We start from the raw sequence: 69,974 nt of genomic DNA, 5'->3' as shown, positions 1-69,974 counted from the left end.
GGGTGCAGGGGAACTCACGTCTGGCGCAGGGGGTTCAGGGCTGGGACAGGTTCAGGATGCAGGATCTGGCTGGGCACCATTTAACTGGGACAGTTTCCAGGTGGTGGAGCAGTGGGCTTTACTCCTGCCCTGGCCCTGCACCACTCCTGAAAGCAGCTGGCATGTGCAGCAATGGTGCCATGTGCTGCCCCTCGTCTACGGGCACTGAGCCCACAGATGCTCCTGGCCTCAGTTCCCCGTCATTGAGCACTGGGAGCTGCAGGAGCGGTGTCCACAGGCAAGGACGGCATGTGGAGCCCCCCTGCCCTGCCTTTCTCAGGGGCTGCCAGCCACGTCCAGGAGCAGCGATTCCCACGGGGATGACGACTCCGGCCACTGCGGCGTTTTAGAACTCACTGCTCAGAGAATGAAACGTAAGCGTAAGAGAGAAATGAAAACGATGAAATGCCCAGACCAGCCACACGCCAAAACGAACCCACTTTACAAGCAGTAACAGAAGTAACAACAGCCCCCTGGGGGGCCTGCCCGTGTCACCACATGTGTGTGTGCAGGAGGGGGGGGGCAATGTCCGACTTTAATTAGCTTTTCATTTCCCAGAACCAACCTCAACGCGGTGACCCCATTTTGCCCTGGAACAGTCGCCAGGGGCACGGCTCCGAGATAGCCTTCAACCAAAGAGGCTGTTTCCTTCACACCCATGATTTCTTCTGCTCTCCCCCCAGCCCCACCCCGGGAAGAGTCCTGTGTGCAGACCTCCAACACCGAGGGCATCTCTTGCCGCACACAAGCAGGAACTCTGTACCTCCATCCCCTCTCTGCCCCACACCGGCAGGGCTGTGTCTGTCCCTATCGCCCCCACCCCTCTGCCCCACACTGTCAGGACTGTGTCTGTCCCTGTCATCCCCGCCCCTCTCTGTCCCACACCAGCAGGGCTGTGTCTGTCCCTGTCACTCCCATCTCCTCTCTGCCCCACACTGGCAGGGCTGTGTCTGTCCCTGTCACCCCCACCCCTCTCTGCCCCACACCTGCAGGGGCTGTGTCTGTCCCTGTCACCCCCATTCCCTCTCTGCCCCATACAGCATGCTTGGCAGATAGATCAGCAGCATGGGCATACCCCTGGCTGTGCTCTTCTGACACACACATTCTTCAGATGCTCTTTGCTAGCCAGCAAACAGTTTGTTTTGTCTTTGTTAAAGGGGAGAGGAATGAGCTCCCCCCCCTCCGTCCTGCCCCAGTTTTCATTCATAAACAGAGAGGGTGAGTCTGTGTTCCTGGCAGGAGAGCTAACTCTAATCCTCCCTAATGGGCTTGGTGCCTTGCCAGACACGTGCATCTCCAATTGTGTGGCCCAGCTGGTACCACTCGCTGGAAATTCTCCCGACGGCCACGACAGCAGTTTGTGCAACAGATGGGAAGGGCCGGCGAGTTCTCGGTGTCCCGTGCGCAGCCGGAAGAGCTGCCAGCGTCGGTTAATGCAAGAACAAGGGGGCATTCAACGCGCATTCCCAAGGCAGCGGAGTGGAAAGCCATCGGAGGAAAAGCTTTGTGACCCAGCGTGCCGCTAACCAGCGAGACTCTGCAGCTTCGATGCCACCCAGGACAAGAACCTAGCGGGATCGTTTTGTTTAAAAGGCATGGAGATTTGCATGGATAATGAGATCATTCCAAAGTACAATAGGAAGGATTAACACACACACACACACACACACACACACACACACACACACACACCCCTTCTCCAAAGGAGTAGGAACAGTCGAGGAAGCCTCCTGCTTGAAACCACACACACACACACACACACACACACACACCCCTTCTCCAAAGGAGTAGGAACAGTCGAGGAAGCCTTCTGCTTGAAACCAGACCCGTGGGTAGGGGGCTGAGACCCAGCCAGCTCGTTTCAGGCAGGCTAAGGAGTGGCTGCTGGATGTGATAGAGATTCCCACTGAACAAGCTCCGTCTCCCAAAGCCTGGGGCACAGACTCTAAGTATGCTCAGACACAGCCCAGAAAAATCTCCTGCCGGGGACGGGGGGTTTGCCATCCACAGATTCCAGAGTGAAAAGGAGCCACTGTGATCCCCTGCAGGCTGTTGACCTTCCCCGGAATAATTCCTAGAGTCGATTGCTCAGCAAAACATCCTGCCTTGGTTTTAAAATGACCAGACGGGGATCCTCCAGGGCCCAGTGGGTTAATTTCTTTGGCTGTTAAACAACGCCACTTCAGTATTTAATAGGGGCTCACCCACCCCTTTCAAGCTGATCTCGTAGCCCAGCCTCCTCCTTTCCACAGGCCAGTGGTCCCCAGATAGCAAGGGGAGCCCTTATCAATGTCCCCTCTCCTCTTTGCTCTCCCTGTGCAGATTTTTTCCATTTGTGTGCGGAATAATTGTATGTGCACTGAGGCATGTGTGGATGTGCACCACTCATAGAAACAAAACAACTAGCTGTGGATATTTGGCTAATCAGCTGGGCGGCATTCGACTTCCACACACGCCCAACGTGCAGGGATCACTGGCCCTTGCAGATGGGGTAAGCTCCTGCAGTATCTACTCCGGGCACGCTACAGACACTCAACACAGCAGAGATGGTGCAGGCGTGGGCAGAGAGTGAGCTCAGGGGATCCTTTTGAGAGGTGTCACAAGCCAACTGATCCTGCACACACACACGCCCTCGCCACTTGGTGTTGGCTTCCTGTCCTTGCTGCTGCTGTTACCCTTTGCAATGGAAACATCGGAACAGTGTCTAGTTCTTCCAGCCGGAGCCTGGCCCTGATTTTGGTCTGAGGCTCTCTCCTCCGTCCTCCGGTCTAGTATTTTTCCTCTCTGGAGCCAGGCAGCTGTTTTCCTTGCGTGGCAACAGCTGCGTTTGGAATCCAGGAGCCCCTCCTTTCGCCCCGGGTGAGACGTCAACGTCCCATGTGGCCTCGCTGCCAAAGACAGAAGCTGACAGCACATGCGTTTGGCATGTCGCTCAGGTCTGCACCAGCGTCTTTTCCATGGCACTGAAAGAATGTTATGTACCAGGGAGAGTGGGCAGGCAAACAGGAGCTGGAAACTTTGGACTTGAGGTTACCAGTTCAAATCCAGCCTGGCTCAGTGAGGGCTAGAAGCTCCTAGCCTGAAGAAGGCTGTTTGGTGGCCTTTGAGAAATGCATTAGGATACTCATGGCAGGTATTACGAGGCCATGCCACAAAATGACCTTATTTCCTGGCTATCTCACCTGGCTTTGGTAGCTTAACTTAACTCCCTGGGGGAGGGCTAGCTCAGTGGTTTGAGCATTGGCCTATTAAACCCCAAGCTTGTGAGCTCAATCCTAGAGGGGGCCATTTAGAGATCTAGGGCAAATCTGTCAGGGATGGTAGTTGGTCCTGCTGTGAGGGCAGGGGATTGGACTCGATGACCTCTGAAGGTCCCTTCCAGTTCTAGGAGAGAGGCATATCTCCAGTTATAGAAAACTTCTCTTGTTGCTGTCCCCTGTGGCTATGTCTACGCAGCAGCATTATTTCACAGAACTGTTATTCCAAAATAACAAAGAGCGCGTCTACACTGCAAGCCACTATGTCGAAATAATGGCGAGCTGGAGGATTTCTTGTCCCGGCTCCTGTCACCCTCATTTCACAAGGAGCAAGGGAAGTCAGAGGAAGAGTGCTCTTCCTTCGACATCCTGCTGCACAGACAACGCCAAAAGCCGAATGATGCTATTTCAACTCCAGCAACGCAATTGACGTAGCTCCCGTTGAGTAGCTTCATTTGACTTTTGCCTGGCTGTGTAGACATGCCCTCTGAGTCCAGGAGGGAGGCAGCAGGGAGAAACCTGAATGATCAGATGGATAGGCAATAGGCTGAAGTGGTGTCTCACATGGTGATTCTCAAACTTTTTGACCCATGGCCCACCCCGCTCAACACAATCCCTTCTGCGAGCCACCAATCAACCGCCCATGATGACAAAATGGGTGCAGGAGGGTCTGGGGGTGAAGGTCCTTGGCAGGAGGGAGTCTATGAGGGGGATGGGAGCGCAGGATCTGGGCATGGGGGGGGCTTACCTAACTTTGCACACCCAGCTGCTCCCATTGGCCAAGATTTCAGTCAATGGGAGCAGCGGGGAAAGCCTCCAAATGAGTGGTTTCCAGTGCTGCCATTCTCTTGACCATGGAGAAGGGGGCACTCCAGGGAGTGGAGCCACAGGGCTGGAGCACCAGTGTGAGCCCCGAGCCCACGGCCCACCTACAAGATGCTTGCAAACCACTAGTGGTCCATGGACCATGCTTAGGAACCCCTGCTCTAGCATCAGTAAAGTTTCGTACCTTCACCAGCACTAAACCCACATGATAAAGTTCTTGTCTGTCCAGTTGTCCATTGAAAAGGATGAATGAGCCCAGATATGCCAGGCACTAGTCAAAAGCCTACAGCCGTCCCAGGGACTTGTGAGTTTGCAGACTGGCAGACCCTTGGCATGACTCACATCATGCAAATTTCTTACCTGGAAAATTGTGTTTGTTTCGTACTAGATATCTGGGGAGCACAAGTTTCCCTAGCAAAGCAAGGGCTGCTTATCAAGTGGCGTTTTCTCTTGGGCCTCTTATTCCATTTCCTTCCTTGGGAGGAGACAAGTGGACAGTCATTTCTGTGCAAATTTGAGGCGCTGGTATGCAAATCAACATGTGGGAGGAGAAAACCAAGGAGCAAATATATTGAAAGCAACTGCATCAGTTTGGACTTTGGAGTGTAATGGAGAATAACTCTGGCTGGTATGTAATTTTTTTACTGCACCCTTTTCTGGGGATGGCCTGTCGTGCTTGGCAAATGTTTTAGGAAGAACACGGGCCTGAGTCAAATCCCCAGAGAAATTTGGATTCAGCTCCAAACTTGACAGCGCTGGCCATTCTCTCAATCCAGCTTGTTTTTCTAACGGCTGCAACCTGGCACAGACTTTGACTTTGTTCATCTGTAACTATTCTTAATGTCAGCGCTTCTGCCCATGTTCTTTGGGCACCAACTTTTCTGCCACTGAGCCCTGCAGTGGACACACATTTAAAGAGCGGCCGCCTCTAGGTGTTCTGTGCCTCATGAGTAAAATAAATCACAGTCCTTCCTTCCAGGTCTTGGCGTCTCCATTTCCCTGCAAAACTCCACTCACGCCTCATTTTCCCTACCTGTGCAGCTACATTTGGGCTGTTCCTTGGGTGTGTTCTATCTGCCCATCGCTCCAGCTTCTCCAGGTCTGTTTCTCTCTCCCATTCTATTCTAGACCTTTCCCTGCAACTATCACTGTAGCATCTGCGCACTCTTTCCCAGTGGTGCACAGGAGGCCCATTGGGGTTCTATGTGCAACCCACGAGACATTTTGTCTATAGTAGCCCATCTGCAAGGTTGCTAGATTCTGCTGGTTTCCATGAATGGTTTTTTTTTTCCTATCAGTGACACGCCGTAAAGCTGGGGCACATGAAGTGAGGCGGGTGCTCATTGCACACCACAGTGGCTGTGAGAGCCAGGCGCTCCCTCTGCATCCGATCACAGCGCTGCTACGGTTCAATCGGCACTGGCACCCCACAAATTCTAGGTGCACAAACACATTTAGCAAAACAGCCCTGTCTCAGAAGGGCCACCCATACGGCCCCCTCGCTAACCTACATTGCCCATCACTGCTTTTTTGTCTGTTTGTGACGCCATTCCCATGGCAGCCAACCACTCCCGCTCCATTTTGTCCTTTTAAGCTTCTCCCTAGCGGGATCTTGCTTTGGAACAGCCGGCGGGGGGTTTACTAAGAAGTTGTTGGTTTTCACCATTCAATATCTCCTTTTCCAAGGAGTTGTTTATACTGTTTTGTTTGTTGGCATGAATATGCTGCTCCCCAGGAGTTCCACAAGCTCTTCAAAGACCCTTGGTGTGCACTGGTGGAAATCCAGTCCAATCAAACAACCAACCCATTGTCCTGCAGCAGGGATCCCTGGGCCCTGGCAGGAAAGGGTTAACTTTTCTCTTCCTCCTTACAGCTGTTCCCTGGCCAGCTGTGGAGGAGAGAATGTTGCAGGCAGCAGCATAAGATTTCTAAAACATTCCAGGATTATGTATCAGCCCTCTGAGGACTGTCTCTCCCCCCAGTACTTCTTAAAAATCTGGCCTTCCGTTCTCGCATAGGATCGCAATCGTAGCTCATGACAAACGAGGACCAACACATCACTGATTAACTAAGTAGGTATGTTGAGATTGGACTGGATCATATAACGCACGCTCTCCTTTGACTGACTCTTGCCCCGGCTCCAAGCTTTGCTGTGAATTTGAACAGAAACGTTCTGTGAGAGTTGCAAAAGTTTAATCCAGCGTTTCACTGTGTGACGCTGGCAGACCTGGAGGCCAGCTACGAGTGTTGCTGTTGGTGGGAGACGTACAGCACAATTGACCCGGGGTAGGTGACTGGCCCTCTGGGATTTGGCGTAGCCTGAATATTGCTTTGGTCCTTGGCTTAAGGGACCTTCTGTCACAGAGACATGCTCAGCCAGGTGACAAGGCAAACCAGAGTAACCCAAGGCAACTGTTTGCGAGTCCGTACTAAGATCAGCTTGTGCAGCTGCTCAGGAGAGATTCAGGCGTGGCCCAGCTGATTAGCAGAGGGCCCCCAGCTAGGTTTTTAGTTTCTACTGGTAGTGCACATTCACACATGTTATGGTGCCTCTGAATAAATTTATTCTGTGTCAGACTGGAACAATTAGACAGAACATTGCAAGGAGTTTGCACATGGTGCAGCTGGTTGGTAAAAACCTAACTTGGGGCATGTGCCCTGTTTTCTTACAGTCTTCCTTGAGGTTGTTACTCACGCCTTTCAGTCACTGGAAGGCATGGGTTCCCAAGCTGGGGGGCGTGAAGAAATTCCAGGCGGAGCGCGAGGCAGCCCAGTCACACCCCCCCCATCAATCCCACCCCAATTTTTGCTGCTATTTTTATGGGGGGGGACGTGAGGGTTTCTCAAAAATCAAAACGGGGGCGTGATGCTGAAAAGTTTGGGAACCACTGCTGTAAGGAGAAACACACCGGGTTGTCTCTGTCTTACAGAATACCAGCAATAGCTGGAAGCGAAAGGGATAATGTACAAAGGGAAAGGCTAACCTGGTGGTACCTCTGCCTCTCCTGGTGTTTTCTGGGGAAAATCTCAGCAGCCTAACAAACTCCAGAGGCTCTTCAAGTTCAGATCATAATCAGACCTTGGGGTGGGCTTGCCTCTCCAATCAGAACTTTCAGGTAGAGCTGGCCAAAATGTAGTGGATATTTCTCTGATTTTTTTTTTAATTTCAATGTAGTTTTCCACCAGCTAGAGGCTTGATCCAAATTTTTCAAATTTTGAAACTTCCATCCTATTAAAAATGCTCAGATAAAAGAAGAAGGGACAGTGGCTTTTTTCCTTCCCATTTCTTCCCCCCAACCAGCTTCACAACTGACCTTTTTAGCGCGTACAGCCAGCACTAATGCACATCACTGAGAGAACTCCCCGCTGCGTGTTGCTAGGACTTCTGGGGGCACTTCCCTGGCTCTTTGTGCTGCCAGGGACTGAGCTGCGCTGATGGGTTCCCAGTCAATCGTGGGAGAACCCGTCTCTCCTTCTGGACACGAGGGGGATTGAGGGAAGGCATTGAGGACTATCCGCATTCAAGTGGCTCGTGGCAGAGGGGACAGGTTGCCAGTCAATGAAAGTCACACTTGGATTTTAATTTACAGCCCAGCCCAAGCCAGCGAGCAGGCATTGAAAGCCTGACTTAACCCAGCTCAGAGGGTACCCAGCATGGAGGGTTAGGGGCAGCGCCAAGGTCAGCACTACAGGTTGCACCTCTATAAACCAGGACTCTCTGGTCTGGCAGAGAGTCCTGATGCGCTGCAAGGATTGGGGAGCCTGGCGTGCAATCCAGCTGGGTTGAGGGGTAGGGATCCGGGAAGGCCGACGCACAGCCCAGCTGAGCTGGAGAGTCCCAGGGAAAGCCGGAAGCCCAGCGCTCAACCCAAGTAGGCTGCTGGGGGAGCCAGGAAGCCTGACGGGGGGAGGCAGGGCCAGGGGGGAGGCTGGCAGAAGGGGGGGGGGCAGAAACAACCTCCCCTGGTCCAGCAAAATCCCCCATCTGTCAGGTCCTAAGGGTGCTGGACCAGGGAGGTTCACCCTGCAGTTAATTCTGCCTTGAAGACAGGCCCTACAGTTCTTCTCCTTCCTGAAGGACGACCTCATTGTAACACCTTCACAGCTAAATCCGTCCATCTCCTCGTGCTTCCTCTCCTCTCATCCCTTATCCCCTGTCCCTCCCCTGCTTGCTTCCAATCCAATTCATTTCCAGTCACTCTGCGGGCCCGCCAGGTTCATCCAAAAGCCGTTACACGTTCCCCTTCAGCGACTGTCTCTCTTCTCCCAGAGCTGCCATCTCTTCTCTTCCACCGCCTGGCTTCTGTCGGGTGACCTCGGCGATAACAATTAGCCGTGAAGCACTCCCTATGAGCTAGGATTTTCCCAAGCTACGGTTAACGACCGGGAAAGCAATTCAGCTCCGCTCCAGAGAACCAGGAAATCTCGCCGAGCTGCTTCTAATTATTCCCTGGTACAAGATGTAAAATAAAACAAAACAAGCACCAGCTCCTAAAGGCATTAACTCATTCGGAACCCCCCTGGGGAGATCAAAGGAGGAAAGGGCCAGGGATCAGTTTTCAAAGGGTGCCGCTAAGTTAGCGAGCGGCCGCCTGAAGCCACCATCTTTGCAGGCTGACTTTATTTCTCACCCCAGTGAGGAGGAAATGTCTCTGAAGGACCTTGGCTTTAGGATAGAGGGGAGACAGCTTGGTCAGCTCTGGAGTAATTGTAACACCCAAACCTCAGAGCTCTAGAGCTTAGTGCATGAGCAAAAAGCCGGCTGGCTCTCGGCTAAGGCTGTAGACACCAACCAGTAGATGGGGATCTACCGGTAGATCTTGGCACCTCTGACGGGTGATCCTGACTGGTCTGGCTGGGAAGCTATCCAGTGCTGGCACTTCACCCACTGCCCTGCTGCTCCTACCCTCTGCCTTGGAGCTACCCCCTGGGAGCCTCCTGCTTGCTGTGCAGGGTGTGGGAGGGAGAAAAGGGGGGTGCTGATATCAGGGTGTCCCTCCTGTATTCGCTCTCCACACAGAGAGAAGGGGATGGCGGGAGCGTGGCAATGCAAATCTCTGTCACTCTCACACACTGTGCGTGTCTCTGTCATTCTCTCTCACACACACTGTCCTTCCCTCTCCTCTCCCCCAATACATGCGTGTAGGGGGCAGCTGCCGGGGCCTGGTGGTTCAAAGAAGCCAGGGGTGGCAGCAGTATCAGCTGGAGCCCCGATCAGCGTGCTCCCGACCCCCCTGGGCTGCCTTCAGGCACAGGGGCACCAGTTTAATAGCCCTGTGTAGGGCCCCATAAAGACTAAGCATGGCTCTGAACCGAGGCCACTGGGCGAAAAGCGATAGAAACCAAAGTGAGCGGATCTGACTGGACCAGCCGTGCAGTGTGGGGAACCGTGCTCAGCTGAGCCCCGCGTACAGCACTCCATGGCAAGAGCGGATGCCCCCAAAACCTGGGAAGGAAGCTTGTCTGCAGCCTTGCTCAGAGAGGGCTGAGATGCCTAGGGTGGTTTCAGCAGACCTAGCAGGCTCAGCATTGCATGGGATGGAGGCCAGATGCCTCGTTTTTATTTTTTTCCTGTGTTTTGTTCCATGTTTACCCATCCCAGGGTGACCGCTCGCCCCAGGGACGTGAAACGGACGGTGTGTGCCGGACAGGGAGCGCGCCGGCCAAGCAGCAGTAATTGCGCTGGTGGAAAATATACCTCAGCATGAGAAAGCTTCTGTCCAGAGCAAAAACCCACGTACGTGCCCCTTGCAGGCTGGCTGTGCTCTTTGAATGCAGCAGCAGCTCCTGGATTGGGATGGGGGGGACAAAGTGCTGGCACTGGAACTATCTCCTAGAACTGGAAGGGACCTTGAGAGGTCATTGAGTCCAGTCCCCTGCCCTCACAGCAGGACCAAGTACCATCCCTGACAAATTTGCCCCAGATCCCTCAAGCATTGAGCTCACAACCCTGGATTTAGCAGGCCAATGGTCAAACCACTGAGCTCTCCCTCCCCCCCACAGATGGGTTGCCTCACCATCCTGTAAGCTCTTGCAGGCGGCAAAGCCCGTGTCCGTAAGATAGTGGAAGTGGACTCATGGACATGTATGTCTCAGAATGCCTCCAAGCTCATTTGCTTAGAAGGGGATGGCTCTGAGAGCCGGCTGCAGCGTGAGGAGTGCTTGGTACCGGCATGGTCGGAGAGCAACACATGGGACCTGTCTCTCTCCACGCTTCAAAAGGGATTCACCAGCACTTGCTGGTAGGTGCTGCTGTTCAGAGCCCATAGCTGCGGCCAAATGGCAGTATTTTAGGGTTGGTATAAGTATTGTAAGTCCCATGCAATGACTTGCTTATAAGTTCTGTATGATTCTCTGTTTCACCCTGCAAGTCCTTGCTTCTTGTTAGCATCACAAATTATGTGGCGCTTCCAATCAGGTGTGCAAACTAAGTTATGTCAAGATCTGTCAGTAACGACGTAATCCTTTGTCTGAAATGCTCTGTAAAATCATTTGGCGGAAGGCTATCTCTGCAGGTTTCTTTCGGAAGAAGTTTTATGGGAAGAGCTCTTCCAAAAAAACTTGTTCCGAAAGAGTGTCCACATAGCAAAAGTGCGTCGAAAAAGCAGATTGCTTTTTTGAAAGATAGCGTCCACACTGAATGGATGCTACCTCGCATTTAAGCTGTGATTACTATGGACTGAGTGGCCACCAGGGCACCTGTGCTTTTTCCTCTTTCCTCTTCTTGTGAAAGAACTCCCTCTTCCCCGTCCACACATGCCTTTTTCCGAAAGAAGAGCTCTTTCGGAAAAAAGGATTCTTCCTCGTAGAAAGAGGCAAAAAGGCGAATCCCCATACACTCAAATGGGAATGTACAAGTATAAAAATGGGATGCTCTTGCCATGGGACTCTGGTCCAGCTACTTTGGTGCTTTGGATCAGAACCCAACTCTTCACTTATGTTCAATCTAACTAGCCACCCAACTGACTTGAGCCATGACAGGCTGGTAACTATAAGCAGGGCTTGACAATTACTGTAACCTACTCGCCTGTGGTGAGTAGATTACAAGCCGGCACAGCCGTGCAGCGCGGTCTGCACATGCACAGCGTGCCGAACCGCATGGCTAGCGAGTGGGGCTCACCGCCGCTTGGCAAGCCCTGACTATAAGAACATCTGCAGGACCTGGGTGCGTGTGAGTGTATGAATGCATGTGCTGCCTTTCTTATTGTATTTTCAGCAAACGCCGTGTCTTGCCTTTCCCCCTGAAAAGGATCCTGGGTGCTTCTTGTAAACAAAATATAGCCATGGTTTTTTTTTTTTTTTGCTCAACAAAAAGTCCTAGCTGTGCCTCATAAAAAAATTATTCTTTGGTGTTCCTCCATCTTAAAAAGTTTAAGAAACACTGAGTTAGAGTGAGGAGATGGGAGGCAGAATTCTTGGTTCTTAGCCACGTTTTTTTTTGGTTCTGCCCACGTCACGCCTCTGTGCCACGCCAGGAAAGGGAGCAGGCTTTTAGTCGGAGTCGTGTGAAAGTTTCACGGGCAGAGAGAGGCCAAAGCTGGAACCATGTATCTCCACCATCCTCAACTATGGGACAGGGGGATAGAACGAAAGGGGACTTGTTTCCTGGCTTTGGCTTTTGCAGAAGGCAAGTGCGAGCAAAGTGGGTGGGGCTGCAGAGCCAAACCATCCTTGACTTTGTCCATGCCCCATCCATAAAGCGTGCTCCATGGGGAAGCTGGAGTCACTGGGGGTATGTCTACACTACCCTCCTAGTTCGAACTAGGAGGGTAATGTATGCATACCGCACTTGCTAATGAAGCCCGGGATTTGAATTTCCCGGGCTTCATTAGCATAAGCGGGGAGCCGCCATTTTTAAATCCCCGCTGCTTCGAACCCCGTGTAGCGCGGCTACACGGGGCTCGAACTAGGTAGTTCGGACTAGGGTGCCTATTCCGAACTACCGGTACACCTCGTTTCACGAGGAGTACCGGTAGTTCGGAATAGGACCCTAGTCCGAACTACCTAGTTCGAGCCCCGTGTAGCCGCGCTACACGGGGTTCGAAGCAGCGGGGATTTAAAAATGGCGGCTCCCCGCTTATGCTAATGAAGCCCGGGAAATTCAAATCCCGGGCTTCATTAGCAAGTGCGGTATGCATACATTACCCCGCTAGTTCGAACTAGCGGGGTAGTGTAGACATACCCTGGGTGACTCCTGAACCCTTCCCCGTTAGCAGGGGATGGGGCTGGCAACTGTCCAGAAGCATCATTGCTCCCATCTGTGCTTGAGAGAAGAAAACCTTTTGGCTTTTTTGTGGCCCAACTTAATTGATGGCAGGACATAAAAATTCCTCCCTTAACGACTTCCGATAAGCTCTACCCTCAGCTTGATGTGCTGCTTAACCCTGGGAAGATACCAACTGGTTCAGGGGGAGGTCAAACAACTAGAGTCCCGTGGAGTTGGGGAGAGAGGGCCTTGGCTTTTGGAAGTCTGGGGATGATGAGCAGAGCAAAGCGATCTGTCACTCGCCCAATACTGGGGCATAAGTATTTACTCTCTATAAAGTAATACCAAAATGCTCAACATGAGCCATGTGATAGTCCCCGTGGGAGCCAGAACCTGGGATCACTTTGCCGTTGATTGTTTAAACAGCTCGCCCCTAATATTGCACTAAGAAGACAGAGATTTTATTTCTGCATTGACGCTAACACGCTCCAGTGGAGCTGCCCAGAGCATGGAAGAATAGAGGGTTGTTTCGTGGGGTGGGTGGAAGCCACACGGCACTCCCCCGGGAGCGCTTGCAGTCGGGAGAGCCTGGGAAAAATCAAATGCTAGTGAGAGACATAAGGGCCTGGCAGCGTGTCAAATAAAGAAGCTTGTGTCATGCACATTTGTTCAGTCAGACTACCGCCAGCCCAGGCATATTAACCAGGCCGTTGTAGTATCCAGATCGATACAGAGCTCCTTGAGGTCGCCCTGCCAGGGACGGGAGGGGTGGGGATCTAGACACGGTGAGGAGCTGTTGTGGGCAGGCAGCTGCAGGAAGTGTCATTCTGAGAATATGGGGCTGGCAAGGAACTCAAGAAGTGATCGGGGTGAGGGTTAATCCATTAGGGTTTGCAAAGTCTCTAGAGAAGGGCCAACTACCTACTTTATCTATCTATCTATCTATCTATCTATCTATCTATCTATCTATCTATCTATCTATCTATCTATCTATCTATCCCCATATACCCTCCCCCTCTCTCTCACCCTCTCTCCCCATACAACCCCTGTATCTATCTACCTACCTACCTCTGATCACCATGGCATCTGTGCACCTTCTGTAGCATTCACTCCACTGCTCCCATGTCTTAGCTGCAAAGACAGAGCCCTGGCGTGGATGCGCTGAGGACAGGGGCTGGCTGGTGGAGGCAGCACCCTGGTACACCCACATGGGACGGGAAGCCAGGCAGGAAGGAAAGCAGAGGCTCTCCTCTGTAGGGGATGGTTCGGGGCAGGTTAGATGGAGAGGGATGAGTGGGAGGGAGGGGAGACAAGACCACGAGGGGTGGGAATGGACCAAAGGAAGCAAGAGGGAAGAGGGAGGAGCAGGAGTGGACGGAAAGGAGTGAGGATGTAGCACTCGCTCCTCCTTTGTCACAGGCACTGAAGGAGTTTCCCGCATCACCCAGCTGAAGCTGACATGCCTAAAATATCTGAGGGCACAGGCAAACTAAACACAGAGCCTGAACCCCCTCTTCCAGCCAGGGCTGAATGCAAGAGAGCCCCAGATTGCACCCTCGCTTGCTCTGGGGCAGGCCAGTGACTCAGAGCAGAGGGACACAGTAACGCTGAAGAAGATGGGGCTGGCACGGATCACATGAAGAGAGGGGTGGTCCTGGCAGGAGGCCTGTGTTGAATGAGTCCCTCTATGCCTGGGTAATCCCCTAAACATTAAGGCCACTGGCGTATTGCTAATGCTTGGTATTTCACTGGGCACCGGGATGTTACTCAGTGCCCCGAATCACTAACCGTGAGCTGATCTATTCAGCAGAGTCCTTGGCCCCGGGAGGGTGCCCAGCCTGCCAAGAGCGAACGCGCGGCCCCGCAGAAAAGGGCTTTGGACTTTTCTAAAGGTTTCTGCTCCAGAGAAACCATTTGGATGATTTAATCCCGGAGAAATGTGAAGGCTAATGAATTCTGGGTCCCCTCCCTGTACTTAAAACCATCACGAGAGGAGCCAGAAGAAAGGAGCAGGGCGAGGAAAGAGGAATAGGCAGACAAGAGGGGCTTGCAGAGAGAGGGAATGGAGAAGGAATGGCATTTGGGGCAGCAGCAGCCATAGCAGGGACCTAGGGGGGTTCTCCCTGCTCACTCAAACCTCCCAGAGTCTCTGCAGGGCCAGGAATCTCAGCCCATAAATAGCTCTTCTTCCTTCCTCCCTCCCTTCCGATAAAACGTGAAAGACAGAGTGGGGTGTTTGGTCATTGGGAATTCAGAGACCCTGGGCCTTGGGGGCAGTAAGGATGAGATTTTTAACCCCCGGTCACTGAGAGATTTTCAACCCCTGTATCAAGAGTTCCCATCCAGTTCCTTCTGGCAGGGAGCAAAGCTCCTTGTGGCCATTTTAGTCTGTCTATGAAATGAGTTTGATGGGCCTCGGACCGGTTTCTAGAGAGTAGTTTTCGTGTTTGGAAACTGCCTAATAATTGGTGCTGGTTTGGCCCCATTCCCAGGAGAGACTGGATAGGCTGCGGAGTCTGAACTATTCCCTCCCCCTGAGATGAGGTTGTGTGTGGGGAAGTGCTATTCTATTTTTCTATGGATACATGCAAGACTTCAGGGCTGGAGTCAGGGCCAGATTAAGACTTTTAGAGGCTCTAAGCACTGAAAAGATTATGGTGCCCCTCCATATGTAATTCAAAATAAAAACAATGCTATATTGTAAAATAAAATTGTATTTTTCAAAATGACACAAAACTGACATGTCTTCTGAAATTAAAACAGCTTCTTTCTAGATTTTCTGATTGCAAAATTCTGGATAAATTCATCGAAGCTGACTTGATGAAGCACGTCCGCTTCCATACACAATAGGGAAAGTGAATCAAGTCTGTCCTGACACATTGTTGTTCTCTGAGGGTTTTATATTCTTTTCAGCTGAGAAAAAGAGCGTTCTGTGGAGTTCTGATTTTTCCCATGATGACAACTTTGATGCTTTTTTTGAAATATCAATTTTTTTTTTTTTTTTAAAATCTCTTTTATTTTTTTGGTGCCCTTGCTTTGCTGGTGCCCTAAACACATGCTTAGTCTGCTTGTTGGATAATCCAGCCCTGGCTGGAGTCCCAAGCGCTGTCAGTCCAGCCTGCGGACTGATGCGTGTTAGTGAGTCTCCTCACACTGCAAGACTGTCAAGCCAGCACTGACAATTAACTCCAATGTTGTTGTTGTTGTTGTGTTGGTTTTTTTTTTTTTTTTGCCCCAGGGATGGACCAGGCTCCTCCATTAGGGAGGCAAGGATAAGGGATCCCCTGAAGGCAAGCGGGAGGTGGACCGGACCCTGGAGTGGCCCAGGACAATGCCCCTCAACCAGTGGTACGAATACCCCTAGGGGTACTCTGGAGAAGTTTGGCGGTACATTAACACAACTGAAATTTGGAGAAAACTGAATTTTTGTTTTAAGTTGAAAAAAAAAGCAGGATAGTGTTGAGATTAAGGCACTAGGCTGGGACTCGGGAAATCTCGATTCAAATCTTGTTTTTGTTACAGACTCAGGAGACGATAGACAACTCGAACCCCTTGTGCCTCAGTTGCCTATCTGTAAAATGGGATAACAACCTTCCCTGTGTCTGCATAGACTGAGCTCTTCTGGGCAGGGAGTTTCTCATACCGTGTGTATGGCAAACACTTAGCACAGCAATGTTAGGGTCTCAAGATGCTACTGCATCACCCATAACAAGGAGCATGTGTTTTCCCACGTGGATTTTTCTTGGCTCACCTCTCCTTACAAAGTGCTTGCAGCCTGTCGGCAGGGCCAGATCCCCCACTGGGGTGAACGAATGGAGCTTCACAATGACCTGTGGAGCCGCACTGATTTACACTGGCTATGGAGCTGAACTCCAGGCCCTGCTGGCTTTCTATTTTTTTGTTACATAGCCGGCAATCTCGGGGCCAGAGTGGAAGGCAAAGTACGGCTCCTCTGGGAAACTGGCAGTGTTATTGTTTGTTACATTCCTCTGCCCCAGCTGGTTTTCCTCTCCTGTTTTCGGCCTGCCAAATGCAGAGCAGGTACTAACCCAACAGGCAGAGGAGAGCTGTATACCGAGGGTGAACTTTATAAGCTTTGAGCGACATGCACAGCGTTTTCCATTGCCTCATTTCCCTGATGCTAGAGAAGGTGCATTGATTCCTCATAGCCTGTTTTGCCGGAGCTGTTTGTCCATGGAGTTAATGACCAAACCATCCAAGGAACGTTTCAAAACATTTTTTTTTTTTTTGCATTTATTATTTTAAGCACCTGGCTGGGGCATGATGGTTAAGTGGAATTGTCTGGTGCTGACTCACTCTTTCCAGTTCCCACCCATCCCTGTCCTGTTAAGCGCTGATGAAACGGAGCATCCTGGTCCACACATGCACACAAAGCTTCTCCCGCACGAGGTGCGAGATGATGGATGGATGGGGCTGGCCAAGTCTGGGAAGGAAGGTGGGCTGTGCGTTTTGGGATGGGAATAGCGATTGCAAACGGAGCTCTCTCTCCTCCTCTGTCATTCTCTCCCTTGGCTGGGCCTTTTAAGATGAGGGAGACCATTGCCAGTACAAACAGAGCAAAAGAAACACAAAAATGTCCCTTCTCCGGGCCAATGAACTAAGTGTACGAACCCTCATGTCTTCTTCCAGCCAAACTTTTTCTTGACATCATAAAAAATAGGGGTGCTTTGGAATGGATGCGCTTCATTTCTGGGCGGGGCTTGGAACAGGAATCATATGAAGAGAGATTACAAAGACTGGGATTTTTCAGTTTGGAAAAGAGGAGGCTGGGGGGGGTTATGATAGAGGTCTATAAAATCATGATGGGTGTGGGAGAAAAGGAATAAGGAATGTATTTACTTGTTCCCATCACACAAGAACCAGGAGTCACCTAATTCAATGAATAGGTAGCAGGTATAAACAAATGAAAGGAAGTACTTCTTGACACAGCACACAGCCAGCCTGTGGAACTCCTTGCCAGAGGATGGTGTGAAACGCAAGGCTATAAGAGGGTTCAAAAAAGAGCTACTTCAGAAAGCATTGCCATGCATAGCGATTCCAATTATTCCTACGATCATATCATTGGTTTGACTGTAGCTTCTAGAGACCCTCACCAAGCCTGGGGCCCATTGTGCAAGGTGCAGTAGGTCCACATAGTCCCATAACACAAGAACTGGGGGGGGGGAGGGGGAGGGTCAACAAATGAAATTAATAGGGAGCAGGGTTAAAGCAAACAAAAGGAAGTACTTCTTGACACAATGCATAGACAACCTGTGGAACTCCTTGCCAGAGGATGTGGTGAAATGCAAGGCTACAACAGAAACCAAAAAAAGAACTGGATACATTCAAGGAGGTTAGGTCCATAAATGGCTATTAGCCATGATGGCTAGGAATGGTATCCCTAGCCTCTGTTTTTCAGAGGCTGGAAATGGTGACAGGAGAGGGATCACTTGATAACTCCCTATTCTGTTCACTCTCTCTGGTGTACCTGGTATTGGCCACAGGGCCAGCTTTAACAAGTGTGGGGCCCGATTCCAGGGGCGGGTCCCCACATGCGCCACGTGCCCGGGGGCCTGCACATGCACCACGTGCCCAAGACGGCACTGTGCATGTGTCGCGCACCCGGGGGATGGGTGGGCACTGCACATGCATTGTGTACCCGGGGCGGCACTGCACATGCGTTGCACACCCGGGAGCAGGGCCCCCTTAGGCGCAGGGCTCCATTCCGGGGAATCGGCCGTATTGGCCTAAAGCCAGCCCTGATTGGCCACTGTCAGCAGACAGGATACTGGGCTAGCTGGACCTTTGGCTAGACCCAGTATGGCCGTTCTTATGTATGGGAGTGCTTAGAGCTAAGTTGGCAAGTTAGAGCGAAGTTGGCACCTCCAAACTCAGGTGATTCTGCAAGGATTTTCCGGTGCATTTGGATATTTCGGAGCCTACACCCCACCCAGAACTGAAGCACATCCATTACAAAGCACCCCTATTTTTCATAATGTCAGGAAACAGCCTGGTTGGAAGAAGAGACACGATTCTTCTAATAGGGAGGTAGAGAAATGGGGTGCACAAGTAAGTCATATAAGGACCCTAAGAGGTTTTCAATAAATGTGTCATAGGTTTTACTTAGGGGAGATTGGCTGTGTATCATAATATCACAGAACCATTGACTTTACAGCCAGAAAGGATGATTACAATAATCTAGTGTGACCGCCTGTATATCCCTAGTCATAGAACTGTGCCCAGGAATTCCTTCACCCAACCCGCCAGACCACTTCAAAGATTTTTCCAGTCCTAGGAACACACCATTAAGCAGCCACAGCAGGGCCTGACAGCAGCAAAAGGTCCCTAAGGGAACTGAGCATGTGATTCCCCTTAAAAATGTAGTGTCCAAGCCCTCTGAATTTTTTAAAAACCTCAGTCTTGAGGTTTCTTTGCTTTCTAACACTCTCCCAGAATTCCAGTGCAAAGAACGTGGACAGGAGAGGAGTTTGTGGGTTGTCGCCATGGTGCCAAAGATTTTGGGGTGCTCCTACATATTGTGATATTTGGACCTGGGACATTCCTGTCAAACACTTGGAGAACCTGCATCGATGGGTAACTTCATGTGAGCTGGTAAAGCATGATGGGAAACAGCATGCAAATGAGCATATCTAGCAAGCCCCTCCCTTCCCACTCTGCTTCTAGAACGCTGCGTGAAGGGCATTAATAGAGGCAAATCGTGCTGTACATCAGTGCTATGAATTATGAAAGGGGAATCCTTGTCTTATGAAGCAACATATTTCTACTGATCATCTTTGCCCCAAAAAGAGTGCTGGGATTTGTGCCTGGATTTTGGTGCACAGAATCCCCACAGAAAATGCATATAAATGAGCTTCGTCCGCCATGAGGATGCAGCCACCTCTGGGGTCAGGGGAGGCAGCTGCTTAGCAGGTACAACATGCCAGAGTTTGGGGGCAGGAAGTGAAAAAGTGAAAAAGGAGTGTGTTCCCGACTGGGAAGTGTAAGAGGAATTTCAGGAGCCAGAATGGAATTTTCCAGTTTGGAGCCGGGGTTAGCTAACTCCAGGGGTCTCTTAGGCCGTGGGAACAATGCAGGGTCTCTTTGACTCTCTTAGCCCAGGCAGACACACGTGCACCTGTGGGACTCAAGCTAGCCCACACCGAACAGCCGTATGGAGGTTGCAGCACAGGTACGCAAGCGTGCCAGTGCGCTGGGTCCAAGTCTGCGTGCCGAGCTGGAGTCACAGCACAGTTATTTGGAGGCGGAGCCCAGCGAGTGCTTCTCTGTCTATCTGGGCTGGGGGGCTCGCTCCCAGCTGCAGGGTGGACCCCGCTTGGGGACCGCCCTATCGCCTCGCTGAGCCAGGATCTTCGGAACAGTGGTCGGCTCTGCGCAGCGCCTGGCTCGTTTTACATCGCATCTTCCGTGCATGATGGTGAGAGGCGCGAGTTGAAGGAGAGGACTCCAGGACTCCAGGTCTGTGGGACACTGGAGTAGCCTGATTTATACCAAAACCAACCTGTGCGTGGTGGGGAGAGTCGTGTCTGGCTTCTGAGGCAAGTCCAGAGGGTGGTTCCAATGATGATTTCAGACCATGGGGTGCCAGGTGCTTAGAGGTGACATAGTGGAGTGGATCCTCAAAGGAAGGAGAAAGTGGAACGAAGGCACCAACGTGAGCCTTCTCTGGGAGCTGGAGTAAAGAGGCCTGGGCTAGATTAGTCTATGAGCTGGATTGTGGGTGGTGTGTGAAGTTCCAGCTGGGGAAGGCAGCCGAAGCTCCGCCCCTTCTGCTCAAAACCACGCCCCTTCCCGAGACCATGTCCCTTTACAACCTTTCCCCGCAAACCCCAGCCAAGCCCCCTCCGCAGCCCCAGCTGAGGGTCGGGGCTGCCATGCGGCGTGGCCCCAGCCTTCTCTGGCCGACGAGGAGCTGGACTGCCATGTGACATGGCCCCAGCCTTCCCTGGTCTGCGGGGAGCCATGTGGAATGGCCCCAGCCCCTTCCAGGCGGCTGGGCAGTGTTGGCAGTTTGGGGAAGGCAATGCTCACCCACCGCCCTTGAGCTGGGCTAGGCTAAGTCAGGTTGGATCCGCTGGGCTGGAATGAATTCAAGGGGGCTGGCTGGGCTAAGCCAAAGGATCCAATGACGAGACCAGGATGGGGTGGAGGGGGGCGGGCTGCACTCAGGATAAGGCCGGGAAGGGCGTGACTGTCCAACTGGTGAAGATTAACTAATGCAAGTGTCTCCCGTGTGGCCCCTAATGAGGAAGAGGCCTGTCCTGGAACCCATTAGAAGGGGGCTCCAAGAAGGATGTGATGCTGCTCCAAGTTAGCGCGGGAAGAGCAGCAGCGTCAGCAGCTCCCAAGCGACACCCAACACGGACAGCCCCCCCCCTCCACCCCGGAATGCCGGCCAGCTGCGCCGTGGCGGTGCAGCAGAGCTCGTTAGGGCTGCCGAGGGGAGGGGGCAGCGCTGGAGCAGCGAGAGTGCCAGAGGCAGAGAGAGAGGGAAAGCGAACTTTCTGACAAAGACGCAGCCGCTGTTACAAGAAGCTGGACTCTCTCCCCAGTACCGCCAGCCAGCCCATGTTCCCCAGCTCAGCTTATCAGAGTTGTTTACCCTGCAAAGAAGGCAATTTGCTCTATGAGCTTTACAGAACGAAGGACAGATGCCGATTCCCCCACCACCACCACGCCCTGCCGACTTCTCGTCTTTTCATTCCGTCCTCTCCGCCCCTGCCCTGTGTCCTTTTTTCCATCCAACTCCTGAGGAAGAGCCAAGGCGCCTGAAAGAAAACCCCCAAATGACAGAAAAGCCACAGCAGCCATTGGGAATCTTTGCAGCAAGCCCAAGAGCTGACAGTCTCCAAAAAACGACCGACTCATACGTGTAGATTCACAGCAGCTGACTTCCTTCACGCCTTTCACCGTGGCCAGAAAGATGGCCTTGTTCCTCCACCACGAAAGGCACACCACAGATCCCGTCTGACAGACAGAGTCTCCAGTCAAGAGCAGTGTTTGTGCCTGTCAGACTGTCAAAGCAATCAGTTCAGCTGTATTCAAGTGAGGAGTTTGGTAGTATTTTAAATGAGAGACTCAGAAGGGTAGCTGGGTTAGTCTGCAACTTTAAAAACAATGAGTAGTCCTGTGGCACTTTAAAAACAAACCAACATCTCTAGAATGATGAACTTTTGTGGGCAAAACCCACTTCATCAGATGAATTGGAGTGGAAATAATAGAAACCAAGAGAGATAGTACCTGTCAATTGTAGGACCTGTGTTAATGAGGCTAATAAAGCAGGCTGGATGTGTCCTGTACATAGCAGATGCTAATGGCAGGAGTAATTGGCTTTGTAATGCCAGATGGTTACAAAACTAATCTCTTGGTTTCTGTTGTTTCCACGCCAACTCATCTGATGAAGTGGGTTTTGCCCATGAGAGCTCATGATTCTACATATTTTGGTTAGTCTCAAAGATGCCACAGGACCACTCGTTTTTCAATGAGAGACTGGTACGATTTTGGGCTCATGATCCCTGTCACTTCCCCTCTCTATGCTTCAGTTTTCCCTCCCACCTCTTGTCTGTTTAGACTGTCAGCTTTTCATGGCAGGGACTATCCCTTACGATATATTGGCACCGTGCCCAGCGCAGTGTGGCCCTAATCTTGGATGAGGTTCACAGGGGCTCTGGTACTGCTGCCAAGAAATAGTATTGCATGAGATTGTCCTATTTTGCTTCCAGACAGAAATGACCTTCAGTGAGTAATGTAGCAAATGATTCATCCTGGCTGGAGCTTTTACATTTTTGAAACCGATCGATATAAAGCTCCATGGTATAAAATAGCATTTTCTTTCCCTATTGGCCGAGTCTTTTTTCCATCTGGCAAACATCAACGTTCATGCTGCCCCTCTTTCAAAATAGCGAGAAAAAACCAGCAGAGCTCCCTGACCATGGTCTGACCTAATTGACTACCTGCCTCCCCCTTCCCCCAGCTCCGGTTGTCCCTTTGGAGCGGACCCAGTTCCCAGTTGCTAGCGAGCGGCAGAATCCCCAGGAGGAATTCTCACATTGGTTTCTGGGGGGCTGCACAAGCATGTAAGCTATTAAGTGCTACAGAGGCCAAATCGAACCTTTGGATTGCACCCGGCCAGAACTTTGGAGAGAGGAGGGGCTGGGCTTTGAATTTTGCTAGCAGCTGGTGCTACTGCAGCTGGGAGAAGTGCAGGACAGCTAGTGCAGGCAACAGCACAGACTTGATCTCCCGGGTAGCTGAATACAGGCCCAGCCTTAGGGCAAGGCAAGCAAGGTGCTTGCCTTGGGCACCACACCTTCAGGGATTCACCCTCCACCCTGTTTAGTTCTTTAGCCTCTCCGCCAAGGAGTGGCAGTTGTAAAGGAGGTTTCGAGGCTACAGATCTGTAGATTGCAGGCTCCTTGGGGCAGGCACCGTCCTTCCTGAGTGTTTGAGAAGCATTTAGCATGTAGCGGGCACTACTGCAAAAACAGTATGATAATACTAATTAACAATGTGCCCACCGGCAGCTGGACTGAGATCTGCCAAGCCAGGACTCCCACCCAGCAATCAGGTGGGTTAGAGTTCCACTGATGCCCTTGGGGAGGCTGGAGGAAATGGGGTGATCTAAGTCCTCAACATTTCCAGGGCTGGAGTGAGGCATTTTCAGATTTAGAACCCCAGGAGTTGGATAAATATTGCTGGACGGGCCACTCTTGGGGGCTGAAGGACTTGACCAGGTTCTAGACTCCCAGCACCTGATATTGGATGGTGTTCCAGCTATGGGCTGGGTCCCCATGGCAAGAGCTGTACTGGTCTTTGGGCTGGATTCCCTTGGTGGGGGGGACTGTATCCATCTGTGGGTTGGGTGGCCCCAGGAGACTGTATTGGTCTGTGGGCTGGGTCCCCGTGGTGGGGGCTGTATCAGTCCGTGGGCTGGGTTCCTGTGGCGGGCAAGAGGGGGCTGTAATGATCTGTGGGTGAGGTGTACTGGTCTGTGGCTGGGTCCCTGTGGTGGTGGGGGCTATATCAGTCTGTGGGCTGGGTCCCCGTGGCAGGGGCTGTATCAGTCTGTGAGCTGGGTCCCCGTGGCAGGGGCTGTATTGGTCTGTGGGCTGGGTCCCCATGGCAGAGGCTGTATCGGTCTGTGGGCTGGGTCCCCGTGGCAGGGGCTGTATCGGTCTGTGGGCTGGGTCCCCGTGGCAGAGGCTGTGTCGGTCTGTGGGCTGGGTCCCCGTGGCAGGGGCTGTGTCGGTCTGTGGGCTGGGTCCCCGTGGCAGAGACTGTATCGGTCTGTGGGCTGGGTCCCCGTGGCAGGGGCTGTGTCGGTCTGTGGGCTGGGTCCCCGTGGCAGGGGCTGTGTCGGTCTGTGGGCTGGGTCCCCGTGGCAGGGGCTGTGTCGGTCTGTGGGCTGGGTCCCCGTGGCAGGGGCTGTGTCGGTCTGTGGGCTGGGTCCCCGTGGCAGGGGCTGTATCGGTCTGTGGGCTGGGTCCCCGTGGCAGGGGCTGTGTCGGTCTGTGGGCTGGGTGGCCGCGGGGCACCTTCTGTTCTATATGAGTGTTTGGTTCTCGGATGGGACCGTTACAGAGTACCAATTACATGCCCATCATAGCTGTCCTTTGTACTGGGGACTGTTGCAGGCCATGGTCCAGGTCCCTGGGGGGGCTCTCTGGTGTCTGGGACTCCCTGGAGAGCTCTCCCTATCTATGGCCAGGGTCTCCTCTAGGGTATGGGTGGCTTAGTGGCACTGGGCAGACGCTGGCTAAATAAACAGCACTGCAAGTTCCTTCTTCCCCCTTTGTCCCTTTCATTAAATACCAAAAGGATTTAAGGCCGATAATACCAGGGGGGAGGCAGGAAAGCCTGGAGGACTTTTCCCTGCTCTGTGGGAGCCCAACGGTCACTTGGCTGCCTTTAGCAGGGCACAGAGAAAAGTGAAGGACCCCAGTTGGGGAAAGCAGCCTCCTGACCCTTAGGCATGGGCTTGGCTTCCCTGAACTGAGCACATTTAAGTGCTTTGCCCACTCCAGGCCCTGGTGAGAAATGGAATCCTTCTAAAAAAAAATCTATTTGTTAATTAGCTTTGTTTAAAAACACCCTCCACAGTAGAGGGAAATGTTATTAAATTCAAGCCCTTCGGTAGGCAGGCCGTGTGCGCGGATTAAATCCCCAGGAGCCTGGCTGCCAAAGAAAGACGTTATTGTTGTCATTTTTCCCTCCTTCCCACCCTCCCTCCTTCCCTTGCTCCCACCCACCCTCCCTCCGCGAGAGAATCTTGGAGGAACAGAACCAGGGACAACACACACCCACACAGTGCTTCGAGCAGGCTCACTCCTGTCGGAGCTGAACGGCAGTGAGGAAGAGGAGGGGCGGAAAGAAACGTTCCTGGGAATTAATAACAGAGAGGCAGGAGGAGGGGCAGGTGCACACAGGTAAGCTCTGGGCAGGTGTTCTACGGGAGAGTGTTGTCAGCTGAACTGATTGCTACAACTGAGTCAGCCTCCTGCTTTTTCAGTGAGCGAATGTGATCATTCACTTTCCAACTTCTGTGAAAGTTGAAACAAGTTTTCTTTTCTTTTCTTTTCTTTTCTTTTCTTTTCTTTTCTTTTCTTTTCTTTTCTTTTCAGCTGCTGGATTCTTTCTTTCTTTCTTTCTTTCTTTCTTTCTTTCTTTCTTTCTTTCTTTCTTTCTTTCTTTCTTTCTTTCTTTCTTTCTTTCTTTCAAAAGTTGTTGGAGGCAGGCAGAGAAGGCAAGAAGGTACTGTGAACGCTGCAAAGCCAAAAGACAAACCCGTCTGTGAGATCATTGCAAATGCTGTAGACTGTTTCCATGGACGCATAACTTAGGAACCCTGTCTCTCCCCCACCTAGCACACCCACTCTTCCTGGCTCTCTCTGACATGTGAACGTTTTGTTTCTCGGCTGGACATGCAAAGCCAACGTGCCTAGTTACATGAAAGCTGCACACCTTTAATCCTAGCACAGAGCAAGAGTTGCCCTGTGCTAGAGAGAGACAAATATGGAAGGAGTATAGGGAGAAGTGGAGGCAAGATTCCCTCTGCTACAAAGTCTGGATTTTTACTTGATGGGGAAGTTAACCAAAACTTTTGCCGTTTTATCCTCAGCAGACATCGGCATGTAATTGATTCCTCTTCTTCTGTGCTAGACAGACATGCTCGTTCAGATCAGATTGCAGAAAACCTTAGTAGGAGTTTCCCTGGGGGAGGGGAACTCCAGAAATCGCCGCACTCGCAAGTGGGGGGGCTGAGGGGCGTGGGTGTGAACCCCCCCCCCCCTCTCTAAGTGGATAGATGGGAAAACACCACACTGTTTGGTGTCCCTGGGAAGGAGTGATCTGTTCGGAGAGAGGTGTGAGGGGCATGCCCCTTTCCTTCAGGCAGCTGGATTTCGACTTGAATTTCGGAAGCGCAATCCGAGATCAAACCCCAGGGTGGATTCCTAGATGGATCACTGCGAGGGAAAGGAACCCAGGTTCCCCTAACCAGATCGTCCCAATGGTACAGAATTGAGGCTGGTTCTAGGCATGTGGCGAGGTTTCACCCGTTCATTGGATGGCTCGCAGCGTGTCAATCCGATACTGCCTGGACACTCCGGATCCAAGAGAACCAAGGCTCTGAGTCCCTGCTCGGGCAGAGAGAACGGAGAAGTGTAAAGACCCTGGCTGAATCCCTAGGAAAGAGAGAATGTGGGCTTGCAGGAGTAGAGACTCCAGTCTTACCAAAACCTCCTCACTGGGTGGCCCGAGACCAGTGTGGCCTGGGGAAAGGGTGTGTCTGTGCTGGTGCGGTGGGGAGGGGGACCAATTCATCCTTGTGACTCGGGGTAGGGATGGCAGCTCGAAAGACGGAAGCTGTTTTCTTTGACCTGGGCTGCACTTAAAAATGAGACCGGTTACCTCCATCGTGCTGGGTTGTGGAGCATTTTCTGCACTGGGTGATGGAGGGAGGGGGACTGACCTCACCCTCCATGGGAGAGCTGGCTTTGCTCCTTTGATGGAAAACCCTTCCAGTCACTGTAGGAAGTGGAATGAAGGAACCTGAGGTCCCAGCCAGTGCTCCCTGTAAGCAGAGCCCTTGGGAGGCCACTCACGAGAGATTCACATGCCACCCAGCTGATTAGCAGAGCACCAGCCAGCAGCATGAGTTTCTATTGATGGTGCCCATCTGTGCTTGCCTCGGTGCATGTAACAACATTTATTCTGCACACGGCTGGAAAAAATTGGAGGGAACATTGGTCCCAGCCCTCCCCTATCAGGCATTTGATTCCCTCCCTGCTCTGCCCTGCAAGGCAAAGCACCCAAGATGGCTTCAGGGGGATTGTTTTCATCTCTGCCAATCACAGACCCCAATCAGCCTGGGACGTCAGGTCCTAGTCAGGCGCCTGCCCCAAAGCTGCTTCCCCGGCTCCGTTCATTCAGCGTGTGGTCCGTACTGCCCTTCCCACTAGAGGGGGAGAAGCTGAGCAAACGGGTCTGGAGAGAGCTTCATGTGAACTAGGGCAGCTCTTCTGCTCCTTGGAAGAGCCCATAGGAGGACTCTCCCCGATCCCAGGAAATTGGATATTAGGAAAAACTATTTCCCTAGAGGGTGGTGAAGCACTGGGAGGGGTTCCCTAGGGAGGGGGTGGAATCTCCATTCCTAGAGGTGTTTAAGTCTCGGCTTGACAAAGCCTTGGCTGGGTTGGTTTAGTTGGGGTTGGTCCTGCTTTGGGCAGGGGGCTGGACTTGATGACTCCTGAGGTCTCTTCCAGCTCTAGGATTCTATGATTCTATGACTCTGCCTGCATCAGAGTGCAAATTCTCATTCCTGAGAGAGAGAAAGTTGGGGCGCGGAGCTGCGGCGTGAAAGGGGAGATGAGGGAGAGGCCCTGTATTTGCTTGGGAGACGCAGATCCCATGGCCTCCTCATGCCTGCCCTGCCAGCTCCACTCTGCCTGCCGCACAGAGCCAGCAATGCAGCCTGGGGAACAGAGAGGTTCTGGTGTGGGGCCAGGGGAGACCGAGAGACAAAGGGAAAGGCAAGGGGGTAGGGTGAACCTGACCCACCGCAGGCCAAAGGGGGCTTCCTACAGAACTCAACGCAGGCTCCTCAGCAGAGGGGGCAGAGGAAGATGATGCAGGGTGGGGGGATAGGGAACTTTCAGGGGCACTTCTGTAAACGCCGCCGCACCTAAATGAGGAAAGAGGAGGGAGGAATTTCTGCTGCATCTAACTGAGGATCTGTGCCCCTGAGCACTCATGTGCATGCTCAGAAGCACACCCAGCCAGCTGATCCTAGGTCGTTCCTCACAGGACACCCCCCCTTCATGTGCAGGAGAAACATAAAACCTTCCCTGCAGGAAAAAACCCTGCTTTTGGTTTCTCCCGCCAAAACCTACGAGGAGAATTGACTTGGTTGCATCGTGTCTCTGTTCATAAAGATACTTTGGGGACATCTGAGTGAGAGGTTCCTTCATCCCATCCCTGTGCTTGAACAGCACGCCGCAGGCATGATTAATATAAACTCTGCTCTACCACTGAGCTCTCCAGCCCAGCTGAATCAAGGAAACCCCTGTTTTGTGTAGATTAGAATCCTCAAACCAGCTGGCTGGGAAGCCCAATCCCCGGACTCTGATTAGTTGAGGTAAAAGATGGACAAAAGGGGTGGCCAATGAGAAAGCTTTACTGTTCTTTTTCTAGGGTGCCCTCTGTTTTAAAGGGACAAACACATGCTCTGTCCCTGTCTGCTCATCACCAAAGCTAAGTAGCTGGAGGTGGGGGGAGTGGTCGGTTAGGCTGCAGGGAGGGGTCGGAAGTTGGGGCTCTCAACGGAACTGCCGTGAGTGAAGGGAGCAGTGAAAGGGAAACTTGCTCATTGAAATAAAGGGGAATGGTCCCATGTACCACAGAATGAGGAGAAGGAGGGACTTGGAGCAGTTTCTCCCCCCTTTCATCTGGTAAAGGCCCTCACCTCCGATTCCAAGTCACACAATTTCATGCCTCCTTCTCTGGGCACTCAATCATGGATTTAAAAGTAGCTGTTGTTCTACAAAGGAATGTCACTAACCAATTACAAGAAAGAGTCTGCAGAACAGGAATCCATCTACAGATTTGTGATAGAGATGCAGCCGTGTTAGTCTGGTCTTGCTGAAACAAAAGACAGGACTATGCAGCACTTTAAAGACTAACAAGATGCTTTATTAGGTGATGAGCTTTTGTGTGCCAGACCCACTTCCTCAGATCAATATGTGGAAGAAAATTGGCACAACCATATATAACAAAGTGATACAATCAAAAAAAGTGAACACATAAAATTGACACTCTTACCCTGTTGGTGCATTACAAAGCCAATTTCTCCTGCCTTTACCATCCGCATTCCCACATCAAAAGCGATACATGGGATACATCCAGCCCACTTCATTAGCCTCATTAACGCGGGCCCTACAATTGGCGGGTGGTGCTTCTGCTGTTCTGTAGCTCTCTTGGTTTCTGTTATTTCCACTCTGTCTCATCTGAGGAAGTGGGTTTTACCCCCAAAAGCTCATGATTCTAGATATTTTGGTTAGACTGTAAGGTGCCACAGGACTACTCATTTTTAAAGTTACAGACTAACATAGCGACCCCTCTGAGATCCTTCTCTTTGGTTTACCCTGAAAGTAACTGCAAAAAAATGTCCTAATGAAAGCAGTGCTAGAGACTGAGGGAGTTGGGTCTGTTTAGTCTGCAGAAGAGAAGTGAGGGGGCATTTTATAGCAGCCTTCAATTTCCTGAAGGGAGGTTCCAAAAAGGATGGAGGGAGGCTGTTCTCAGTAGTGACAGATGGCAGAACAAGGAGCAATGGTCTCAAGTTGCGGTGGGAGAGGTCCAGGTTGGATATTAGGAAAAACTATTTCCCTAGGAGGGTGGTGAAGCACTGGGATGGGTTCCCTAGGGAAGTAGTGGAGTCTCCATCCCTAGAGGTGTTTAAGTCCTGGCTTGACACAACCCTGGCTGGGTTGATTTAGTTGGGATTGGTCCTGCCTAGGGCAGGGGGCTGGACTCGATGGCCTTCTAAGGTCTCTTCCAGTTCTATGGTTTTATGATTCTATGCATAATTGGGGGTGGGCAGGGTGTTTTGAGAGATTGGCAGAGAATCCCTGGCACTGAAGGCTAAGGGAGTGTGCAGAGTTGGGGTGTGGGATTGTCTCTTTAGATTGTTATTCAAATCTTCAAGGCCTCCTCATCCCCTGATTGCAATGCAGGGTTTCCTACCTCCAGGGGTTGCAACCCACTGGTAGAAAAACTCTCATTTTGATATTTAAATTGCAGATTTCAAGGCCCCCCCCGCCTCAAAACCCTCAGGGCTGACTCAGCCTTTCCAACAGTTTAGGCTCTGAGAACCATGCAATTTGCTGTAATGCCGGCAGATTGTTTGGGAAAACGTGAAAAAATTAAGTTCTGGCCTGTATGTTAAAGCTGCCAGCGCACTTTTCAGAAGCATCCTTGGTCAAAATGTTGCTGCGCTGGTTTGCTCTCTTTCCGTCCCTGTGCTGTTGTGCACTGTGCAATTTGCCAAGCGCGTGAGGCTATAGATTAGAGCTGATTAAAACGTTTAAAAACTTGACGTTTCCCATGGAATTCTGAATTCGAGCCAAACTGGGGGGGGGGGGGGGAGGTGTGTGGGATGGATTTTCACAAATTTATTTCTCCCCATTTTTCCTCCAGTTTTACTACCAACCATTTGAATGATTAACTCAAAGTAACAAGTAGATTGTGCACAGCACTGCCCTCTACTGGGCAGAATCAGAACTGCTCATTTGTGTACCATAGACCCTATTCTGCATGGAGCAAATGCTTTCTTTCAGGAGACTGGGGGCTGTGTTTCCACACTGTTGCACGGAAGATCTAAATGGCTCCATGGAACGCAACTCAATGGAAATCTGAACTATTTTATTCAATGAAGTTTGCTTGTTTCCCACTGTCAGTCAGCAAGTTTTGTGAATATACTTGTTATTCAGCCAGTGCACAGCTAAGTTTTTAATAGGGATTGATGATAAGTAGACAGAAGTTGAGTTGTTTGGCCTCCTTGTGATTGGTCACAACGATCACATGCTGTTGTCACGGCTCCCTGACAGGAAGAGCTTGTGGGCAAATAGTTGGAGGTGCAAACAGAGGGTTTGGGTTTTATGAAAAACTGGGCATGTGACTTTAATTCCTTTCTTGCTAACATTTATGCCAGTCAAGGCAATCACATGAGTATGGACGGAAAGCAAGCACACAAGCATGGCCAAAGACAATTGATTTAAGCGTCCAAATATATGAAAGACAACACTCAAGGTTGAAGTGGCCTCCAATGTGTTGAAGCATCTCGAATTTCTGTTACATGCCTTCCTTTTGGACGGCATTTTAAAGACCTGGCTGGATTATTTATTCCACATTTTATTGCGCATGGAACTCCTTCTTGCCCCTGAGAAGAGTTTGCAAACAGACCCACTTTTCTAGCATGGTGTTTATTGCCTGGAACATTTATGTGAACACATTTCAGCGTGTGGTTTATGGGGTGGGATTGGTCACCGGAGACACCAGGTAGCCCCTCAGATATCCTGGTGGTGGCCTCTGTATAAAATCCAAAATACAGACAGTAGATAGATGCACAGAAGTTCCCCTCAAGAAATAGTGGGGTGGGTGGCAGTAGGTTGGTAGTATTGTTTCTGCTTTCAGCTGTGACATACGGCAAACAATGAAGATGCTACTTTTCGTGCCGAAAACTGTTTGCTTTGAAATGTGGCATTCTAAAAAATGTCACAAATAAACCAGCATTTCCTCATGCACAGCAAATGGCACGACCCCGTGATATGAGCAGAGCAACTACACCGGGTTGGTTCACAGAAATAGTTGGAGCCTGTTATACAACCCTTTCTGGTATGTTCCCTTGAGTGGCAACCGTGTCTCCCCTCCTCCCCAGCGCCTCTCTGGGTTCTGGCCCTAGGATCATTACCTCTTGCACGTCACATCACACTCAATTAGCCAGGGAATGAAGTCAACAGTTAAGCTCTACAGCTGGAGATGGGTCTGAACCAAAATCCCTGCTCTGAAGAGAGACAGCTTGCGCAGTGAGGAAATGAATACACATCCCAACTTTGCAACTGTCTCCTCCCTTAATAAGCATTTAACCCAAAATCCCACCCTCCTCCCTACCCCATTCCACCACCTACAGCCTTTGTGGTTTTGAAAATCCAGATCTGAATTTGGGGTTGGAAAAATTCAAGGAAACAACTTCCGATTTAGGGCAATGAAAAAGGAGGTCGACAATATCCCTGGGGTGAATTTGTCAGTTCTCTGTGACACTCAGTGTCCCCCCCCTCCTGCCCCCTCCCCCCCCCCGACTATGGTACCGCTGAACCTGATACTCAGCAGCTTCTTGGCCCTGGTGAACGTTCATTCGAAACCTCCCGAGCTGCCAGGACGTTGATTGAAAGCAGCGGGGCGCTGCGGCTAAACAGAGCCAGATGGGAGCAAAGAGAAACAAAAAGGAAGAAGAGGAGGTGGGGAAAGCACAGCATCTCTTTATGGAGAGAGTCAATTACTTAGAAGCCCAGGAATGCAGCTAGGCGGCTGGGCGGGATGCTTCAAAGGGAGCCTAGCTGTCCATGGGTGCAGGCTGCCTGCCCGGGAGGATGGCCCTTAAGTCAGAAGGCTCAGCCTGGGCCAGACCCTGGTGAGAGGAGGTGAGTGGAAGTGGGGGAGGGGGGGTTATGCCAGGGAGCTGTCTCTAGAAGTTCCCGGCTGGGGTGAAGAGGCTACAGAGCTGCCGGGAAGCCATTGCCTCTCCGGAGGAAGGGGCCGAAGGGTTTGTGTGCCAGTGGGATTTTGCGTTTCTCAGCGAACCTTTCCGCCGGAGGCTGTTGACGTTGCCTGGCTGCAGTGCAGACGAATGGGAGCACGCCGTCCCTGCCTCAGCCCCTGCCTGTGGGGCTCCATCCCGTGCTGCTCTTGGCGGGAAAGGCCCATCCGGTCTGTGTGCACTCCCAGCGCCCAGGCTCGGCCTTTGCCAGGCTCCCTGCACGTCCTGCTCTGTGTGGCGTTGCGGCCGGGGCTAACAAGGGAGGGAGGATCCCAGCGCAGGTGTGGAGAGCTGCGCATGTGACCATGTGCTAGAAAGGATCGGGGCCGGCGAGCACACAGGCCCCTTGGCTTGCAAGAGCCGTTTTTTCTGCAATAGGCGCTGCCTTCAGCCCTCTCTAAAGCTCTCCTCTTCCTCTGGCCGCACCCAGACAACTGACAGTAGCTCTCCCACCTGGGCGGTGAGCCAGCTGGGCTGCAAGGGGTCAGGGAAGCAGGAGTAGCACAGTGGCTCCTATTTCCATTCTCCCTCTGGTCTCCACTCCACCCCGCGCCATGTCCTCTAGCTGCCAGCGCAAGGAATTTATTCGGCTTGGCTTAATGCTCTTGTGGCGTGGGGGGGGGGGCTGTCTGCTCTCTGACCCGGGGTCCCCCTGCGCTGTGACGTGAGATTCTCACTGACTCTCCCAAATGTGGATTAACCCAAAGACCCAGGCTCAGCCTCCCAGGGAGACACAAAGGGAGGAAGGCAGAGACCAGCACCTGGCTGGGGGCAGGGCTGGAAGAGGGTTCCTTAGTTTCTGTCTGGTATCGTGGAGGAAGCAGCCTAAGCAATGGGCTGGGATTTTAGGGGCCCAGTCTCCCCCATCTCAAGGGGGCTGAGGCATCCTAGGCCTGCCCTGTAACCAGATTACATCTCTGCTGTGCTGTATCCTGGAGAAGCAATAAACTCCCTCTATTCTACTGGCTGGTGGAGTCTGTTCGTGCCATTACGGGGGTGCAGGAGTCGGGAACCCTAACACGATGTCACAGCTCCCCATCTTCCCTACATGCTGCTACCTCCTGCCTTTGCCATGGCTAGCCCCAGAGAGAATGTGATCAGTTTGGGCCTGCCCCTCTTTCTAACCCATGGGTTCCCAAAGTGGGGGGCGTGAAGAAATTCCAGAGGGGAGCAAGGAAACCCAGCCACGCACACACCCATCAATCCTACCCCAAGTTTTGCTGCTATTTTTTTTGGGGGGGGAGCATGAGGGTTTCTCAAATCCACTGGGGCAGTTTCTAAATTGCTGGGTTTTTCCTCGTTCTCATCTCACTTGATTCCTCCCTCCCTTGGACGTGTCCCAGCTCCTTTCACCCAACCACAGGCCCCTGGCTGCCTGTTCAGCTCCTTTCAGGCTTGTATGAAAGACACAGTCTGAGCAAGCCCAAACTACTGGTTTCTGGATGCCCAAGACCCACACAGCCTCCCCTCCTGGCTCCAGCTAGCCCTGCATTTCTGCCAACTGCAGCCACCCTTTGGCTCTCCTCTCTCCCTCCGGGGATGCTGTGTCCCTTCTTCTTTGCAATGTGCGTGCTATCCTAGGCAAATTGTACAGAGGAAAGTGGTTCTGGTAATACAATCAGAAAGGAGGAGAAAGGAAGCTAAACCTCAGGAGATGGGAGAGAGGAGGGGGAAAGTGCTTTGGAGCTCTTGGATGAGTAGAGACATTCCGGGACCTGTAGCCTATTCTGGAGGCTTGTGATGTGGATCTGATATTCACGGAATCAATTCAGTTCCCAGCTCTGCCCTGTCATTGCTGTGACCGTAGGGAAACGACTTCATACTCTGTGCCTCATTGTCGCCATCTGTGAAATGGGGATCCCAAGTGCTTTAGGACTGAACTGTCTCTTGCCAGGTGTCTGTAAAGCTCCGAGCACGGTGGCGTCTCCATCTCTGTCAGGTCCTTTTGGCGCAAATATCATATACACAATGCTGGGTACTGTATCAAATTGCTGGCTGAGAGAAGAAGTAACTGCCCAAGAGCCAGAGTTGATAAGCACGTTCTAATTACAGTAAATTAAGTGAGTCCCCTATAAAATATCTGGCTTTATAAGGCTTTATTTTCCGGAGAATCACGTCTAGACTGGCGCTTTTCTCCGGCTTTTCCCCAAGCCGGAAAAAAGCGGCAGCCATGTAAATGCAAATGCCGCGGGGGATATTTAAATCCCCCGCGGAATTTGCAATTGTGATGTGTCTCATTAGCATCCCTTTTCCGGAAAGGGATGCCAATGTAGACACAGCCTTGGTGTTTATAAAGAGCTATGCAAATGAACAGTGTTATGCAAGTGCTAAGTGTAGTGTTATTACTGATGCTGTTCCTTGCCTACCTCAGTGCTTGCATGGCACCATCCTATAACATCATAGTTCCCAAACATTAGTGGGTTCAGGCTCCCAACCTTCTTGTAAACTATGAAGGCTTGTAACCCCCATTGTATAAATGGAGCTACACAGAGATCAAGGGACTTGCCCATGGTCACACAAGAATTCTGTGTCAAAGGCACGGCTGATGGCTCTCTTGCCTACAGCCCTTTTCATCAGTAGACCCTCACAAAACCAATCAGGATCATCATCTCTTTTCTACCAATGGGGAAACTGAGGCACAGAGCGGGCACGGGGGACTTGCTTGCAATCACCCAGTAGACTAGCAGCAGAGCCAGTGATAGAACCCACCCTGCATCCTAGTGTGGGGCTACATCTGCTTCTGAAAAGTGGGACAGTTTTGCTTGATTCTGCCTCAGTGCGAGGGATTTGGCTCAGTGACTTCTCGAGGTCCCTTGCAGCCTGACATTTGTGTGAAACCACATTGCAATCTGTCAGAGCTCCTCTGCTCCTCCCAGTACGTTCCATAAGGCCATCCATCCCACTAGCAGCTCCTGTCCTGCTGCTGCCAACCTTTCGCCTCTTTACTCCCCTTCACCGAACTCTGGCTCAGCTACAAAGCAAAACGTGATGCATTGAGGTGCCAGGGCCGCTGAGTTTGCTCTGGCGACGCAGCCAGTCTCATGGGTGACACTTCACAATATTTCATCTAGGTTCATTGACGGAAGCCTCGTCGGTTACAACGATCACGTGACTGGGTGTCTTTCTGATTCATATAATCTATGGTGCAGGATTCGGTACTGTCACTTGGTGGCACTGCAGTTAAAAGATCTTTTAAACAATTGAATGTTTAAAATGGTCATGGATTTTTCATGGCAGGAGTTCTGGGGCAGCAGCTTGTCCTTCACATCCTAGCCAGTGCGTATCCTTTCCCCTTCCTCGCTATTCTTCTGAGCCTCACCTTGTCTTTTGCCAAATACTTTCATAGAATCATAGAACACTAGAACTGGAAGGGACCTTGAGAGGTCTCGAGTCCAGTCCCCTGCCCTCACGGCAGGACCTAGTACTGTCTAGACCATCCCTGATAGATGTCTGTCTAACCTGCTCTTAAATATCTCCAGTGATGGAGATTCCACAACCTCCCTAGGCAATTTATTCCAGTGCTTAACCACCCTGACAGTTAGGAAGTTTTTCCTAAGGTCCAACCTAAACCTCCCTTGCTGCAGTTTAAGCCCATTGCTTCTTCTCCTATCATCAGAGACCAAGGAGAACAATCTGTCTCCCTCCTCCTTGTGACACCCTTTTAGATACTTGAAAACTGCTCTCATGTCCCTCTCAGTCTTCTCCTTTCCAAACTAAACAAGCCCAATTCTTTCAGCCTTCCCTCATAGCTCATGTTCTTTAGACCCTTCATCATGTTGGTTGCTCTTCTCTGGACCTTCTCCAATTTCTCCACCTCTTTTTTGAAATGCGGTGCCCAGACCTGGACACAATACTCCAACTGAGGCCTCACCAGCGCAGAGTAGAGCGGAAGAATGACTTCTCGTGTCTTGCACACAACACACCTGTTAATGCAGCCCAGAATCATGTTGCTTTTTTTGCAACAGCATCACACTGCTGACTCCTATTTAGCTAGTGGTCCACTATGACCCCTAGACACCTTTCTGCCATACTCCTTTCTAGACAGTCACTTCCCATTCTGTATGTGACTCTTTCAGCCACAATTCAGTAAAGTATGCAGGCCCCAATTTGTAATGGTGTTTATACGTTGCTGTGTAAGCATAGCAAAACCTAGCTGCTTGAAGAACCTAAAACCTTATTTGCTAAAGGATTTAAGCACTAAGGCATCTAAATCCCATTAACCATTGATGGGCTGTCCTGAGCACAGCTGCCCACATTTGACCACCTATAGAAATTGGAGCCATCAGCACTTGCTTATACCTCACTGACTCAGACGGCAGTTCTTTGCCGGAATAGGTGCGTCAGTGAACTTTTTGTCCTCTGATACCATGGCTGGTCTTTGCAAGAGAAAATCAGAATGAAACGGTGATTCACAGTGCCAATGTTCCCTCTAATCTTTTCCCTCTCTGCGGACTTTTTCCATCCATGTGCGAGATAAATTTTGTTATGTGCACTGAGGCATGTGTGAATGTGCACCACCAGTAGAAATAAAAAACCTAGCTGTGGGTGCTCTGCTAATCAGCTTAGGGGGAACAATGGTTCATACTGACTCATCTCAATCAAAATACTTTCTCGTGCCAAGTGATTTCCTGGGGAGTGTGGGAGAGAAATAATCTGTAGACAGGCAGAGGGGGAAATTGCTCTTCAAATCCTAGAATCCTAGAACTGGAAGGGACCTCAAGAGGTCATTGAGTCTTGTCCCCTACCCTCATGGCAGAGCCAAGCACCATTTAGACCATCCCTGATAGATGTCTGTCTATCCTGCTCTTTAAAATCTCCCAACGATGGAAATTCCACAACCTCCCCAAGCAATTTATTCCAGTGTTTAACCACCTTGACAGTTAGGAGATTTTTCCTAATGTCCAGCCTAAACCTCCCTTGCTGCAATTGAAGCCCATTACTGCTTGTCCTATTCTCAGAGACCAAGGAAAACAATCCCCCCCCCTTCTTGTAACACCCTTTCAGATACTTGAAAACCGCTATCATGTCCCCTTTCACCCTTCTATTTTCTAAACTAAACAAGCCAATTCTTTCAGTCTTCCCTCCTAGCTCATGTTTTCTAGACCTTTCGTCACGTTGGTTGCTCTTCTCTGGACCTTCTCCAATTTCTCCACATCTTTCTTGAAATGCAGTGCCCAGAACTGGACACAATACTCCAACTGAGACCTAATCAGCGCAGAGTAGAGCGGAAGAATGACTTCTCGTGTTGGGCTCACAAGACTCCTGTTAATGCAGCCCAGAATCATGTTGCCTTTTTTTGCAGCAGTGTTACACTGGTGACTCATGTTTACCTTGTCATCCACTATGACCCCTAAATCCCCGTCGACTCCTCAGCTGACGTGGAATGGCGTCTCAGCACTGCAGTCAGTGTGGGCACTATTTTAACTCTGGTCTCATCCATTTTGGGGGTTACCTGCAGATCTGCTAGTCCAGCCAATGCTACCTCTGCTACTAGAGTTCCCCTCAACAGTGCCTTTCCTTAATCTCCTGGTGACCTGCCCTGTAAAATCATGGATCCAAAGGCAAACTTCTCCCTCACTCAAGGCCATCTCTGTGTGTCGTGTCTGAGCAATGTGGGACTCTGGGTCCCATGTCCCTGGAGCTTCTGTTCCACAGCGAAACCAAATTTGTGACCCATTGGCATTGATGAGACTAGTTCTCTGAAGCCACATTCCCAGCCCCTCACCCCCGCGATATTCCTAAAAACAAACACGAAGAATGAAGTGAACTACGCCGTCCCCCTTCGGTGGCTCCTGTCACATTACCGCTTCCAGGAGTAAACCCCAGGGAAATACATGAAAGCAAGAAACCATTGTGTGAAATGGGCCCCTAGTGGGCAGAACAGATTAATGAGCTACAGAGCCAACGGTGGAAAGTGCGATTCCCGTCCCTCCCCGCGCCACAGGTTCTGTGCACAAACACGAGGGGCCTGGTGGAGGGAAAGACAGCCTGCTCCTCCGTGCACCTTGCGGGGAGCGGCGGGCCCTCGACCTCGTGCAGGAGGGGGCTGGAGCTCTGCCACCCCAGCCTGAAACCCCGCTGCTGCACAAAGCAACGAACAGCCTCTCGGCGGGTCGCCTTTCAGAGCCATTGTCCTCGTGAGCGATCGTGACAGGGCAGAGAGCTGTAGGCAAGGAGGCTTGATGGATGGTGACGGCTGAGCCGCAGGAGGCTCTCTGCTTGGGACCCGCTCGACTAAACGCCCCCCAAAATTCACCCCCCCTTCTTTGCAGAAGATTTTGGGTCTGTAAGCCAGGGTAGGCGAGAGGGAGAGAGAGATGGAGATTAGCTGTACTGCCTAGGGAAATCTGTTCAAGCCTGCCTTGTGTTGTGTTGTGAATATATATAGGGTGTGTGGATCTCTGCATTACTTCTCCCTTTCTTTTCAGCTCCTCCTAGCCCCTCTCCCTGCAACACACAGACACTCACACCGTTGGCCGATGAAGGCCCAGCTGGGGAAGGCAAGCCATAGCCCCGCCCCTTCTGCCCAAGGCCCCGCCCCTCAAGCCCCGCCCCGCTCACCTTCAGCCCAATCCTTCCTGGCCACCAGGAGGGCCAGGGTTGCCATGCTGCAGCCCTAGCCCTGGCCTCCGCAGTGGGCACGGAAGCCAGGCCCCAGACCTCCCTAGCGGCCAGGCATGTAGGCAGTTTTGGGAAGGCTGTGTCTTCCCTTGCCTATATTACCAGTCGCCCATGTGTACACACACACACACACACACACACACCTCTGCAACACACACACACACACACACACCTCTGCAATACACACACACCCCTGCAATACACACACACACACACACACCTGCAATACACACACACACACACCCCTGCAATACACACACACACACCCTGCAATACCCTGTGTCTGAGGGGGAGGAAGGAGCCATTTTATAGAACAAATGATGAAATCCGTCCTGCCCCCCCCTCCAGCAAATCGGCTAACCAGCCAGACGGCAGACCCTGCACACGGAGGAAGGGAGGCTGGTCTGGTTGCCCAGGCGCTAGCCGGGGACTCCGGCGATCTAGGTTCACGTCCCACAAACTTTTCCTTTTCCTGCCACTGCAGGGCGGTGGCCAGTGGGGCACCTGGGGCCTACCTGTTCTCAGCCCTGCAGCTGCCACCCGTCGTGGTCGGGGCTCCTGTTGGCCGGTGGGTTGGTGTGCGGCTGGTGTTGCTCAGATTGGACAATCCAGTGCCCCCGTCTGGCCTTGAAATCTGTGACCCTTTGACTTCCTGTGTGACCTGGGCCGAGCCCCTGGGTCAGTCCTGGCCTCGGGCGGGGCGGGGTGAGGAGGAGACCTAGGACCTAGACACGCCTCTTTTGAACTCACCCCCTTGTCCCCCCTGCAGGTGAATCGCTGGACCATGAGGGCAGCATTCAGATTGCTTCTCCTCCTCCTCCTGGTGCTGATCTCTGAGGTGAACGGGCAGAGACGGAAGCCCGGGCGGAAGCCTGCCCGCCCGACGCCCGGCCGCCCGATGCCCGCCCGCCCGACGCCCGAGCCGGTTGAGCCAACAGAGCTGCCGCCGCCCCTGCCACCAGGCCCCCCCTCCGTCTTCCCGGATTGCCCCAGAGAATGCTTTTGCCCTCCAGACTTCCCCTCGGCCCTCTACTGCGACAGCCGCAACCTGAGGAAAGTGCCCCTCATCCCGCCCAGGATCCACTACCTCTATCTCCAGAACAACTTCATTGACGCCCTCCCAGAGGAGGCCTTCAAGAATGCCTCGGAGCTGAGGTGGGTCAACCTGGATAACAACCGCATCAAGAAGCTGGAGCGGCGGGTGATGGAGCAGATGGACAGCCTGGTTTTCCTGTACCTGGAGAAGAACCAGCTGAAGGAGGTGCCCGCCTTCCTGCCCCCCAACCTCGAGCAGCTGCGACTGAGCCGGAATCAGATCTCCAAGATCCCCGCGGGGGTTTTCAGCAAGCTGGAGCACCTGGTCCTCCTAGACCTGCACCACAACAAGCTGAGCGACGGCGTCTTCAACAAAAACACCTTCCGGGGGCTGAAGAGCCTCATGCAGCTCAACCTAGCCCACAACATCCTGCGGAAGTTGCCCCCCGGGCTGCCCAGTGCCGTCCACCAGCTCTTCCTGGACAGGAACAATATTGAGGACATCCCGGATGACTATTTCAAGGAATTCCCCAACCTGGCCTTCCTCAGGCTCAACTACAACCAGATCTCGGACAAAGGGCTGCCCAAGAACTCCTTCAACCTCAGCAACCTGCTGGTGCTGCAGCTGGCGCACAACAAGCTCACCAGCGTGCCCTTCATCAACCCCAAGCTGGAGCACCTCTACCTAAACGACAACTCCATCGAAAGTGAGTTGGAGGGCGGCAGGCCGACCGGGCCGGGGCTGGGCCTAGAGGGAGCCAACGTCCCTAGAGGGGAGAGAGTTCTGTCAGCGCCATGGGGCTGCCTCTCCCTTCAGAGCAGGACGTGATGTTTGGGATGGGTGGGTGGCCCTTGACATGGGTGCCTGGGGCCAGGCATAGGCGCGGGAAGCGCCCCCCCCTAAAATTTTACACCAGGCTTCCCCATGCCTGGGGACCACCCCACTGCCGGCTACTCCAGCCCCGGGTCCCAGCCTCTGGGTAGCCCCTGTGGAGTCTTGTCAGCTGCATGCGCTTTTCCAGTCACCAAGATCCTGACACCGCCATCTTTGTCAGCCTCGCAGGATCCTGACGGTCCTTGAGGTCCTGTCACTCACGGGCTCCTGCTGCCCTCCCGTCCTGCCCTGGTTTCTGCACCATGGCCCCACCAGCCCCAGGGTCTCACTACCAGTCCAGGGCTTTGCAGCTGCCCCCAGCCGGGATAGTGGTGAGGGTCACAGTCCAGGAGAGTTGGCAACTTGATCTCAGCAGGTCTAAAGAGGGAGGGGGGAGTGTTCAGCACCCTACTCCAAAAATAGTTCCAGCGCTGCTGGGGCCAGGTGGTAGAAGGGCCTGTACTTAGAAAAAGGGTGGTTCAGAGCACTGCTCAGGAGATGTGGGTTCAATTTCTTTCTCTGCCACAGATTTTCTCTTGTGACCCTGGACAACTCACTTAATCTGGCCATCTGTAAAATGGGGCTAAAACTTCCTCACCTTGCAGGGACAACTGTATTAAAGATTGCAAAATGCTCAGATACTACAGTGACAGGGGAGCCTAGCTATGTACCTAAGGTAGGAGGAAATAGCACAGCTGAACGTTCTGTGTGTTGAGGCTAGCAGGGCAGGGTCTGTGCTGGTGGCCACCTCTGCAAATGCGGCAGGACCCGCTTTGCCCGGATTTAGGCACAGAACAGCGATTTCACGGGACAGGTGCCAGCCCATGAACTGCATCCACGCAGCAACTGTGGGAATAACAAAGCTTTGTTCCCAGCAGCCCCAGATGTTTGTGCTATCAGAGCTCCCACCACCTGCTGCCCTGGCTGAAAACATCTGCAGGGGAGCAAAAATGCAGAGCTCCTTCCAGAAATTCTCTGCATTCAGAGGAGAAACAGGCAGACAAAACCAGCTTCGCTCCTAATAGTTTGGGCTCTAGAGTAGGATGAGGGAGCTTTGGTAGCAGAGCTATATAGGGCATTAGACGCCTATAAAACAGTAGTCCAAATGCTGTAGTTAAAATCTAAATATGCTTACAGCTGGCAGTTTGGGACAGCCATTCCCATAGGCTGCCACATCAGAGAAAGAGACAGAGGAACCCATTGATAACAGCAATGCAGTATGTCACCCCAGAGACCTCAAAACTCTCAGTAAAGTTATGGGGGAGATTTCCTGAATAAGGACTTCTAGATTGGCCACCAAAATGGTCCACCATGGAAGAGCAGCCATCTCTGAGGTGGAACATGGCAACTGTACTGTCGGGGGCGTGCAGTCGAATATAGGCAGCTGGCTTATGAATGCACTTGTAGTTTGAGCCTGGGGTTTGATCCCCAGAAATGGAGAGAGGAGCAAACTGCTTCAAGGCGGAGAACCCTTGTGGGACCAAGTTGGCATCACTGAAGATCAGCAGTGCCAAGAGAAATGGCACAAGGAGTTGGAAGGGCTCGATCCGGGTCTTGCTTAAGTAGCTGGAACTGGCCCACAGGGGACTAAAGGACCAGCAGCAACAGACAGGAGCCCCAAAAAGCCAAATAAGGGCCAATCTGGGCCATGTTACAAGTTGGGAGAAACTTGGGGCCAAGTTGCTGACTCCTCTGTGTAGTTATTCAGCACAGCTACGGGAAACTGGTTATGGAGGAGGATGCTGCAGGTTAGCGAGAGACCCATGTTCCCTTCCCCTGTGGCTCACTGCCGACTGTCAGCTTTTTATCCCGAGCCTTGTGACACTTGGGGGCTTTTTTAAGTCCTCAACTCCCGGAGTCACATATTAAGTGAGAGTCTTAGCTTTTTTTCTCTTGAAAAAGCATGTTTCTAGTCTCAGGGTGGCTTGAAAATAGGATCCTCTATTGGCTCGCCAACAGAAAGAACCCAGCCATTTTTTTTTGTCATGATTTTAAAACCAGGCTTATGGGCCATAATGTCGGGTTGGCAATACTGATTTTCTATCATAAACTACAGGTGGAACCTCTCTGGTCCGGCACTCTGTGGGTCAGCAACATCCGTGGCCCGGCATGATTGTAGTTAGCCGAGTGTCCACTTTCCCACGTGTGGCCAAGTTTCCCGTGGTCCCATAAAGTTTGTTTACAGCCACCAGTCCTGGCTCTCAGTGTTCTGTGCTGTGATTTAGCTCAAATTTGCCCCTAAATGTCATCTAAGGGTCCAGGAAGCAGCGGAAGTGTTGGTGATGCTGCGAGACAATATTGAACTCCCATGGTCTGGCAAATTCTCTAGTTCAGCACCAGTCTGGTCCTGAGGATGCCGGACTAGAGAGGTTCAACCTGCATTTCTTTTCCCCTTTTCATAAAGTGCCCCAATACCACATTTCTCACCTTTCCCTTGTTACACAGATGACTCAGGCTGCTTCCTGACAGAACTCATTCACTTCTGCCTCCCAGGTCACCTCACCTGGTCCTTAGCATCCTTCTCTCTGCCCCGCGTCACGCTACAGAACCCGTTAGGAAGTACAGCTGCAATCTGAGAGTCCTCCCTCCCCCCTAAACCCTCTGCAGTCACAGCAGCGCACAGCACAAACAGCAGAAACAAAACAGACCTGAAAACAAGCCCCGGACTCCCGGCTAATGCTTTCTCTAGCTCCAGGGTTTTCCTGCCTCTTGTGGTGCTTCATAATGGCAGCAATGATTAGCAATCCTTTGGGCTATTTTTATAGCCACCGACAGGGACAGGAGGAATTATAGCTTGCTGTTTCCTGGGAAAATCACCCAACCAAGAACATTCAGAGGGAGTTCTGTGATGTGAGGGAGGCCACCACTGCGGTAGCCAAATCGAAGATGTGAGGGATGGGGACTGTACCTTCCCATTGCCAGGCTGGCGGGTCCCACTTGTGGCAAGGACTTCTCATTGTTTGCCGGAGTTAAGGACCACGTGGGCTCTCCAAAGCCTGGTGGATGTTTTGAAGGCTGGGTGTGGAGTTCCGCTGGGGCTGTGAGTGCTCAGATGATTTGGTGATGCCAGTGGCCAATATAAGATTCCACAGGTGGAATGGTAAAAGCCATGGGAGCTGAAGGGCAGAAGTGGCAGGAGGACTGGGGTTGGCATCGGGAGAGCCAGGAGATGTGAAATCTAGCTGCACCTCATTCCTGTTAGTAAATCCAAGCACTCTGGACTGATGAACTCTGTAGGGAGAGGAGATACCACAGGGGGGAGGAGGTACCATGTGAAAGAAGCCGTGGCATGGGGGTAGGAGGTACCACATGAGGGAAGCTGGAGTTAGCGGCCGGGGTGAGCCTGTTGGGTAGTTGGACACATGGTACTTGGTGAGGTGATCCACAACCTGGGACATTAAATTCAACAACAGTGATGCAGAGTTTCCTGTTTTGGCAAACAAAGGGGGACATGGGAGACCTCCATTGCTGGAGTTAGGGTGCTGCGCGGCTCAGAGCTTGCAGACAGAAGGGCCAGCAACTCATCTCTCTTGCTGTCCATCGACCTTTTCAGGCGGACTGAGGCCCTGCCTCCTAGTCTAGGGGCACAGGTCCCACCCACATAATGAATCCTGGGGGCAAGTAGGAGTCATTGCACCTCTGCCACCTGAATTGCCCCCAGAGTCAGCGAGGCAGAACAACCAGGACTTAGAGTTGCACCCAAAATCCATTAATGGGTGCAATACAACAGGTGCCAAATGCACCCACAAAAAGGAGAGCGTGGGCCCTGTTGGCACCTAAGCCTATACATGTTTCCACTGTAGCATCAGTACCTAGGTACTACAGTGCTGTGCTCCATCAATAAGACAGATGCATAATTAGCTTGTGCTAGGAGAACCAATATACCCAAAGAGATACCAGGGTAAAGTGAGGAGAAGAGGGTCTTCGTCTTCCTTTGGTGCAGTGAGAATTCCCTCTTCTGTTTCAACCTGTTTTAACCTCTGGAGGGGGTGGTATGCACAGCCAGTAGAAACCAGAGAGGACAAACCAGAGCCCAGTAAGCTCTAAGGGTATGTCTACACTACCCCGCTAGTTCGAACTAGCGGGGTAATGTATGCATACCGCACTTGCTAATGAAGCCCGGGATTTGAATTTCCCGGGCTTCATTAGCATAAGCGGGGAGCCGCCATTTTTAAATCCCCGCTGCTTCGAACCCCGTGCAGCGCGGCTACACGGGGCTCGAACTAGGTAGTTCGGACTAGGGTCCTATTCCGAACTACCGTTACTCCTCGTGAAACGAGGTGTACCGGTAGTTCGGAATAGGCACCCTAGTCCGAACTACCTAGTTCGAGCCCCGTGTAGCCGCTCTACACGGGGTTCGAAGCAGCGGGGATTTAAAAATGGCGGCTCCCCGCTTATGCTAATGAAGCCCGGGAAATTCAAATCCCGGGCTTCATTAGCAAGTGCGGTATGCATACATTACCCTCCTAGTTCGAACTAGGAGGGTAGTGTAGACATACCCTAAGTGATTCCTGAACACCATAGATGTGTGGACGGGTGGGTGGGATGCAGGGTAGATAAACTCTTACCGTCACTCGCCTGGAACCAGATGGGCGCTTCCAACCCATGGCACATTCTCTCTTCCCCTGCAGAAATCAACGGGACTCAGATTTGCCCCACCGCCCTGGTCGCCTTCCAAGACGTCTCCTCAGATCTAGAAAACGTGCCCCGGCTCCGCTACCTGCGCTTGGATGGCAACCAGCTGAAACCCCCCATCCCCTTGGACCTGATGATGTGCTTCCGGCTCCTCCAGTCAGTCGTGTTTTAACTCCTCCAGCAGCGCCACTCTCCCGGGACTTTGGCTTTGCACAGAGAATTGACTCCAGTCTCTGTCAGACACTTGGAAAATACCTTGTTCCCCCATTCACCCCACCCCGCTCACCCCTCAACGCTCTGTCTCCTCTTCCTCCCCCCCAACCCTCTTTCCTGCTTCCGCCTCTGGAATGACTGAGCTTTGCCATTAGGTGCAGCAAAGTACCGCCCCCTGTAGACGCTGCATGTATCTTTTAGGAGTGCTCTTCCTGTCAGATACCTGTAGAGTCCACATGATGACACTAGGCCGCAATAAGCATCCAAGGCCTTCCTGTAAATGGTGTTGGGTCACAGAAGAGGGGCCTGCTCAAATGCCGTCCACTTATTCCCAGCATGCAACTGCCTTTCCTTCCCAGGTGTGTACAGAGACACTCATCTTCCAGCCATAGCAGCCATGCCAGGAGGCCTCAGTGGGACCTGGTCTTCGCAGGTCTATCAGCATCTCCTCCCCACACCGGATGGTAGCATCGTAGAATCCCAGGGCTGGAAGAGACCTCAGGAGGTCATTAAGTCCAACTCCTGACCCAAAGCAGGACCAACCCCAACTCAATCATCCCAGTCAGGGCTTTGTCAAGCTGGGACTCAAAAACCTCTAGGGATGGAGACTCCAATACTGCCCTATGTAACCCATTCCAGTGCTTCCCCACCCGCCTAGTGAAATAGTTTTCCCTAATATCCAACCTAGACCTCCCCCACTGCAACTTGAGACCATTGCTCCTTGTTCTGCCATCTGTCACCACTGAGAACAGCCTCTCTTTGTTCTGGGAGCACCCAGTGATGGCAGATAGGAGGGGTAGGGGGTCCAGGATTCGACAGTGATTTGGAGCAATTATATAGCTGCTTTAGGAGACAAGGCAATTTCATCCCCAAATCAACAATACCCGGCAAAATAGCCTAAGTGGTCTCTTGGTCTAAGCGCACCAAGATCCAGTCCGGGTCCTTCACCCCATGGGCTCAGAACTCATTTGAGGTGGGCATGGGAATCCAGATCAGGTTCCACTTCTTTCCAAGTCCTCTCCTTGGCGAAAACGAGTGGTGCTGACATATCCTTTTGGACCATGCAGGGAAACCCGATGAGTTTACTTAGCCATTGTGTCTGGGGGCCACGTTGGCATTGGACTCACGACCCACTTCATGTGAATGAAAGCGGATGACACCTCAGGGGATCCTCAGCGAGCCGCACATTTTGGGTGCAAACCCCCTATAAGCATGTGGCAGGCGAGCAGTGCCCTCGGGTGGGTTGCATGTAGTCCCATGCACACGGAAGAAGACTCATGTACACAAGCACCTTCCTCCAGAAGAGGGCAGCTGCTAGCTGCACCACACTGCATCCTATCTCAATTCGTGGCAGCCAGGTGGGGCAATTCCCCACCCCGAAATCAGATAGTCATCACCCAGGAAGCCCACACCAAAGCCGTGTGGCTTCTAGGAAGCCTGGTGGAGCACCCCTTTCATGCATGCCTCCCCACCCCCTGTCTGCCCTTGTGTCGGAGCAGTATGGGCGTCAACCGACCACTCCTGAGTCAAGACCGGATGGTTTTCCAAAAGCACTGCCTGAGGAGGGCTGACTCGGTGACCGCGGCGTTGCCTCCTGGCCTCGGAATGGATGCCTCGGTGAAAAACCCCGAGGGAGGCCTTTGCTCCGATTGGTGGGTTGCAGTGGGATCTTTCCTCACACCCGCGGCTGCACATGCTGGAGTCCAGGAACTGGTGCCGAAGGCTGGATCTTGCTGGGTCCCTGGGTTTTGCATTGGTAGAGCAGAGATTCTCATTCTGGGGGTGGGGACACAGTGGCTTGAACGCACCCGTGGCTTGAACGCACCAGTCAGATGCTGCCTCCTTTCGGTTTATGGGACCCCACAGTGACACCTACTGGCCAGAGAGAGTGAGGCGGGCGAGTTGCCCTAGATTTACCCAGAGATCCATGGTGTGCCTGTTTAAAGGTGGCTGGTTACATTAGTCTCGTTCATTCCCTGGGGGTGGATGTGGCCTAAGCCATTTGTCTTATTTAAAGGTGGCAGGTTAGAGTAATGCCTGGCGCATTGCAGGGATCCCTGCTTCGCAATCAGAAGTGCCAATCCGGAGTCAGTCCTGCAGAAGGCAGGGACCGTGGCAAGCCAAATTCCCCCGTTTGTGCAGGTGGGAGCGGATTTAAGCACAAGCGATGTTGTGACATCTGGAGAATCTCTTTTGGGGACCAGAATGACAGTGAGAAAGTGACCGCTTCCCTTCAGAGTGAAATACCCTCTGCCCCGCCCCCCACTGAAAACCACCTGTGAGGGCAGAGCGAGGGAAGAAGAGAGCTACGAAGAGCAGAAGAAGCTGCCCAGCCCACCGGCATGACTTGACTTAGCTCCCTCTTGTCGTCGCCTCCCGCTGCCCTTCACGCTTCTCTTCTGAAGTCCTCCAGAGTTCCATCAAAGGTGTCTGTGGCCTTTCGTCAGACCCTTTGCTCACCTTCCCCAGTCACAGAGGGCTAGCCATACTCGTCTGCAGCTTTAAGAACAACCAGCAGTCCTGTGGCACCTTAGACACTAACAGACATATTAGATCCTGAGCTTTCGTGGGTAAAACCCACTTCATCCGATGTTCCTGCCCGGTCCATGGGAGAGCTCTGCAAAGTCCCAGCTCCCCCCCGAGCCAGAGGCCTCTGAAGTTTTGAAGCAGCATGAAAAAGTCTCTTTCAGCTTTGTCGATCCCATTCGCCAACTTCAAGCTTTGAGTCCCAAGGTCAGATCTTCAGCAGGTGTAAATGGGCTCTCACATCAATGGAGCTGTGCCCATGGACACCACAGCTGAGAGAAATGGCGCTCCCCTTCATCCCTGGAGTCTCCATCTCGCTCTCTGCCCCTCCGTGCTAGGGACGCTTTGAGTATTGCCTTGCTAGGACACATCCGCCCACTGCTATGTGGGGCTTTATCTGGGGCTGTGTGCTGTGTGCTGTAGCTCGGAAGGGGTCTAACACGCTTTAGGCACAGTTGCCTCAGCCTACTGTACGGCCCAGTGGTCAGCATTAGGCATTGCTGGGTCCTGTGTGAGTTTGTGTGCCTGGGGAGTAGGTTTTCAAAGATTTCTTCACTCCCTCCCCCCAGACTCTTTCTCCAGCCGTGTGCTGCTGGCTGACACTCTCAGCTGGGATCTCGTGGCCTGGTACCTCCTTCTTGCAGGCAAATCATCTCAGCAATGAAGTGCTGTGGCCCTCTCTTTGGCCTGCTCACCTCCATGACTCAAATCCCTCTGGATCCCTGGGATTCCCATGGCCTCTGGTATCAGCGTGATCAGCCAGACAGGTCCCATGCGTCTCTCCCTGCCCCCCAACCTCAGCAGGATTCTCTGCGGGGTATCGGAGAGTGCCTTTGGACTGGGTGTGTACAAGAGACTTCCCGAGAGCACAACCCCCCTCCCCCCCCCCACCGGTGAATTCATTTTGGCGGCCGTCCGGGCGGATCCTTGGTGGCCGTGGATTGGCGAATCTCCGCGGGCTTCTGTGCAGCGAGGCTAGCGGCGGTCCCGGTGTATGGCTCCTTCCTTTTTCCCATGGGGATTGCCCGTGACATACAGCTGCAGCTGGAAGGGGCCGGAGTGTCATGAGCCTCTCTCCCTTCTCCCCACCCTTCCTCCCTCCCCGCCCCCCCCCGCCATTCCCACCACCACAACTCCTTTCTTTAGCTTTAGCATTGCTGGGGAAGATGCTCCCATTACGCTAACGCTCCCACTGTCTCCTCTCTCTCCGCCTGGTGCTCCCTGTCTCGTTTCCCTTTGGCTCTCTCCGTACGCCGCTAGGTCGCTGGGGAGATGCACAGATGGATCTTGGTCGCCGGTAGTACAGGGGCAACCCCCTCTTCCATCTAAAACACCCCAAACGGACTCGCATGGATAGCCATGGGCTTTGAGCGCATCCTTAGCTGTCCCCTGGACACCACCTCCAAAGGAAGGGATTGTCTGTCCCACTGAGGCACCTGTCGGAGGTGCATGCTGGGAGTCAATTATTTTAACAGCAATGCAGGCGTGAAACTCGCTCTTCTCCTGGGCCCACATTCAGATCTCCTTAGTGACGCTGGGGTGATCCCGTTGAGTTGCTTTGGATTGACCCCTGTGAAAAGGTAGAATGTGGTCTCCTGATCTCTCTCCTATCCTGCCTTGCATTCTGTTTCATTCTCAGTCGCTTGACAGAACCAAACACCGCTGCCTGTTTAAAAAAAACTTTTTTTTTTTTTGGAGGAGCTTATTTTTTTATTCCGCCCCCAGTTCTTATATGTACGGCTCCCTCTTCTTCGCCACTGCATACATAGGGTTCTGGGTTTAGTTTCTTTCTGATTTTCCCGTGTTCTGGGCTCATTTTTTAAAGGGAAAACCAAAAGAATTTGTTTTAAAGTGGCGTTTAAAAGCTAACAATCCCACCCCTTGAATGCAACAAAAAATGAACCTTCTGTGAGAGGAGGAGGTTTTTAAAGGCACAAATGGGAATTAGATGTCCAACTGCCTTAGCAAATAGATATGAGCGATCAATGAAAATCAGTGGGAACTAGATGCCTCAACTCCCCTTTGTGCTTTTTAAAATCTATCTGCCAAACTCCAGAGGGGAGCTCCCAGTAAGAATTAGCGAGAGTGTTAAGATCTCCTTATTCCCTCTGCAAACACAGTGAACATTGCAAATTTTGGGTTCGTATTTTTGATAAAACCCTGTCCTCCAAACGTTCCTCAGTGAGATGTATTGGGTTTGACTGGTTTCAACTTAAGCCCAGAAACCCTATGTATATATTTATATATCTATATGTGTATATATACCAGGACACTGTACATGTATAGCTATATACCTACAGTAGCTCTCAAATGATTTTAACTCAATGGTATTTTCACTTCTCTCCCACGGCAGTGAAAATAAAACGATTCAAAAAGAATCTGGAAGTGCGGCCAGAAAGCACGGCTTAGGGGTCTGTTAGCAACTTATGTACTCCTTATGTATTCACTCCAAGGGTTCTCTGCCCATCACAATGGTGTCTGGGCATCCCTATGAATTCAGGGCCAGATTCTCTGATCTGCCTTCCTCTGCTCCCTTTGGGCCATGCTGCGAGAGGGAAGGAAGAGAAATCTAACTCTAACCCCCAGCTCGGGATATCCCTAGGGCAGGGCTAGGCAAAATGTGAGCCGGGGGCTGGATCCGGCCCACCTAACACTTAGATCTGGCCAATAGGCTGCATCTGGCCACTATCTATTCATATCCTGCTGCCTGTGCCTCCAAATTTCCAAGCGGTGGCTCAGGCAGCAGAATCCTGTTTAAATGGCTCCCGGCTCCCATTTGTGGCTCTCTCCCGGCAGGGGCCGGAGCTGCGAGCCCTTTAAATAGCCACAGCAACCCCGGGTGGCTGCCAGGCAACGCAGTAGCGGCAGGGTCGGGAGCCGCGAGCCCTTTGCTGTGTTTTTATCTCAAAGCCTCCCGCCCCAGACAATTCTGGGGGCAGACTAGTCCCCAGCCCCGCCCCTTCTGCCTGAGACCCCGCCCCTTCTGGGGGGGAAGCTGGCCCGGCACCAAGTACCAAAATTCATGAAGTGGCCTCCCTGTGAAAATTATTGCCCACCCCTGCCATACGGTAAGGGAGGCCGAGGAGCTGTCCTTGTCTAAGCCACCAAGCAAGGGAGGTAAGGGTGGGGCCAGAGCTGATGGGCCGGCCCTCTGAGCCACTGCCAGCTGATGCAAGATGGGTCCCCCCTTTCCGCTGTGCCCAGCGAAGAATCAGGCCTCCATCTTCAGAAACACGCTGGTCGTCCGGCCCATGCCACAGACGGTCCCTGGCAAGCTCAGGGCTTTTCAGCACAGAAGGAAAGCAGCCAAGGCCTCACTCGGCTAGCTGGTTACCCTCTCCGGGGGCCAACAGTGGAGGAGGCAGGCGCTGTCCAAGCGTGCTGTGCTTGCCAGCTCGGGGTGCGAGTGGCGAACCTCAGAGGTGCAGCTGGCCTCAGTTTGGGGAGGGAACGTTGGTGCAGGGCATGTGCATCTCCAGGTGTAGGCATGGGTGTGGGGAGGAGAGGTTGTGGCTTTCTGGGGGTCTAGGTGTACATGTCAGCTTGCAAACTATATGGATCTGGTTGGGGGGGGGTGATTGTGATGCTGTGTGGGGGGGCATGTGCATGGAACAGAATGGGTGTGGGCAGCAGTTTTCTCTCTATGCCCATTACTAGAGACTCAACGCTCATCCGAGATTGTCATGGAGGCATGAATCATAAAGGGGTGGGTGGGGGTCCGTGGGTGAACGCATGTGCCTAGGTGTGACGCTCGCTTCACGTGTGTGTTGATAGGGAGTGGGGTCTATGTGTGTGCGGGGGGGGGGAGGCAGGGTGCCGGCTAGCCTCAAGCTTGTTGCCGCAGAATAAAACCGGAGTGTTTCATAGTGTGAGCGCCGCATGAATCACACACGCTCTGGTGTGCGCGTGAGCGAGAGGCAGGGATAATGACCTTGCCCCCTATCCAGAGAGGGCATCCAGGAGATCACTCAATACAGCAAATAAAGGGGAAGGGGGTAATTTCTCCCGCACCGCCACCCTGCAATCAGCAGCCTCTCCGGGCTCAAAAGGCAGCAGTTGGGGTGGTAGCGTATCAAGTGGAATGCGGGAATTTTCCTAATTAGCCCTAGTGGGTTGCTGATGAGCCAGGGGACGTGGGCATGGCAAGGCTGCGTGTTCCCCAGGATGGCAGGGTGTTTTAAATGCAGAGAGGGGAGGGGCAAGCAGGGATTGTACAGAGGGCCAGGTCCATAAGGCGACTAATTACAAACTGCTGCCCCCTCCTATCGGCAGATGCACAAGCACGAAGCATTTCTGACCTAGCCAATACAACGCCAACAGGCAGAATCAAACCTGCGGCCTCTGGAGCCTAGTGCGGGAGCCTCTGGCACCTGAGCTAAAAGCCGGAGGGCTCTCAGCTCGGGCTGTACAGCAGACTCATTGCTCTCTCTGGAATCAGGCTCAGTGCCAGCCCGTGGGACAGAACCGCACCCAGCAAGCGTGCGGGGTCCACAGCGTCCCATTCATTCTGCAGCCCTAGAGCCTTTTCTCCGTCCTCTCTTGCCAGCGTAAGGCAGCCACCTCTGGGCACCGCAGGAGGGCGGGGGGAGGAATGGGCCTGGGCAAACCTCGGCCCCTTGGGAAAAGCTGCAGCACATGGCAGAGCTGCGGGGTGGGTTTGAATTCAGCGAGATTCCCCCTGGGAGCTCTGCTGACTCCTACTCCCCTTCCCCACTTCAACTCCTTTGCCTGGCAACGGCTGAAAATCTTCCAGCTGATGGGAAATGAATTGTACCTGGTGTTTCCTGGGCTGGAGGGGGCAGGGGAAGAAGGGGGGAGTATGCCCAGCTATCTGCCTTGAATGCCTCCCTGTAGTATCTCCCAGCTCCCTCCACTTGGCTAACTGCAAGCCTCCCACTCTGGCCCAGCCCCTCCTGACTTCTCCATGAACCGAATCCATTTCATGCAGCGGGCGGGCAGGCACAGCACCCAGGCGACCCCTGAAAAGCAGCCAAATGCCCCAGGGCCCTTCCAAGGAGCAGAGACGCTGAGTCAGCTGGAGTCTTCTCTGGGCACGGCAGCGAGCGAGCCTTCTAACGAGGATTGCTGCAGGCCTTCCAAGCTTTTCTGTGCCTGGCGGGGACGGGTCTGGGCTGCCCTTTGAGCTGGAGCCCCACACGGATTTTTCCAGGCTTTTTAGCTCTTCCCTATCATGCCACCTCCCCCCCAGCCTGCTCGCCATAATCACCTCAGCAGCAGGGGGAGGGAGCCCTCCCTGCCTTGCATGGGCCTGGGCCTGCAGTCACCAAAGCGCGCCCAGGTACCTCCTACGGTCAGTGCCGGACCGAGCCATATTTGCGCCCCAGGCAGCGGGCACGTGGCGCATGCGTGGCCCCACCCCCGGGCGCACGGCGCCCCTTACCACTTCAATCAGGCCCCCCCCATAGGTTGGTGCCCCAGGCAGCCGCCTGGCTACCCCCCCCCCCTTAATCTGGCCCTGCCTACGGTTCCAAGCTGGTAAGGCTGCGCGTTTTGTGGGGTACAGCAGTAGATTCTGTGTTGGTGGGTGCATGGGTGGGATAAGGCTCTCTGTGTGTTTGTGTGCATGCACGCCCGTGTGTGTGTGTGTGTGTGTGTGTGTGTGTGTGTGTGTGTAAGGGAGGGGTGTGTGGGTGTGTGTAGGGAAGAGGTGCTGTTGCTGTCACTCAGGGCTGAGGGGAAGGGGCAGAGCTGTGCGTAGGGACCCAGGAGGGGGAGCGAGAAAGCCTGAAGGTTGAGATTAAAGTGCATTGGTAGAGCTGTAGAGGCTGTTCTAGGCATATGAAAGCGAGGCAGCTGCCTAGGGTGGGGGGTGGCACATTTCCCCCCTCCCCATGCCTGCCATTTGCCCTCCCCATTGCTGCCATTCGCTCCCCCCCCATTCCATGGATGGCAGGGGCTGCTAAGGCTGGCAGGGCTGCTGGGGGGAGGGCTCCGGCTGAGACTCCGAGGAGCAGGAAGCACTCCCCCCTGCATGCTGGGGGTGCTGCTTGTGGCCTCGGGGTGCAGAGCACAGGAGACCAGACGGGGTGCCAAGGGGCCACAGTGATTGAGCTAAGTGGCCCCCGAGGAAGGATTGCAGGACTTGGGGGGGGCAGCCTTGGAGGCGGGGGGAGAGGAGGACAAGGCAGAAATGGATGGGGAGCAGGTCCCAGGCCCTGGGGGTGGGGCAGGCTGGGAGAAGGTTTCAGGGGGCAGATGGGGAGTGCATCCCTGGCCCTGGAGGGGGGTGTGGAGGAAGCCGAAGGGAGGTGGATTAGCTCAGGGCAGTCGATTGGCTTGGGCAGCTGGGGGTGCACAGGACTGACCTAGCCGGGAGAGGCTGCAGGTCAGGGTTACGGTGCATTGGCGGAGCCGTGGGGCGCTCAGGGTGGGGGAAGCTGTATCTCATGGCTAAGGAGCATTTGCTGGGGTGGAAGGGGGGGGGCACTTTCCTGTGCCTGCCTGTGGCAGACAGTGCTTCTCAGCCCCTTGTTTTCAATTACACTAATGAAAGGATGAGCGAGGAGAGTAAATTGCAGCCTCCCACCTCCAGCTGTGGGCACAGCCTGGCACAGCAAGCTCCGCGCCTTCAACACACGCACATGGCAAATATTTACCTTTCCCAACCAGCTCTTCTCTGGCAATCTCAGCCCCCCCGCCCTGCATGCCCTGGTAATGGATGTCCCCCCAAACCTGCAGCCATACAGCGCTCCCCCCCGCCTAGCTATGGGGCAACCATTCATCCTCTTTCAGAGAGGACGGTCCCGGTTTTTGCTACTCTGTCCTCTCTTGATGCAACACAGGATGCAAGTTCCCCTCGCTATCAGGTGCCTTGCTAAGCAGCAGGTAGCCAGGCACTGTGCCCCTCCCAGTCTGGGGCTGCCCCAGCTCCTTGCCCCCCTCCAGCTGCACATACCAGGTCTTCTTCCTCTCCCCTGACTATCAGGGAGCCAGGGGAAAGTGCTCAGCTTGTGCTGTCCTCTTGCTCCTAGCTGCTGAGGGGAGGGCAGAGGAGGATGCAGCAGGCTCTGCAATTTTCCCATGGCTCCCTGGGGGTCGGAAGAGGAGCAGCAGTGACCGGGTATGTGCGGCAGCAGCTCGGGCCCCACTACGTCCTGAAATGGTGCCCTTGCACCCCCGCATTCATCCCTCCAGCCCCCAACCATGGGCCCCTTCTCACTCAGGCCTAACTCCTGCACCCCCCGCATCACCCTGCCCCCTATTCACTCAATGCAACTGCCCTCTGTTCTTGAGGCACCTTAATGGCCCCCTAACCTGGAATAATAACGCCTAATCTTAGCTGGCGTTTGTCACCCATGGCTCTCAAAGTGCTTTACAATGGAGGTCAATACCGCTCTAGAAAGACAGAGATTCATGAGAACCCTGTGAGGAATGACTCCAGAGCCATCAGCAGGATGCAAGTTCCCACTTCCACCCCCTTCCGATAACAACAGCTGCCGCAACCGCTCAACGTGCAACATAACGTACAAGCCAACGGCTTAATGCTGCACTAAAGGTCTATTGGTGGAGACGCTGTCCTCACAGCTCGGCACATTGCGCCCATTTTACAGGGGGGGAAACCGAGGCACAGAGCCATGCCGGGCCAAAGGTCCTGCCGCAAAGCCGCGACCAAGCTGGGAATGGACTCCCAAGCCCCACGAGGCCACCATGCCAAGCTGCCATCCTGGGACTTTCCCTTGTGGTCCCTCTCAGCCGGCGTGCTCCTCCCTGGTTTCTGAGCAGAGAGGGGGCAATCCAGCCAGGCTCTGCCCTACTTGCTTCCGTTCCAGACCCGCAGGCGGGAGGGGGATAAACGTCTTCCCTTGGCTGCTGCATGACACACGGGCCGGTCGGAACTCCCCCGCCGCCGCGACCAGACAGGCTGCGATACAGACACGGCGAGGGGCGTGAGAGCCGGGCTTTCTCACTGACACCCCCGCCCTCCGCGCAGAGCTTCTTCCCCTGCCCTGCCACGGACCCTGTTCGTCAGATGCATCTTCCCGCCTCACTCCCTGCTCGGCCTCGGGGCTCCGCTCGCTGCCTCTCCAGTGCTTCCCACTGCTGCCACACTGGGGAGCAAGAGGCCATCAGCTCCGGCTCCCTCCCGCGTGGAGACCGCGCAGCGCTGGCCAGGCAGGCCCCGGGGCTGTAGGCTGACAGGGAATCAGGAATGGCACAGGCTGGAGAACCTGCTCGAAGGACGGGCTGAGCTTCCGGGTGGTTGGTGTTCTCCGGCCTGGGTGCGAGGCTGCATTGTGGGGTCTCTCACAAACACACACACTTAGCTCTGGAAGGGGGGGAGGGTCTGTGTGCCTGTACTGCCCCTCCAGACAATGGAGGAACAGCACCGATGGGCTCAGGAGATCGGCTCCTCCAGGAGGATGCTGGAGGAGGGAACCAGCCGTGGCTATGTTCCCAGCTGTGGCACACTGTGTGCTCTGGGCCACCTGCATTCCCTCTAGAGTTGCCAGGTGTCTGGTATTTGCAGCCTCTGTCCGGTAAAAAAAAAAAAAGAAGAAAATACCAGACAAAAATATCCAGCATTTTCTGTTTTTCTTGGGACGTTGTTCCCCTGCTGCGTCTGGCGGAGGGAGCGGGGAGATTTAAAGGCGCAGTGACTCTTTTTTTTTTTGTGCGGTTGTTTTTTTTTTTCCTGCCATGTTTGGTATTTTTTGTGAAAGTATCTGACAACCCTAATTCCTTCGTAAGGCAGACGGTGGGGGACGTGGGATAGCTCAGCTGAGAAAATGGGACAATGCTTGTAACAGGAAGGGGAAATGCAGGAGTTCGGCCTAGCCCTACGGCCCTGGACGCGGAGCCCAACCTGCCCATCAACCTCCTCTGCACTGCTTTCCAAGCGGCCAGGTTCTGAGCCCTTCTCCTGGGCCCAGGAAGGGACGGCCGAGGCGGTGTGAAGCCTTGTTCTCCAGCGGGTGCCCCTGGCCACCTGGCATGCAATGGGCTCGTGCAGCCAGCTCGGGGCAGCCTCCCTGCTGAGGACGTGGGCAGTGCATAGCTGCTGGTCTGGGCTCGCAAGCGGTCAGCAGCCGGGCAGCCCCGCAACACCTCCCACCCCCGGGAGGATGGTGGAGCACGCCAGGGTCCCACCCAGGCTGTGCCTCCAAGGGGGCTGTGACAGTCGTGCAGCAGGGACGCAGCAGAGCCGCTGTCCCACCTAGAGGGGAGCGGCCATGCCATCAGCACTGTAGGCCCGGCATCCACAATCCATGTGCCCCCCCCTTCCAGGTTTCCAAAGCAACAGCACTGCCGAGGTGCGAGCCGGCACTAATCTCTTGTGCGGGGGCGGGATGGGGGTTGGGAACCAGGGTGGCGCGTTGGCTACAAAGACCGAGTTTTTGATGAGGCGTTGAATCGAAACAGCCGCCCGGTTGCTATGACATGGGACCTGCCTGGCCGGCACGGCAGTCACAACACGGCCTGTGAGCACCCAACAGGCGGCACCCACCCACCAAGGACCCCACTCAGAACAGGGGGTGGCACCCACCGAAGAAGGATCTGTCCAGGCACAGTGGCTGGCCCCAAACCACTGAGACCTACCTCCTTAATGCACGGTTCCCTGCCTCAGGGCTAAACTCACATGAAATACCAGCCTGACCGTTCCCAACTGCATCCGAGCCCAGGGTAAAGCTCCGTGTGGGCGGATGCCATCTCCACAGAGCGTGGTGTGTGGACACTTCTCCTCCCGGGAAAGCAGCCGGGAGGAAGCAAGCCCGGTGCATTGGGTGACATTCAGTGGGGAACGTGTGTTCCAGCCAGCCCTGGTGATCCAAGGGCCACAGCCTGGCACCGCCGGTTGGTAGATTTTCAGGCCACTGTGATCACCCGCTCCTGCCTAACACTGGCCAGATCTAGAGAGCTTCTAGCCGAGTATTTCTCAGCAAATTCTGCCCCTGCCGCCAGGCTTTTCATGGACTGCGCGTGCCCTCTGCGCGTGCCTCTCATTGCACGGTTCTGCTTGTGCCCATGTGCTCCTCCGTGAACACCCTGCACTGTGCAAGGGGAGAGCAGCCAGCCCTTACGCGTGTGTCTCAACGAGGAGCCCAGCCAAAGGGGGTGCCCCAGGCCCTGTGCAGCCTGTACACTGGTCCCACGGCAATGCTCCACTGCCTTTGGAGGGACCAGCACTTGGCTTGGGGGATTTAAGTGGGGCTGTGTGCAGCAGGCCCCTCTGACTGCTCCCCCCCCAGGTTCTGTGCTGGCAGGCTGTACAGTCTGGGTTGGGGGGAAAGTGCTCCCAGGCCTGGCTCCCCCATCCCAGGCGGCAGGCCGTAAAATCAAGCCCAGCCACTTGGAGGAAAGGGATAGCTGAGCCTGGCTGCCCCCCCCCCCCCTTTCCGGCTCTGTATAAGGGACACCAGAGGAGCGAGGACGGGGGGGGGGGGGAGAGGGGAGGGGAGCAGGTGACAGCTGGAATAATCCTCACCCTGATTGGCTGCACTTGCTGCTTCTCCCCTCACACTCCCACCCCCAGCCCCCTTCCCCCTCATTAAAGCCTCTGCAGGCCTTTTGGTCCCCGCACATCAGCTTGGCAGGGGCTGGGAGGCTTGTGCTGTTCCGGGGCAGACCCACGACCAGGGGAGGGTATGTGTGGGGCTTGGGCTTCTCTCGCTGTCTCTCGGAGGAGCTGAGCACTGGGGCTTTCCTGCTCACTTCAGAGGCGTCGTGGGGAGAGAGGGGGCTACCTGGGGGCTTGTGCTGAGCGCACATGGGGAGCCTGCAGTGTGTCTTTCGAAGGCTCTTTTGTTACTCTCTCAATGCTGGGTTTGATCTGCGGGGAACCAGCCGAGACGAAGGTCTAGGGTCATTTGCAATTCAGCACTGGCTTTGCTAGACCGCAGAGCGCTGTGCTCGAGACGTGTGTGCCACTCGGTGCATGCACATCTGTGTATTCACAGGGGCGTGGCTTGCACGTGTGTGAAGTGGCCGTGTGCGCCAGTGCACCGGAGTATGGCTGCGTGTGTGTTGGTTTGGAGGGGTGCATTTGTGCGGGCACGGGCGTGCAGACGTGTTTGTTTGTGCATGTGTGTGCTCCTGTGTTTGCGGATACACACAGATGGGCCACACGCTTTGAGTATGATCAGGCGATGGGCGGCTTGCCAGGCATTAGCAGCTTCTGGGGAGAGTGAATCCCCCGTGCAAGGGAGCTAATGGAGTTTGGATTTCATCATTGCCGTTGTGCATCCTGCCCTTAGTTTGGAGAAGGAGCCCTGGGTGGGAAATCCCCGAGTTAGACCGTGTAGGCTCTAGAGCAGCGGGGCTCCAACGTTTTGGCCTGCGACCCATCTTGCACAACACAGACCTTTCTGCAGACCACCAGCCAACCACCCATGATGACAAAATGGGCGCAGGAAGGCATGGAGGTGCAAGGTCTGGCCAAGAGGTTGGGTGAGGAGGGATCTGGGTGAGAGGTTGGGTGCAGGAGTGGGCTGAGGGTGGGGGTCTGGCCCAGGGGGTTGGGTGCAGGAGTGGGCTGAGGGTGGGGGTCTGGGTGTGAGGTTGGGTGCAGGAGTGGGCTGAGGGTGGGGGTCTGGGTGTGAGGTTGGGTGCAGGAGCAGGCTGAGGGTGGGGGTCTGGGTGTGAGGTTGGGTGCAGGAGCAGGCTGAGGGTGGGGGTCTGGGTGTGAGGTTGGGTGCAGGAGCAGGCTGAGGGTGGGGGTCTGGGTGGGAGGTTGGGTGCAGGAGTGGGCTGAGGGTGGGGGTCTGGGTGTGAGGTTGGGTGCAGGAGTGGGCTGAGGGTGGGGGTCTGGGTGAGAGGTTGGGTGCAGGAACAGGCTGAGGGTGGGGGTCTGGGTGAGAGGTTGGGTGCAGGAACAGGCTGAGGGTGGGGGTCTGGGTGAGAGGTTGGGTGCAGGAACAGGCTGAGGGTGGGGGTCTGGGTGAGAGGTTGGGTGCAGGAGCAGGCTGAGGGTGGGGGTCTGGGTGTGAGGTTGGGTGCAGGAGCAGGCTGCCAGTGGGGGGGTCTGGCTGACATTCTGGCCAGTGGGACCAGTGGGCTCCAGGTGAGCAGGCGTGGGGCCAGCAGTGGAGCTTTGGGTGGGAGCTGGAACCCGCGCACAGGGCAGCCAGAACCCCACACAAAATGGGGAGGTGCTGTAGTATCTCCCACTTCTCGCATCAATGCCTCCCTGCCCTGCTCCTGCAGCCCCTCCCCTCTCACGGAGCAGCTGCCCCCTTGGTGCCCACATAGGGCACCTTAACCCTTAAGGACGGTCCTGCTAGCGTGTACCCTCTAGTAATGAGGCAGCGTCTCTGCCCGTGGGCACTGCTTGGAGGAAGAGAGAGGGCTGGCAAGCGATCCACTCGCGCTAGTGGCTGTGGCTGTCCCCTGTAAGATATTCAAAGAGCCATCTCTAGCCAAGACAAGCTCTGGTCCTGCCCATAGGGCTAGGGTCAGGTTCTCAGTCGTCCATCTGAGAACAGCCTGGCTCCGGAGGGGGTCACACAGCTCCTGGTTTGTATCCTAGCTCATAAAGGGACTGGGATCTAGTGGCTAGAGCAGGGGAAAGCAAGCATCAGGGCTCCTGGGGTCTGTCCCCAACTCTGACACTGATCTACTGCATGACCATGGGCAAGTCACTCCACACGTTGGTGCCTCAGTTTCCCCCGCTGTGCAGAGGGAAGAATATCGCCGAGCCAGCCTCACGTTGCACATAAGAGCAGAGTGTTTCTCACTACCAGGATGCCAGGCCTGGGCTCCCAGTAGTCAGCTCTGCTGATGTACTTTGCTCCCTGACTAGTTCTTCTAGTGCTGGGTTCCCTGTGTAACCCACCCACCTGGTGTGGGTCACTGTCCCATGGAGTGGCACTTAGACCACGTGCCATGAGCGCTAAGAACAAGACAGCTCTACAGCCTAAGCTGAGAAGCAGCTGGCTTTTAGCTCAAGCGGTAGAGGCACCTACACCGAGGTCCCAGGTTCAAATCTGCCCCATGGCAGTTATACCAGTGCTATTCTACCAGCAAGTCTTCATCTGATAAGTGCTCCTGGGGCATCAGAGCCCTGTGCTGTGCATGCAGGGCTCAGTCCTGGAGTAGGCACGTCAAATCCTGTTTAATTGGTTAATTGCTTAAACTCAGCGTTAAACAATTAAAGGGGCAACAGGTGGGTGGGGCTGCCCCCGCCCCCAGTTAACAAGAACCAGTAAGCATGCCTTGGTGAACCAGGTCAAACCCTTCACGCCCCCACCCTGGAAGGAGATGAGCAGGGACAAACGGGCTTCGTTGCTCCCCGTTTGCCCGCAGCATGCAGAGCGCGACCTTGCTGGGGTTCACCACCCTGGCGCTGGCCTTGGCCACCCCGCCTCAAGAAGGCGAGAAGAAGATCGAGAAGCCCGGAGCTGCCCTCCCAACGTATGACAACCTGGACCTGCCCAACTATGACTTTGACCTCAGCCTGGACAGCGAGGGAGAGTTCTTCGACCCGAGCCTCTATGAAGAGCTTTACGACTATAATGACCTGGCACCAAAGGTAAGAGGGGAGGTGTGGGGGCAGCGGAGCATCAGAAGCAGGGGCCATCTCTTCTCCATGCTGTGTGGGGAGTTGTGGGGCAGCTCCTTTCCCTGAGATCCCAGGGCAGGATCCCAGGATATCTGCACTACCACCCTTGCTCAGACAGGTGACCCTCCTGGCCCCTGGCTGTCCAGAGCTAGGGCATCCAGGCCACTCTCCCCATCCCCACCCCAGCCCTTGGGACTCGGGGGTGTGAATACAACCCTGCTTTCCCCCACTTAGCTCCGTTACTCTCCTTCCCGAGGTGCTTCCTGGGTAGAGTTTGCCAGCCAGGAAGAAGAGCATTCATCAATTCCCAGGCTATAATGTCCGAAAGGACCATTGTCGTCCATCGTGGTCAGTGAGTCTGATCGTCCCATCGGCTGGTTGACAGGGAGGCACATGGCAGCAGCACATAACAGGGAGGCACATGGCACAGGGAGACAGGGGTAGGACACTGTCATCCTATTGGGGAAATAGATGGGGAGTTGGTCTCAAGTCCTGAGTTAGGAGGAAGAACCAGCAGTCCTCTCACACTTAACACTGAGGTCTTGACCATATGTGGTCATGGGAGACAGCTGCAATCCTATTGCCAAGTCCAAGCTTTGCCACTGATTTCTTGCATAGCCTTGGGTGTGTCACTTACCCTCTCCTTGCGTCGGCTTGCCCAGGGACGCCCTGGAAATAGCAGTGTTCATCCCCGCTGAATGAGGCTCACAGACATTCGAACACTGTGGCATCCACAGCGAGGAAAAGGCCATCGAGATGTGACTAGTATTGCAGCTGCTTGGAACATGCTGTGTCAGCCATAAGTCCACGAACCTTCTATTACGTCCTGCAGCTGGGAGGGGGGGGGGGGCGCACTGCCTTCAGCAGAGCCTAAGGGTGTTAGGTGCATTCCAATGGGCTTAAGCGCCTTCCTACCCTAGATGTTGGCTAGTTCAGGTAACTCACTGCTGTAGCCCTCCAATCTGTCCTGCGCCGCCTTCTTCCCCTCCCCAGGAGCAAGAGAGCAGGCAGTGATGGGTCAAAGCTTTGATGAGAGCGTGGCTGCACGGCTTGTGCGTGGTGCCATGATGCCCCTTGTGCTGTGTCTGCAGATCGAGGTGGGTACATTGGCTCCTCCAACCAAGCAGCCAGAGGGCACGAGAGCCATGCTGACCGACTCGTCCAGAAAGCCGCCCCCGACGTCCCCACCAGATCTGCTCAGGTCCATAATCAAACAGGGTGAGTGCGAGACCAGCCCGTGATAGCTGTTCTTGCAGGATAATGGTGCCACATGGCGGGGGGGATTACTCCCAGGAGAGGCAGCTGAATCGGTCGCCAAATACCACACAAGTGTGGAAAGAGCCTTCTCTCAGTATGGGGGTGAAGGGTACAGAGAAAGCGCCTCCCAGTGGGGGGGCGGAGGGGACTTTGGAAGTGAGAGCACTCCCTCGGCCGCACAGGGTGGGGCTGGAATTTTGGAGGCCTTTGGCCCACTGGCAGAGCCCCAGCATGGGGCAGAGGGACTCCTGGGAGGAGAGAGAAGAAGCGGTGGCTGAGCCTGGGAGCTGAGATACGGGGATGGATACGGGAGTCACAGTGGTGGGCAACCTGTGGCCACATCTGGCCCATTGGGCAGGGACGGATGAGAGTTTTGCAGGGCCTATAGAAGCGTGGGGCCCGGGGCAGCCACCCCGCTCACCCTGCCCTAAATCCGCCGAAGCCATTGGGCTTCCATGGGTGGCCTGCGGGTTGCCAGATGCTGCTGGTTTTCATCCACGTCGTTTTTCCCTTACCGGTATTGCTAACGTGACACGCACGTAAAGCCAGGGCACATGAAGGGAGGTGCGTGCTGATTGGCTGGGAGAGCCGTGCGCTCCCTCCGCATCCAATCACAGCGCGGCTACTGTTCAGTCGGTCCCCCCCACACACACACACACAAATTCCAGGTGCACACGCGCAGGGCGCAACACGACCCTATCCTGGGAGACGGTCTGGGTTAGGAAAACCTTGCAGCCCACCGAGATGAAGAAGGGCCATGCATTTAGCCCCCTCGCTAGCCTCTGCTGCCCTGAGGAACATGGCAGGCTGTCTCCCATATCCAGCTGCAGGCAGGAGGGGTTCAGAAAGCAATCGCTTTGCAGCACCAAGAACGCCAGCAAAGCCACCACACTTTAACGAGCAGAGATGTTGCGACAGTCGAACAGAGAAGCAATTAGATTAGTGGCAATTAAAATCCTGTTGCGAGGCATAAATAACTTTATTCATTTTCTGTCCCTCCAAACTGGGACAAATTACGTAGCAGGCGCAGGGAAATTGTTGCCTTTCTGCTTTGAACTCCCCCACTAATGGACTTGGAGTCTTGCACACGCTCTGGGGGGGAGACGAGGAAAAACAACAAAAAAATCGCCCCGCGCAGTTTTAATTGGTGCCAGGAATCTTGTCACGCTGCCACCGCCACTTTGCCTGGCTGAGCAGGGTCTGGTTCCAGACGCAGGGGAATCAGATGTTTGCTTGATGCAAACTGTTTCCTTTTGTCTCCTTTCCGTCCGTGCAGAAGGGCCAAGCCGATCCCTGGTGTACCACGGCTGTGTTTGGTGGAGCTGCACCCCCAGGGAGCGATTTGGCCTGGGTTGATTTGTTTTTAAGCAGCTCTTTTGGCTGATTGTTCTGGCATTTCGCTTGATTCGATTGTGGCTTGTTTTGTTTTCCTTTGAATTTAGCGCTTGGTGGAAGGAGCTGAGCTGACAGCCCTGGAAACCAAAGTCCTCAGGGTATCTACATAGGTGGTACAGTGCGGGTAGGGGATCCGCCCAGCTGGGCTACCCTCTCCCAGGGTATCTACATAGGTGGTACAGTGCGGGTAGGGGATCCGCCCGGCAGGGCTGCCCTCCCCCAGTGTATCTACATAGGTGGTACAGTGCGGGTAGGGGATCCGCCCGGCTGGGCTGCCCTCCCCCAGTCTATCTACATAGCTGGTACAGTGCGGGTAGGGGATCCGCCCAGCTGGGCTGCCCTCCCCCAGTCTATCTACATAGGTGGTACAGTGCGGGTAGGGGATCCGCCTGGCTGGGCTGCCCTCCCCCAGTCTATCTACATAGCTGGTACAGTGCGGGTAGGGGATCCGCCCGGCTGGGCTGCCCTCCCCCAGTCTATCTACATAGCTGGTACAGTGCGGGTAGGGGATCCGCCCAGCTGGGCTGCCCTCCCCCAGTCTATCTACATAGCTGGTACAGTGCGGGTAGGGGATCCGCCCGGCTGGGCTGCCCTCCCCCAGGGTATCTACATAGCTGGTACAGTGCGGGTAGGGGATCCGCCCGGCTGGGCTGCCCTCCCCCAGGGTATCTACATAGCTGGTACAGTGCGGGTAGGGGATCCGCCCGGCTGGGCTGCCCTGCCCCAGTCTATCTACATAGCTGGTACAGTGCGGGTAGGGGATCCGCCCAGCTGGGCTGCCCTCCCCCAGGGTATCTACATAGCTGGTACAGTGCGGGTAGGGGATCCGCCCAGCTGGGCTGCCCTCCCCCAGGGTATCTACATAGCTGGTACAGTGCGGGTAGGGGATCCGCCCAGCTGGGCTGCCCTCCCCCAGGGTATCTACATAGCTGGTACAGTGCGGGTAGGGGATCCGCCCGGCTGGGCTGCCCTCCCCCAGTCTATCTACATAGCTGGTACAGTGCGGGTAGGGGATCCGCCCGGCTGGGCTGCCCTCCCCCAGGGTATCTACATAGCTGGTACAGTGCGGGTAGGGGATCCGCCCAGCTGGGCTGCCCTCCCCCAGTCTATCTACATAGCTGGTACAGTGCGGGTAGGGGATCCGCCCGGCTGGGCTGCCCTGCCCTGGTGTGCTCTGACTCTCCCTGCAATGCGCAGCCGTCCCAGACTCCCTTGAAAGTAGAGGGTTGAATCCAAGACCCTGCAACGTCATGGCCTGGAACAGACTCTGGGTTTTAAGGACCCTTCCAGCACAACTGAACACCAAAGTCCAGGCCTGGATTCCTGGGGGCTGGGCTTTCCTGGGACTGTTCCAAAGTTCTGGTCCGGGATTGGGAAGGGGTTTTCCCTCGGCTCTGGCTCTCCACTGCTGGCTGATTTTAGGTCACCAGAAATCCTGGGCAGTGGACGCCACGGCTTGGTTTTGTCAGAAAGGTCCCTGAGCCAGAGCTAGTCTTCCCCACTTGACCAGACCTTCACCCCACCCCCCGAGAGAGTCCTGAATTTTTACACGTGTAGCAGCAAGGGAGGTTTAGGTTGGACATTAGGAAAAGCGTCCTACCTGTCAGGGCAGGGGACTGGACGCGATGACCTCTCGAGGTCCCTTCCAGTTCTAGTGTTCTATGATTCTTTAAGACAAAGCCCTGGACCCTCTAGCGGAACGTGATCCGGCCTCGGGGTTTGCAGCAAACCCCAGAAGCAAAGGAGTTCCAAAGGGCTCCAGATTCTGTCAAGAACATTCCCTTGAGCTGAGTTCCTAACTTACAGCATGGAGTGACAGGCCAGGTCTCCACCTGCTGAGTCCCATGGGCTTCTGTGGAGTGAGGCCAAGCTGAGAATGGAGGCCCCCAGCCTCTCTGAAGGCCTCAGTCAGAGGTTGCTCTTAATACCCCCAAGCCCCAATCGTGTTGTCTCTCCCTGCCCCAGGTCTGCCCACCTGCCTGGTCTGCGTCTGCCTCAGCACTTCCGTGTACTGCGATGACGCCGACCTGGACCAGATCCCACCTCTGCCGCTGGAGACCACCTACCTCTACGCCCGCTTCAACCGCATCCGCCACATCCGAGCCAGCGACTTTGCCAGGCTGAGTATGTGGCACGAAGCCCGACCCCTTCCCCACATAAGGTGGCATCCGTGTGTCACAGTGCCCTGCTGGAGGACATGGGGTAGAGGGAAACTTAGAATCATAGAATCCCAGGGCTGGAAGGGACCTCAGGCGTCACTGAGTCCAGCCCCCTGCCCAAAGCAGAACCAACCCAACTAAATCAACACAGGCAGGGCTCTGTCAAGCCAGGACTTAAAAACCTCTAGGGATGGAGACTCCACCCCCTCCCTGGGGAACCCATCCCAGTGCTTCCCCACCCGCCTAGAGAAATAGTTTTTCCTAATATCCAACCTAGACCTCCCCCACTGCAACTTGAGACCATTGCCTCTTGTTCTGTCGTCTGCCACCACTGAGAACAGCCTCTCTCCATCCTCTCTGGAACCTCCCTTCAGGAAGTTGAAGGCTGCTATCAAATCCCCCCTCACTCTTCTCTTCTGCAGACTAAATGAGCCCAAATCTCTCAGCTGCTCCCTTCCAAAGTCATGTGTTCCAGGCCCTTCATCATTTTGGTTGCCCTCCGCTGGACTTGGCCCCTGGCGCAGCTTTCTGTGAGCCAGTGCCAAGTGGACACACTGCAGAACTGAGGCAAGAGGGTGCCCAGACCCCTGTCACTCTGGATCCTGTTTGGGATTTGTACCCTGTTGAGGCTGAGCCCAGATCCAGTCTGACATTGAATCCTCCCTTGGCAGGTTTAGACTCCTCCCAGCCAAACACACAGCCACGGCGGAGGGCTCAGATTAACTCCCTGGGCACCAGCTCCAGTGGCAGGAGCACACAAATGCCACACCCCCATGGCATCAATGGGCACCAGGCCTGTAGATACCAGAGCTGGCTTTGGCCCCAAGCGCATACACGCTGAGACTGGGGAAACTGGGCATGTTTCCGTCACTTACAGGGTTTGCAGTTTGCTTCAACAGCACTCAGCACCCCCACACTGTGCCGGCCCCTTTGTGTGAATCCGTTCCATCCTGCTTTGAACTCAAACACTGGGGGCCTCAGTTTTGCACCCCCATCGTTAACACCCAAAGAAAACGATCGTTCTGTCATGCCCCATGAAGCAAACTCCCGGGGGGGTTGCCCAGCTCCGAAAAGTCTATCAACGGGTCTCTCTAGAGTAGGGCTACTCAACTTCGGAAGCTCATATCACTCCACAGTGATACTCACAAGGGCTGCAACTTAAGTGTGGTTGCATTTACATGCAAATATATGCAAATAGCTTCTTTCACACTGACGGGCATGAATACAAAGATTGAGGCAAGACTACACAATACGCAGGCCCCATTGAAGTCAGTTCTGCTGCTATTAATAAAAGGCAATATTTCCCCGATTTCCACCACTTTTAATGAGCAATGACAGTCCAGCAATTTAACTCTAAACCCCATAGCAGCAGAGGACCATTCTATTGACAACTTTTTTGTTTTGGCTCCCACCCACAGGCCGCGAGTGGAGCCCTGCGTAAACCCAAATTGCACCGCGGGCCGCAAACAAACGGGCCACGGGCCGCATGTGGTGCATGGGCAGCGTGTTGAGTAGCCCTGCTCTAGAGGCAGGATGGTCGTGTGGTACTATCCTTCCCCACTGGATCCTGCCTTGGCTGGCTGGAATAGGAGCCCTGTAGCTTTAAAACCCCTTCTCTCCTGCTGGGAGGAATTGCACCCAGCGCTAGTCAATGGAAGGGGCCCTGCCCAAGGCAGGCGGGCAGAGCTAGAACATGCCCTGCTGGGGCTGGCAGAGCATGGTAACACAGGAACACTGTGGAAGTGGAACCTGCTGGGTGCCAAGCGAGTTGGAAAGCCCTGCTCTGGTTTAGGCAGGAAGCAGGTGCCGAGCTCTCCTATATCCCTCTACCTGGGGGGGATGTGGAGCTCTTAGAAACCTGTCCCTTGGGGGAACCACACCAGCAAAGCCGTAAGTGCATTTGTCATGTCCATTGGCGCTGTCCCCGGCCACCAGAGCCAGGCTCTGCTGGGCCAGGGGCTAGATGAAGCTTAGCTGGTGTAGATGGGCACCGGCTCATTGAGTTCAATGGAGCTTTGTTCATTGACACCAGCTGAGAGCCTGGTCCATGCTAGCATTGTTTGCTGGCCTCTTCTCCTAGGGCTCTGGCCAGGCCTAGCCCTTCCCCATCGCTCAGCTCCGCGGTGAGCGCCGGCAGAGGTTTGTGACGGTGGAATTTCTCCTCTCCCCTTCCACAGAGAAGCTGAAGCGAATCGACCTGACTAGCAACGACATCTCGTGTGTGGACGACGACGCCTTCCGGCGGCTCAGCACCCTGCAAGAGCTCATCCTCGTGGAGAACCGGCTGCCCGCGCTGCCCGCCTTGCCCAGCAGCCTCGTGAGGCTCGATGCCCGGTTCAACAGGCTGCAGAGCTCCGGTCTCCACCCTGAAGCCTTCAGGGTGAGCCTGTGTCCCATGACAGGGGACTGCCTCAACGTTCTGAACGGGGGTCCCCAAATGTCACCGCTTCTTTTCCACCCTCCAAGCTGGGGGTCTCTGGGGATATGTCTGCACTGCTAGGGGTCACCCCTGAATAGGTAGCAGATTTAAAACAAAATGAAATGAAATGAATAGGTAGCAGGTTTAAAACAAACAACAGGAAGTTTTTCTTCACACAGCACACAATTGACCTGTGGAACTCCTTGCCAGAGGATGTGGTAAAGACCAGGACTTTAACAGGGCTCAAAAAGGGCTACATAAACTGATGGAGGACAGGTCCATCAATACTTATGAGCCAGGATGGTATCCCCAGCCTCTGTTTTTCAGACGCTGGAAATGAGTGACCGGAGAGGGTTCACTTGATGATTTCCTGTTCTGTTCACTCCCTCTGGGGCATCTGGCATTGGCCACTGTCTGCAGACAGGATACCGGGCTAGATGGACCTTTGGTCTGACCCAGTATGACCGTTCTTATGCAAAATAAGTCCAGGGTTTGAACTCGGGTTCAAACCCGCCCCATCTCCTGCCTCCCTCCCTCCCAACCTCCTCACAACTCATGCTGACCCAGGGCTCCAGGACTGCATGAGGCAGAAGAGCTGAACCTGAATCAAAATGGGACGCAGGGTTAACAGCCTGTTGCTTTGCCCTGGTGGATTCATGCTCTGGGAATCCACCAACCCTACCCCACAGTCTCACACAAGCTGACTTTCTTTCAACTTCGGGACAGACACATCAGCTGCACAGGCAAGTTTCCCCCCATTGGACGCAGGCCCCCAGAATGCAGTGTAGACGCTGCAGCCCGGAGGGGGACCCAGGGTTCAACAGTTCCTAACCCGGGGTTGAAACGAGTGTAGCTGCTCCAGCCTGAGGTGAACAAACCCAGGGTCTACAACTGGGCTCACACTGCCGTGTAGACGTCCCCTTGGTCGAGCCAAACCGGTCTGGCTCCGATTTCTACCCCTGGGTCCTGCAGGAATAACACCGATGTTCTGTACAACGCTGAGTGTTTGCTGGGATGGGACAGCCCCAGGCAAGCCTGAGAGCCGCGTGTTCTGTGCAGCCAAGAGCCGAGTTGCACCCCACGGCGTGGATCTTGGCTACGTTCCTTCCAGACTCTCAGCCAGGCCGGGGCCTGGGCAGGGTGAGGGCTGACCCATGGGTCTGTGT

At 53.9% G+C, this 69,974-nt stretch overlaps 2 protein-coding genes across 4 annotated transcripts in view; both read left to right on the top strand.

The window, feature by feature from the left end:
• The first annotated feature begins 24,604 nt into the window (after window positions 1-24,604).
• On the top strand, window positions 24,605-50,440 carry PRELP (proline and arginine rich end leucine rich repeat protein). The gene is made up of 3 exons (XM_075910451.2): window positions 24,605-24,770; window positions 39,549-40,521; window positions 45,320-50,440. The coding sequence occupies exons 2-3, from the start codon at window positions 39,564-39,566 to the stop codon at window positions 45,493-45,495; spliced, it is 1,134 nt and encodes a 377-aa protein (XP_075766566.1). The 5' UTR covers window positions 24,605-24,770; window positions 39,549-39,563; the 3' UTR covers window positions 45,496-50,440.
• Window positions 50,441-58,491: 8,051 nt separating this feature from the next.
• OPTC (opticin) overlaps window positions 58,492-69,974 on the top strand; it is a 15,246-nt gene continuing 3,763 nt past the window's right edge. For 2 of the 3 annotated variants that reach the window (XM_006133107.5, XM_089773682.1), the window contains exons 1-5: window positions 58,492-58,664; window positions 61,323-61,548; window positions 62,670-62,796; window positions 66,196-66,354; window positions 68,567-68,769. In XM_006133107.5, the coding sequence (XP_006133169.3) occupies window positions 61,324-61,548; window positions 62,670-62,796; window positions 66,196-66,354; window positions 68,567-68,769 (714 nt within the window). In that variant the 5' untranslated portion in view covers window positions 58,492-58,664; window position 61,323. Of the gene's footprint in view, window positions 58,665-60,025; window positions 61,549-62,669; window positions 62,797-66,195; window positions 66,355-68,566; window positions 68,770-69,974 lie in introns of those variants that run through there. The other variant, XM_075910307.2, reaches the window with a different exon arrangement.

The sequence above is a fragment of the Pelodiscus sinensis genome, chromosome 27 (assembly GCF_052426305.1).
Source record: "Pelodiscus sinensis isolate ZL-2025 chromosome 27, ASM5242630v1, whole genome shotgun sequence".
Classification (NCBI taxonomy): Eukaryota; Metazoa; Chordata; order Testudines; family Trionychidae; genus Pelodiscus; species Pelodiscus sinensis.
Note: the sequence above shows the minus strand (reverse complement) of the source record. Positions and strands in the feature narration are given on the sequence as shown.

What these genes read in the sequence shown, in the direction of transcription:
- PRELP (XM_075910451.2), top strand. Translation starts at nt 39,564, where the DNA reads ATGAGGGCAGCATTCAGATTGCTTCTCCTCCTCCTCCTGGTGCTGATC. An exon ending in AAACGACAACTCCATCGAAA is followed by an intron (nt 40,522 to 45,319) that starts GTGAGTTGGAGG and finishes CTTCCCCTGCAG; the next exon opens with AAATCAACGGGACTCAGATT.